This window comes from Hypanus sabinus, chromosome 1, assembly GCF_030144855.1.
Source record: "Hypanus sabinus isolate sHypSab1 chromosome 1, sHypSab1.hap1, whole genome shotgun sequence".
Classification (NCBI taxonomy): Eukaryota; Metazoa; Chordata; class Chondrichthyes; order Myliobatiformes; family Dasyatidae; genus Hypanus; species Hypanus sabinus.
The window spans coordinates 56,960,986-57,033,074 of NC_082706.1; the positions used below are offsets into that span (position 1 = coordinate 56,960,986).

At 50.8% G+C, this 72,089-nt stretch overlaps 2 protein-coding genes across 3 annotated transcripts; both read left to right on the forward strand.

Annotated features, from left to right (window-relative positions):
- Positions 1–1,946: 1,946 nt before the first annotated feature.
- Positions 1,947–39,745, forward strand: LOC132394045 (mitochondrial import receptor subunit TOM40 homolog). The gene is made up of 9 exons (XM_059969700.1): positions 1,947–2,320; positions 4,944–5,011; positions 5,472–5,564; positions 5,866–5,967; positions 27,584–27,689; positions 28,855–28,977; positions 33,070–33,146; positions 33,449–33,551; positions 38,978–39,745. The coding sequence occupies exons 1-9, from the start codon at positions 2,104–2,106 to the stop codon at positions 39,115–39,117; spliced, it is 1,029 nt and encodes a 342-aa protein (XP_059825683.1). The 5' UTR covers positions 1,947–2,103; the 3' UTR covers positions 39,118–39,745.
- Positions 39,746–57,135: 17,390 nt separating this feature from the next.
- Positions 57,136–62,509, forward strand: LOC132396411 (apolipoprotein A-IV-like). Of its 2 annotated transcripts, none has more exons than XM_059973977.1 (4): positions 57,136–57,279; positions 60,043–60,116; positions 60,512–60,665; positions 61,841–62,509. In XM_059973977.1, the coding sequence occupies exons 2-4, from the start codon at positions 60,074–60,076 to the stop codon at positions 62,424–62,426; spliced, it is 783 nt and encodes a 260-aa protein (XP_059829960.1). In that variant the 5' UTR covers positions 57,136–57,279; positions 60,043–60,073; the 3' UTR covers positions 62,427–62,509. The 2 variants fall into 2 exon arrangements, with proteins under 2 accessions (XP_059829960.1, XP_059830016.1); XM_059974033.1 differs by lacking the exon at positions 57,136–57,279 and adding an exon at positions 57,289–57,365.
- Positions 62,510–72,089: the final 9,580 nt, after the last annotated feature.

Below are 72,089 nucleotides of genomic sequence, written 5' to 3' on the forward strand. Positions count from 1 at the left end.
TTTATGTTTTGCCTTGGATGTCCGGCATCTGCAAATTTTCTGCTGTACAGTAAAAGCTTGGTTGGTGTGTGATCATGCCATACATAGCAGACTGAGACAGTGCCGCGTATGCAGTTCTGTGGAATAGACGGAGTTACTGCGATCACAAACAAGAGAGAATCTGCAGACGCTGGAGATCTGAGCAACACACACAAACTGCTGGAGGAAGTCAGCAGGTCCAGCAGCATCAGCACTGATGACAGGTCTCAGCCTGAAACATCGACTGTACTCTTTTCCATTGATGCTGCCCGGCCTGCTGAGCTCCTCCAGCACTTTGAGTGGTTTGCTTAGAGTCTTTTCCTACCAAGTTTGGGTGAGACTGGAACTAAAGTTCAGGGTGAAAGATGAAATATTCAGGGAGAACAGGAAGGGTAACTTTATCACTCAGTTGATGGGAGAGTGTGGGATCAAGAAATTATCTTTAGTGTCCATTCAAGAGTCTGATAATAGCGGGACACTGCCCGTGAGCCTGGTGATGCATGACTTGAGCTTTTGGATCTTCTACCCAACAGAATGGGAAGAGGGTAGAATGACTGAGTTTTGAGGGGTGCTTGGTCATATTGGCTGTTTTCCTGAGGCAGCAGGAAGAGAAGTCGATGAGGGTTTACAAGAATGTGGCAGCTTTACTGAATCATCTCAGATCCCTAGAGGACAGGTCAGTAGATGCTGAGAGTCAATTAGTAAATATAACCAAGGAGAGTGCAGCACTCCCTCCATGTCAACCTACCCTCTCCACACCACGCTCCCTCTTCAGAAGTTCAAAGGTCAGTAATTTTTTAATCAAAGTACATATATATGTCACCATATACAATAGGATTCAGGTTTTTGTGGGTATACAGGATCAAATGAAAGATCAACTGGAGTGCAGAAGACAACAAGCTGTGCAGATGCAAATATCACCAACTGGTAATAAATAATGAGAACATAAAGTAACAAGGGTCCTTAACGTGAGATCATTGGCTGTGGAAATATCTCAATGGACGGGCTAGTGAGTATAGTTATCCCCTTTTGTTCAAGAGCCTGATGGTTGGAGGTAGTAACTGTTCTTGAACCTGATGGTGCGAGTCCTGAGGCTCTGGTACTTTATACCTGAAGGCAGCAGGGAGAGCATGGCCTGAGTGCTGGGGATCTCTGATGATGGATGCTGCTTTGCATGTAGATGTGCTCAGTGGTTGGGGGGGCTTTAATGGGCTGAATCCACCCTCTTTTGTCGGATTTTCCATCCAAAGGCATTCCTCACTCTCTCCATTTTCTGATGCGTGTCATCACAACAGGGAAGGAGGCCACTTGCCCCTATGAGTATACACTAGCCCTCTCAGAGTATTTCCAAGTGCAATGCCCCGCCCTCTGCTAACTTCCCAGAAGTTTTATTTCCTCAAAAGATTAATGCAATTTCCCGAGGTTGCTACAGTTGTTTTAGGCCTGCAATCATCCCCCGGCTCACGATGTGCAGACCCCAGCCACCGACAGCGAGTAAAGCCATCCTCAGCAGGACCGGCAGCTTCTCTGCAGCATCACATGCCGCAGCGTGCGTGCAGCCGCGCCGCGCCGCTGGCACACCCTCGGAGGCCGGCAACGACGCCGATCTTTCCCCCATTCATTCGCAATGGCTGCGACTTGGCTCCTGACCTTCACAAGCACATGGGTCCGCCGCTCAACCTACCTTGGAACGAGGCCCTTCTGACGGGCAGAGCGGACAGCCAATGGGCGTGACGGGTGGCGAGCAACTAGCCAATGGCCAGACAGGGGCGGGCCGAGCGGCAACGCACAAGTTAGGGCGCCGGGAGGAAGGTGGGGGGTAAGCGTCAGCCTAGCAAACCTCTGCCGAGGATTGACACCGGAATTAGACCAGTGGAAGGGCGGCGTGCTGACGTCGTCGGAGGCCAGTGGCCAATGGGAGGAGCAGAAGGCCAAGGCGTGGGGCGGGAGGAGGGCGCCCCGGGCTTGGCGGCGCTGCGTGCCTTACCGTGGACCTCTGCCGGTTGGCCGCCGGGAGCGGCGGTGTGGGATTAGCGAGACCCCGTTCAATCTCCAGGCACTGGGCGGTGAACCACCTCCCCGAGCATGGGCAACGTATTTGCGGCTGGCTCACCCGTGCCCGGCGCCGGCGCCGGCTTCTCAGTGCCGCCAGGGTTCGCGGTGCCGCCGGTATCGGGCCCGGAGCAGCAGCGGGCGGCGGCGGCGGGGATCGGGCCTGCGACCGGTAACGGGAGCGGAGCCGGCGCTGTCGGCGGACTCCCGAACCCCGGCACCTTCGAGGAGTGTCACCGCAAGTGCAAAGGTAGAAATGTGCCCCTCCGGTCGCTCTGCACAGGGTCATCCCATTCTGACCCCCTTCAGCCTAGTGACCTCTCTCCCCTATATTACCCCAGAGCTCCCTCTCCTCTTAACCACCATCGTTTCCTGCCCTTCCCTCTTACTTTCTCCTACACGGTCCTCTTCCCGCTGCCTCAATGAGGTGGTGATGTAGGTAGGGGCTTTTCCTCACGTCTGGAGTCTTAGACCAGGGTCCCTGTCTCGGAATGACGGGTTGGTTATTCGGGACATAGTTGAAGAGATGCTCCTTCAGCTAGAGAGTCGGGGATCCCGGAGATTCTCTACCCATGCCCACCCCCACGCCAATCTCCCTCTGCCTTCCCAATACTGAGAGGGTAGAGGGCTCTGGGGGAGGAGATCAGCTGTTGTGATGGGGAAAGGGAGAGCATGGAAGAAAAGTCGAATGGCCTCGTAGAGGATTAAATGTGGATAAATGTTCGTGGATAACACTTCTGTTATACTGTCGCTGTGTAACACCAAGGTGCAGTAAGAGCCTCCAGCTGGTCTTTCATTGTATAACACCGGGGTATAGTACCAGTGGGGACGGGCCTGTCACTGTATAACACCAGGGTACAGTACCAGTGGGGATGGGTCGGTAACTGTATAACACAGGGGTACTGTACTGGTGGGGATGGGTCTGTCACTATAACACCGGGGTACAGTACCAGTGGGGATGAATCTCTCACCGTATAACACCGGGGTACGGTACCGGTGGGGATGGGTCTGTCACTGTATAACAATGGGGTATGGTACTGGTGGGGACAGGTCTGACACTGTATAACACGGGTACAGTACCAGTGGGGATGGGTCTGTCACTGTATAACAATGGGGTATAGTACTGGTGGGGACGGGTCTGACACTGTATAACACAGGGGTACGGTACCAGTGGGGATGGGTCTGTCACTGTATAATAATGGGGTATGGTACTGGTGGGGACAGGTCTGACACTGTATAACACAGGGGTACGGTACCAGTGGGGATGGGTCTGTCACTGTATAACAATGGGGTATAGTACTGGTGGGGACGGGTCTGACACTGTGTAACACCGGGGTACGGTACCGGTGGGGAGGAGTCTGTCACTGTGTAACACCGGGGTACGGTACCGGTGGGAATGGGTCTGTCACTGTATAACACTGGGGTACGGTACCGGTGGGGACGGTTCTGTCACTGTGTAACACCAGGGTACGGTACCGGTGGGAATGGGTCTGTCACTGTGTAACACCGGGGTACTGTACTGGTGGGGATGGGTCTGTCACTATAACACCGGGGTACGGTACCGGTGGGGAGGAGTCTGTCACTGTGTAACACCGGGGTACGGTACCGGTGGGAATGGGTCTGTCACTGTGTAACACCGGGGTACTGTACTGGTGGGGATGGGTCTGTCACTATAACACCGGGGTACAGTACCAGTGGGGATGAATCTCTCACCGTATAACACCGGAGTACGGTACCGGTGGGGATGGGTCTGTCACTGTATAACAATGGGGTATGGTACTGGTGGGGACAGGTCTGACACTGTATAACACGGGTACGGTACCAGTGGGGATGGGTCTGTCACTGTATAACAATGGGGTATAGTACTGGTGGGGACGGGTCTGACACTGTATAACACAGGGGTACGGTACCAGTGGGGATGGGTCTGTCACTGTATAACAATGGGGTATAGTACTGGTGGGGACGGGTCTGACACTGTGTAACACCGGGGTACGGTACCAGTGGGGATGGGTCTGTCACTGTGTAACACCGGGGTACGGTACCGGTGGGGACGGGTCTGTCACTGTGTAACACCGGGGTACTGTACTGGTGGGGATGGGTCTGTCACTATAACACCGGGGTACAGTACCAGTGGGGATGAATCTCTCACCGTATAACACCGGAGTACGGTACCGGTGGGGATGGGTCTGTCACTGTATAACAATGGGGTATGGTACTGGTGGGGACAGGTCTGACACTGTATAACACGGGTACGGTACCAGTGGGGATGGGTCTGTCACTGTATAACAATGGGGTATAGTACTGGTGGGGACGGGTCTGACACTGTATAACACAGGGGTACGGTACCAGTGGGGATGGGTCTGTCACTGTATAACAATGGGGTATAGTACTGGTGGGGACGGGTCTGACACTGTGTAACACCGGGGTACGGTACCGGTGGGGAGGAGTCTGTCACTCTGTAACACCGGGGTACGGTACCGGTGGGGACGGGTCTGTCACTGTGTAACACCAGGGTACGGTACTGGTGGGAATGGGTCTGTCACTGTATAACACTGGGGTACGGTACTGGTGGGGAGGAGTCTGTCACTGTGTAACACCGGGGTACGGTACCGGTGGGGACGGTTCTGTCACTGTGTAACACCAGGGTACGGTACCGGTGGGAATGGGTCTGTCACTGTGTAACACCGGGGTACGGTACCGGTGGGGACGGTTCTGTCACTGTGTAACACCAGGGTACGGTACCGGTGGGAATGGGTCTGTCACTGTGTAACACCGGGGTACGGTACCGGTGGGGACGGGTCTGTCACTGTGTAACACCAGGGTACGGTACTGGTTCGGATTGAGCATGTTCTGATCTCTCCTCCTCCTTGCAGAGCTCTTCCCGATCCAGATGGAGGGAGTGAAGCTCATCGTCAACAAGGGACTGAGTAATCATTTCCAGGTGGGTTATGGCAACTCAAGGGGCCAGCAGCTGTCCGACAGATTTATGTGATTTATCGCTGTGTGCAGCACTGACCACCTCCCCCATTCTGCACTGTGACGCCTTTGGTATAGGTAGCTACTGCGCAGTGGGAAGAGGCTCTCCCAGATCCCAGAGACCCAGGTTCGATCCCCACCTTTGCCACTCTTCGGTGTTCGCATGTTCTCTCTGTGATCCCGTAGGTTTTCCTCTGGGGGCTCCAGTTCTTTCCCCTGTCCCAGTTACATATGGGATCGGCGGGTGAGGGACGTGGGCAAGAGTGGGTGGTGGCCAGCACAGACTCTGGGCCGATGAGCCTGCTGTTGGATCTTTCAAAATAGACCTACGATTAGGTTGGTGGAATCTGGGTGGTACGGCTCATTAATGAATCAGGCTTGTCCTGTGTGTTGTTGCCTAATGTTACTCTTCCTTCCTTCCGCAGGTCAATCACACCGTCTCTCTCAGCACAATGGCGGAGTCCAGCTATCATTTCGGAGCCACGTACGTCGGCAGCAAACAGATTAGTCCAACTGAGGTACGGTTCTCACACACTTCATGGTGCGAAGGCCAGGAAAGAGCAGGAAGCTCAACGCGTGTGGGATGCGTCGGGTGTTTGGAGAGGGGCTGGCAAGTGGTGTACACAATGTGGGTAAGGATCTAATCCAGGGGGCAGGTGGGGGGTTATATATAGAATAACAGAATCCTGAGAGGGGGTTGCAGCTGGGGATCTGATCCAGGGCTTTGGGGACTTGATATAACAGATCCCTGGGAGTGGGGATCTCCTGATTCATTGTACCTGTGCTCCGAAGGTGTAACTGTGTTGTGCCGTGTTACAGGCGTTTCCAGTGTTGGTTGGCGACATGGACAACACGGGCAGCCTCAACGCACAGGTGATCCATCAGGTCACCAACAGAGTCCGCTCCAAAGTGGTGCTGCAGGTGAGTGACCGGCGGTCTGGCATTCTGTGTCCAGCCCTTCGAACACAGGCCCCGGTTTGTGCTGGGTGGTATTTTATTCATAATAACTGTCCAGAAGTCGAGGAGCAGTGGGAGAGTCTGCAAATCCACCAGGGAATTCCGAGACGCAATGTTTACGAGTCCATCAGAAGCTGTGTGGGTGGGTAGGAGTGATGCAAATAGGCCTGACCCGTAGCCAATCAAGTGTGCTCCGCCATTCCATCATGACTGATCACGGATCCCACTCAACAACAAACACCTGCCTTCTCACCATAATCTCTGATGCCCTGACTGATCAGGAAACTATCCATTTTCGCTTTCAATATACCTACGTAATTGGCCTCCACAGCTGCAGAGCATTCTGCAGATCCACTACCCTCCGGCTGTAAATTTCCTCCTTACCTCTGTTCTGAAGAGATCCCCCTCAGTTTTGAAGTTGTGCTCTGCACACCTGGACACCCCCCCCCCCCCCCCCCACTATGGGAAACATCGTCTCCACATCCACCTTATCCAGTCCTTGCAATATTTAGTAGATTTCAATGAGATCTCCCTGCTTTCTTCTAAATTCCATTGAGTACAGGCCCAAAACTGCCAAACTTTGCTCATATGTTAACCCCTTCATTCCCAGAGTCATCCTCGTGAACTTCCTCTGGACTCTCTCCAATGACAACACATCCTTTTTGAGATATGGGGCCCAAAGCTGCTGACGGTCCTCCGTGTGGCCTGACTAGTGCCTTAAAAAGCTTCAGCATTATCTCACAAACACGAGGAAATCTGCAGATGCTGGAAATTCAAACAACACACACAAAATGCTGGTGGAATACAGCAGGCCAGGCAGCATTTATAGGGAGAAGCACTGTCGACGTTTCGGGCCGAGACCAGTACTGTATTGCATTTGCCACATTTTTGCCCATTCTTCCAATTTGTCTTAAGTCCTGTTTCAATCGCATTGATTTCTCAGCACTACCTACCCCTCTGCCTAACTTTGTATCATCTGCAAACTTTTCCACAAAGCCATCAATTCCATTATCTAAATCATTGACAAACAATGTGAAAAGTAGCGGTCCCAATACTGACCCCGAGGAGCACCACTAGTCACTGGCAACCAACCAGAAAAGGCTTCCTTTATTCCCACTCACTGCCTCCTGTCTGCCAGCCATTCCTTTGTCCATGCCAGTATCTTTCCTGTAATGCCATGGGATTTTATCTTGTTAAGCAGCCTCGTGTGACACCTTATCAAAAGCCTTCTGAAAATCTAAGTAAAGGACATCCCTGCCTCTCATTTGTCCAATTTCCTTGTTACTCGCTCGAAGAACTCTAACAGATTTGTCAGGCAAGGTTTCCCTTTACAATCCTGAGGGGCACCTGTGTTGAGGGTCAGAGGGGCAGGGGTGAGGGAGCGATTCAGCGATCTGACAGGAAGTCCAGGATCCAGCTGCACAAGGCAGGGTGAAGGCCGAGGTCTCTGAGTTTCTGGTTGAGCCTGGATGGAATTATGGTGTTGAATGCTGAACTACAGTCCAAGAACAGCATTCTCATGTAAGCATCCTCCTTCTCCAGTTGTGTAAGGACGGTGTGTAGAGCAGTGGCTATTGCGTCGTCTGTCGATCGGTTGTGTTGGTAGGCGAATTGTAAGGGGTCCAGTTTGGGTGCTGGCATGCTGCAGATCTCGTCCTTGACCAACCTCTCAAAGCATTTGCTTATTATTGAGGTGAGTGCGACAGGACACCAGTCGTTCAGACGAGTTACCTTGGTCTTTTTGGGTATAGGAACAGTGGTTTTCTGAATTAGCTCTGGTTGGATGTAATGGGAGATGGGCATAACAAACCTCAAAGGCAATTTAATATCAATTCCATATGTCACCATATACTCCCCTGGGGTTTACTTTCTAACACGCATTTACAGAAAGGCCATAAGGCATAGGAGCAGAATTAGCCCATTTGGCCATTCAGCCGTTCCAGTTACCATATCCTTTGATGCCCCGAACAATCAGGAAACTATCTACTTCTCACACAAAATGCTGGTGGAACACAGCCGGCCAGGCAGCATCTATAGGGAGAAGCGCTGTCGACGTTTCGGGCCGAGACGTCAACAGTGTTTCTCCTTATAGATGCTGCCTGGCCAGCTGTGTTCCACCAGCATTTTGTGTGTGTTGACAATACTCCAAGTGCGGCTTGATGAGAGTGTCTTATAAAGCCTCAGCATTATAGCCTTGCTTTCATATTAGAAAACCTACAGCATAATACAGGCCCTTTGGCCCACCAAGCTGTACAGAACACGTCCTTACCTTAGAAATTACCTAGGGTTACCCATAACCCTCTATTTTTCTAAGCTCCATGAATCTCTTAAAAGACCCTATTGCATCTGCCTCCACCACCGTCGCCGGCAGCCCATTCCATGTACTCACCACTCTGCGTAAAACTAAACAACTTAACCCTGACATCTCTGTACCTAGTTCCAAGCACCTTAAAACTGTGCCCTCTCATGCTAGCCATTTCAGCCCTGGGAAAAAGCCTCTGACTATCCACACGATCAATGCCTCTCATCATCTTGTACACCTCTATCAGGTCACTTCTCATCATCCGTCACTCCAAGGAGAAAAGGTCAAGTTCACTCAACCTGCTTGAGTTGGCACACCCCCCAATCCAGGCAACATCCTTGTAAATGTCCTCTGCACCCTTTCTATGGTTTCCACATGGCTTCCTGTAGTGACATTACCAGAATATCCAGCACAATACTCCAAGTGGGGTCTGACCAAGGCCCTACGTAGCTGCAACATTACCTCTCAGGTCCTAAACTCAATCCCACAATTCATGCAGGCCAATGCATCGTATTCCTTCTTAACCACAGAGTCAACCTGCGCAGCAGCTTTGTGTGTCCTATGGACTCCGACCCCAAGATCCCTCTGATCCTCCACACTGCCAAGAGTCTGACCATTAATACTATATTCTGTCATCATTTTTGACCTACCAAAATGAACCACCTCAGACTTATCTGGGTTGAACTCCACCTTCCACTTCTCAGCCCAGTTTTCCATCCTATCAATGTCCCACTGTAACCTCTGACATCCCTTCACACTATCCACAACACACCCAACCTTTGTGTCATCAGCAAATTTACAAGCCCATCCCTCCAGTTTCTCATCCAGGTCATTTATAAACATCACGAAGAGTAGGGGTCCCAGGACCCTGAGGCACACCACTGGTCACCAACCTCCATGCAGAATATGACCCATCTACAACCACTCTGCCTTCTGTGGGCAAGCCAGTTCTGGATCCACAAAGCAAGGTCCCCTTGGATCCCATGCTTCCTTACTTTCTCAATAAGCCTTTCAAGGGGTACCTTATCAAATGCCTTGCTGAAATCAATATACACTATATCTACTGCTTTACCTTCATCAATGTGTTTAGTCACATCCTCAAAAAATTCAATCAGGCTCGTAAACCTTTCACAAAGCTATGCTTACTATTCTTAATCATGCTTCTCCAAATGTTCATAAATCCTGCCTCACAGGATGTTCTCCATCAACTTATCAACCACTGAAGTAAGACTCACTGGTCTATAATTTTGGCCTATCTCTATGCCCTCTCTTGAATAAGGGAGCAACATCTGCAACCCTCCAATCCTGCAGAACCTCTCCTGTCCCCATTGATGAAGCAAAGATCATCGCCAGAGGCTCAGAAATTTCCTCCTTTGCCTCCCACAGTAGCCTGGGGTACATCTCGTCCGGTCGCAGTGACTTATCCAACTTGATGCTTTCCAAAAGCTCCAGCACATCCTCTTCCTTAATATCTACATTCTCAAGCTTTTCAGTCCACTGTAAGTCATCCCTACAATCGCCAAGATCCTTTCCCATAGTGAATACTGAAGCAAAGTACTCATTAAATACCTCTGCTATCCCCTCCGGTTCCATACACACTTTTCCACTGTCACACTTGATTGGTCCTATTCTCACACATCTTGTCTTCTTGCACTTGTCATACTTGTAGAATGCCTTGAGGTTTCCTTAATCCTGTCCGCCCACCAAGGCCTTCTGATAGCCCCTTATTGCTCTCCTAATTTCATTCTTAAGCTCTTTCCTCCCAGCCTTATAGTCTTCCAGATCTCTATCATACCTAGGTTTTTGAACCTTTCATTAGCTCTTTTCTTCTTGACTAGATTTACAACAGCCTTTGTACACCACGGTTCCTGTACCTTACCATCCTTTCCCTGTCTCATTGGAACATATCTGCACAGAACCACAAGCAAATATCCCCTGAACATTTGCCACATTTCTTTGGTACGTATCCCTTAGAACATCTATTTCCAATTTATGCTTCTAAGTTCCTGCCTTATAGCCTCATATTTCCCCTTACTCCAATTTATCGTTTTTCTAACTTGTCTGTTCCTATCTCTCTCCAGTGCTATGGTAAAGGAGATAGAATTGTGATCACAATCTCCAAAATGCTCTCCCACTGAGAGACCTGGCACCTGACCAGGTTCATTTCCCAATACCAGATCATGTACAGCCTTCCCTCTTATAGGCTTATCTACATATTGTGTCAAGAAACCTTTTTGAACACACCTAACAAACTCCACCCCATCTAAACCCTTTGCTCTTGGGAGATGCCATCGATATTTGGGAAATTAAAATCTCCATCCACAACAACCCTGTTATTATTACACCTTTCCAGAATCTGTCTCCCTATCTGCTCCTCAATGTCCTTGTTACTATTGGGGTGGTCTATATAAAAAAAATACCCAGTAGTTATTGACCCCTTCCTGTTCTTAACTTCCACCCATAGAGACTCCGTAGACAATCCCTCTGTAAGTTCCTCCTTCTCTGCAGCCGTGACACTATCTCTGATCAACATTGCCACGCCCCCACCTCTTTTGCCTTCCTCCCTGCCCTTTCCGAAACATCTAAAGCCCAGCAGTTGAAGTAGCCATTCCTCTCCCTGAGCCATCCAAGTCTCTGTAATGGCCACAACATCATAGCTCCAAGTGCTGATCCACATTCTAAGCTCATCCGCTTTGTTCATAATACTCCTTGCATTAAAATAGACACATCTCAAACCATCAGCCTGAACGTGTCCCTTCTCTATCACCTGCCTATCCTCCCTCTTGCACTGTGTCCAAGCTTTCTCTGTTTGTGAGCCAACTGCCCCTTCCTCCGTCTCTTCAGCTCGGTTCCCACCCCCAGCTGTTCTAGTTTAAACTCTCTCCAATTGCCTTAGGAAACCTCCCAGCCAGGATATTAGCCCCTCGGATTCAAGTGCAATCCATCCTTTCTATACAGGTCACACCTACCCCAAAAGAGTCCCAATAATCCAGAAATCTGAATCCCTGCCCTCTGCTCCAATCCCTCAGCCACGCATTTACCCTCCACCTCATTGGAACCATAGAACATTACAGCTCAGAAACAGGCCTTTCAGCCCTTCTTGGCTGTGCTGAACCATTTTTCTGCCTAGTCCCTCTGACCTGCACCTGGACCATATCCCTCCATACACCTCTCATCCATGTAACTGTCCAAGGTTTTCTCAAATGTTAAAAGTGAGCCTGCATTTACCACTTCATCTGGCAGCTCATTCCACACTCCAACGACTTTCTGTGTGAAGAAGCCCCCCCCCTAATGTTCCCATTAAGCTTTACCCCCCTTCACCCTTAACCCATGTCCTCTGGTTTTTTCCTCCCCTAGCCTCAGTGGAAAAAGCCTGCTTGCATTCACTCTATCTATACCCATCATAATTTTATATGCCTCTATCAAATCATCACTCATTCTCCTACGCTCCAGGGAAAAAAGTCCTAACCTATTCAACCTTTCTCTGTAACTCAGTTTCTCAAGTCCCAGCAACGTCCTTGTAAACCATCTCTGCACTCTTTCAACCTTATTAATATCCTTCCTGTAATTAGGTGACCAAAACTGCACACAGTACTCCAAATTCGGTCTCACCAATACCTTATACAACCTCACCATAACATTGCAACTCTTATACTCAATACTTTGATTTATAAAGGCCAATGTACCAAAAGCTCTCTTTATGACCCTATCTACCCGCAACACCACTTTTAGGGAATTTTGTATCTGTATTCCCAGATCCCTCTGCTCTACTGCACTCCTCAGTGCCCTACCATTTACCTTGTATGTTCTACCCTGGTTTTTCCTTCCAAAGTGCAATACCTCACACTTGTCTGTATTAAACTCCATCTGCCATTTTTCAGCCCATTTTTCCAGTTGGTCCAAATCCCTCTGCAAGCTTTGAAAACCTTCCTTACTGTCCACTACACCTCCAATCTTTGTATCACCAGCAAATTTGCTGATCCAATTTGCCACATTATCATCCAGATCATTGATATAGATGACAAATAACAATGGACACAGCACTGATCCCTGTGCCATACCACTGGTCACAGGCCTCCACTCGGAGAAGCAATCCTCCACTACCACTCACTGACTTCTCCCATTGAGCCAATGTCTAATCCAATTTACTACCTCTCCATGTGTACCTAGCGACAGAATCTTCTTAACTAACCTCCCATACGGGACCTTGTCAAAGACCTTACTGAAGTCCATGTAGACAACATCCACTGCCTTCCCTTTATCCACTTTCCTTGTAACCTCCTCAGAAAACTCTAATAGATTTGTTAAATATGACCTACCATGCACAAAGCCATGTTTACTCTCCCTAATAAGTCCCTGTCTATACAAATACTTGTAAATCCTATCTCTTAGTACTCCTTCCAAAAATTTACCGGCCTATAATTTCCCGGATTACTTTTAGATCCTTTTTTAAACAATGGAACGACATGAGCTATCCTCCAATCCAACAGCACCTCACCCGTAGATACCGACATTTTAAGTATATCTGCCAGGGCCCCTGCAGTTTCAATACTAGTCTCCTTCAAGGTCCGAGAGAATACCCTGTCAGGTCCTGGAGATTTATCTACTCTGATGTGCCTCCAAATAGCAAACACCTCCTCCTCTTCGATCTGTATAGGTTCCATGACCTCCCTACTTGTTTGCCTTATTTCCATTGACGCCATGCTAGTTTCCTTAGTAAATACAGACGCAAAAAACCTATTTAAGATCTTCCCCCATTTCTTTTGGTTCCATACATAGCCAACCACTCTGATCTTCAAGAGGACCAATTTTATTCCTTACTATCCTTTTGCTCTTAATATACCTGTAGAAGCTCTTTGGATTATCCTTCACCTTGACTGCCAAAGCAACCTCATGTCTTCTTTTAGCACTCCTGATTTCTTTCTTAAGTATTTTTTTGCACTTTTTATACTCCTTAAGCACTTTATTTGCTCCCTGTTTCCTTTACATGTCATATATCTCTCTCTTCTTCTTTATCAGAGTTCCAATATCCTTTGAGAACCAAGGTTCCTTATTCTTATTCATTTTGCCTTTAACACTGACAAGAACATACAATCTCTGCACTCTCAAAATTTCTCCTTTGAAAGCCTTCCACTTACCAATCGCATCCTTGTCCCAACACACGCTTTTTAGATCCTTTCTCATTTCTTCAAATTTGGTCTTTTGCCAGTTTGGACCCTCAACCCGAGGGCCAGACCTATCTTTATCCATGATCAAGTTGAATCTAATGACGTTATGATCACTGGAACCAAAGTGTTCCCCTACGCACACTTTCGTCACCTGCCCTAACTCATTTCCTAATAGGAGATCTAATATTGCATTCTCTCTAGTTGATACCTCTATATATTGATTTAGAAAACTTTCCTGAACACATTTTACAAATTCTAACTTGTCTAAACCTTTAACAATATGAGAGTCCCAATCAATACATGGAAATTTCAAATCCCCTACTATCACAACTTTGTTTCCTGCAGTTGTCTGCTATCTGTCCGCAGATTTGTTCCTCCAATTCTCGCTGACTGGTGGTGGTCTATAATACAACTCCATTAATGTGGTCATACCTTTCCTGTTTCTCAGCTCCACCCATATGGCCTCGGTAGACAAGCCCTCTAATCTGTCAGCCTTCCCCACAATACTCCTCGCATTGAAATAGACACATCTCAGAAGATTATTATCACCTCATACAACCCTTCTATTTGTGACTTTGCATGAACCTTTAACATCATTTATTTTCAGCCCCATTCCACTATCTACTCTGGCAGTCTGGTTCCCAGCCCCCTGCAAATCTAGTTTAACCCCCCCCCTCCCCCCACCAATAGCACTAACAAACCTCCCTGCAAGGATATTGGTCCCCCGGTAGTTCAGGTGTAAGTTGTCTCTCTTGTACAGGTCCCACCTGCCCCAGAAGAGGTCCCAATGATCCTGAAATCTGAAACCCTGCCCCCTACACCAGTTCCTCAGCCACGTGTTCATCCTCCAGAGCATCCTATTCTGACCCTCACTGGCACGTGGCACAGGTAGCAATCCTGAGATTACCACCCTCGAGGTCCTGCTTTTTAACTTCCTACCACGCTCTCTACACTCACTCTTCAGGACCTCCTCACTCTTTCTTCCTACGTCGTTGGTACCGATGTGTACCATGACATCTGGCTGCTCACCCTCCCAATTCAGAATGCTGTACACATGATCAGAGACATCCCTGACCCTGGCACCGGGAGGCAGCAAACCACCTGGGAGTCTCTGTCACGACCACAGATCCTCCTGTCTGTACATGACTATCAAGTCCCCTATCACTACCACTCTTCTCTTCCTCCCCCCTCCCTTCTGCACTGCAGCACCAGACAGTGCCAGAGATCTGGCTTCCGCGGCTTGTCCCAGGTAAGTCATTCCCCCCAACAGTATCCAAATCGGTATACTTGTTGTTGAGGGGAACGGCCACAGGGGAGCCCTGCTCTGCCTGCCCTTTCCCCTTCCCTCGCCTGACGGTAACCCAATTACCTGTGCGCTGCTCCTTTGGCGGAACCACCTCCCTGTAGGTACTATCTATAAACTCCTCATTCTCCCGAATGATCCGGAGGTCATCCAGCTCCTGCTCCAGTTCCCTAACGTGGTTTGTTAGGAGCTGCAGCTGGATGCACTTCTTGCAGGTGTCGTTGGTAGGGACACAGGACTTCCCACGTCCTGCAAGAGGAGCATTCCAACATCCTGCATGGCATTCTCTCTACTCTAAACAAACAAAACAAAACTTACCGGAACCTACCCTCGCCTCTGCCTGTTCACACCGAAGCCTGTTGCGCCAAAGTCGTTCCACTCTGATCCCTTCTCACTCCACTACCCGCCGGATATGGCGGTCTTTTTTTTTTAAACGTTTGGCGCTCTACGTCACGCACCTGCGCTTCTGGCCTCTTTTCCCCCGAGCAGTAAAAAAAAATGACTTCTCCCTGAGATGCCTTTACTCCTTCACTCTCAGCCATTCGCTTAGATTTAAAAAGACTGTTGAAAAACTCCTCTCCTTTTAAACCTTCTATTCCTACTCTCACTGTCACGTGACACAGGCAGTAATCCTGAGATTGCTACCTTTGTGGTTCTGCTTCTCAACTTCCATCCTAACTCCCTGTAGGCCATTTTCAGAACCTCCTCCCTTTTCCTGCCTATGTCGTTGATACCAATATGTACCACGACCTCTGGCTGTTCTCCTTTTCACTTCAGGATGTAGACGATCTGATCAGAAACATCCCGGACCCTGGCACCTGGGGGGCAAACTACCATCCGAGTTTCTTTCCTGCATCCACAGAATCGCTTGTCTGACCCCCTGACTATAGAGTCCCCTATCACTGCTGCCGCCTTCTTCTCCCTATCCTTCTGAGCCACAGGGCCAGACTCTGTGCCTGAGGCGTAGCCGCTGTTGATTCCCCCAGGTCGGCCGTTTCCCCGTACTTATTGTTAAGGGGACAGCCGCTGGGGTTCTCTCTAGTATCTGCCTCTTGCCCTTCCCTCTCCTGACTGTGACCCACTTATCTGTCTCCCCAGGCTCCAGTGTGATTATTTGCCTATGGCTCCTATCTATCACCTCCTCACTCTCCCTGATCGGAAATTCCCCTTAAAATAAATGATAACATTGCATTTCCCTTCTTTACCACAGATTCAACCTGTAAATTAACCTCCTTGGAGTCTTGCACGAGGGCTCTGAAGCCCCTCTGCACTCTGATGATTGAACCTTCTCCCTATTTGGATAGTTAAAGTCTGTCCCAAGCCTTATAGACTCATCTGGTTGGCGCTTATGCCAGTTTCCGTGGCGTGAAGTGACTGAGAGTACGAGACTCCCCGGATAGAACGCCAGTCTATTGCGAGGTTCACCCCCAGCATTTTGCCGGTCCCCATTTTCAGCTGGGTGGACTGGAGCAATGTGTGGTTAAGTGCCTTGCTCAAGGACACAATACGCTGCCTCAGCCGGGGCTCGAACTCACAACCTTCAGATCGCTAGTCCAACACCTTAACCACTTGGCCACACACCACACTATTTGGATAATAGTCCACACTGTTGTTCATTTTACCAAAAAGCATTGCTATACAATTTTGCCCATTCCAATTTTCCTCAGCACTACCTACCCCTTCACCTATCTTCTTATCATCTGCAAACTTTGCCACAAAGCCATCAATTTCATTATCCAAATCATTGACAAACAATGTGAGAAGTAATGGTCCCAATATTGACCTCTGAGGGACACCACTAGTCCCTGGCAGTAAACCAGAAAAGTCCCCCTTTATTCCCACTCTCTGCCTCCTGCCTGTCAGCCATTCCTTTGTCCATGCCATTCTTTCCTGTAATGACGTGGGATTTTATCTTGTTTAGCAGCCTTAGTGTGTGGCACCTTATCAAATGACTTCTGAAAATCCAAGTAAATGACATCTACTGCCTCTCCTTTGTCCACCCTGCCTGTTACTTCCTCAAAGAACACTAACAGATTTCCCTTCACAGAAACCATGCTGACTTTGACGTGTTTTATCATTAGTCTCCTGGTACCCCGAAACTTCATAATTAATTATGGACTCCCAACACTTTCCCAACTACTGAAGTTTGGCTAACTGGCCTATAATTTCCTTTCTTTTGCCTTCCTCCCTTCTTAAAAAGTGGAGTGACATTTGCAATTTTCCAGTCCTCCGGGACCATGCCAGAATCAAGTGGATTATCGAAAGGTCGAGACGAATGCACCTGTTATCTCTTCAGCAACCACTCTCAGGGCTCTGGGATGTAGTCCACCTGGCCCAGGTGACTTATCACCCTTAGGCCTTTCAGGTTGCCTAGCACCTTTCCTTTGTAGTAGCATTGGCACTCACTCCTGCTCCCTGACACTCACGGGCCACTGGCACACTGATGCTGTCTTCCAGTGTCGACTGATACTAAGTACTTATTAAGTTCATCTGCCAGTTTTTTTGTCCCCCATTGCTATCTCACCAGCATCAGTTTCCGGTGGTTCAATATCAACTCTCACCTTCCTTTTACTCTATATAACTAAAAAAAAAACTTTTTGTATCCTGCTTTATATTATTGGCTATTTTATCTTCATAGTTTATCTTTTCCCTTCTTATAACTTTTTTTTAGTTGCCTTTTTTTGGATTTTAAAAGCTTCCCAATCATCCAACTTCCCACTCACTTCTTTGCTTTATATGCCCTGACCTTTGCTTTTATGCAGTGTTAATTTCCCTTGCCAGCCATGGTTGCCTACCCTGCCATTTGAGAGCTGCTTCTGTGGGACATATCTATCCTGCGCCCTGTCAACTGTTCTTGGAAACTTCAGCTCCCTCTGGTCTGCCGTCATTCCCAACAGTGTCCCCTTCCAATCCATCTAGGTAAGCTCCTTACTCAGCCCGCTGTCATTCCCTTTATTCCATTGCGATACTAATACATGTGACTTATGCTTCTCATAGAAAACCTACAGCACAACACAGGCCCTTTGGCCCACAAAGCTGTGCTGAGCATGTCCTTACCTTAGAAACTACCTAGGGTTATCCATAGTCCTCTATTTTTCTAAGCTCCATGTACCTGTCCAGGAGTCTCTTAAAAGACCCTATCGTATCTGCCTCCACCACTGTCACCACCAGCCCATTCCATGCACTCACCACTCTGCGTTTTTGAAAAAGAAACAACACCCCTGACATCTCCTCTGTATTTACTTCCAAGCACCTTAAAACTCTTGTGCTAGCTATTTCAGCCCTGGGAAAAAGCTGCTGACTATCCACATGATCAATGCCTCTCATCACCTTATACACCTCTATCAGGTCACCTCTCACCCTCCATCACTCCAAGGAGAAAGGCCAAGTTCACTCAACCTATTCTCATAAGGCATGCTCCCCAATCCAGGCAACATCCTTGTAAATCTCCTCTGCACATCCTTCCTGTAGTGAGGCGACCAGGGCTGAGCTCAGTACTCCAAATGGGATCTGACCAGAGCCCTACATAGCTGCAACATTACCTCTCGGCTCCTAAACTCAATCCCACGATTGATGAAGGCTGATGCACCGTATGTCGCCTTAACCACAGAGTCAACCTGAGTAGCAGCTTTGAGTGTCCTATGGACTCGGACCCCAAGAACCCCCTGATCCTCCACACTGCCAAGAGTCTTACCATAAATACTATATTCTGCCATCATATTTGACCTACCAAAATGAACCACCTCACACTTATCTGGGTTGAACTCCATCTGCCACTTCTCAGCCCAGTTTTGCATCCTATCAATGTCCCGCTGTAACCTCTGACAACCCTCCACACTATCCACAACACCCCCAACCTTTCTGTCATCAGCAAATTTACTAACCTGTTCATCCACTTCCTTATCCAGATCATTTATAAAAATTACATTTACATTTTTCAATCTCTTTTATTGATTTTCAAATGAAGTATATACAAATACAAATATACAAATTTCGGCACGGACCAGGAGGGCCGAGATGGCCTGTTTCCGTGCTGTGATTGTTATATAGTTAAATACAAATCGAAAGAGGAGTTTAACAAGTAGATAATATAAAAGACATATAAACAGCAATATTAAAGACAAAAAGCACATAATATCAAACTCAAATAGGTACTATATTATGCCGTTATATATACAATGGTCAGAGAGAAATTACAACTCCTCATAGCAATCATAAATAAAAAAGATTGGAAATTTTATTGATAGAGAAAGAAAAACCCCACTAACTAAACTAAAACAAAAAAGAGAGAAAAAAAAGAAAGATTGGGCAGTCCAAATGAGGATAGACTTAAAAAAAGAAAGAGAGAAAAAAAAACACATCCTTCCAGTCATCTCCGAACCTTCATGGACAAGGATATTCTCCAGAGAGAATAAACATAAATTAAATCATGTGAAAATTTGAATAAAGGGTCACCAGACTTGTTCAAAATCAAAAGATATATCAAATGTCCGACTTCTAATTTTCTCCAAGCTTAAACATGACATAATGGAGGAGAGCCAATAGAAAACAGTAGGTGGGTTAGATTCTTTCCAGTGTAGCAAAATAGCTCTCCCAGCCAGTAAAGTTGGAAAAGCTATCACATGTTGGGCGGAGGCAGACTCTTTGCTTGCTTCCTCTGGGAAAATCCCAAAAATTGCTGTGTGGATTAGGTTGAACATCCATATCTATAACTTTAGATAATATTCCAAACACATCCCTCCAAAAATTATTTAAGCTTACACATGACCAAAAAATATGGATTAGAGTAGCATTACATCTATCACAAATAGGGCATATATTAGGAAAAATATGCACCAATTTATCTTTGGACATTTGGGCCCTTAAACTGAATTAAAATATGGCATGCACAGATAGATGAATTATTAACTAAATAATAAATTTTACTCCATTGGTTATCTGAGAGTGAATGTTGAAGTTCTACTTCCCAGGTGCGTTGAACCCTATCATTAGGCGATGTGCGAGCATTCATTAACTGTTTATAAATGATAGCTATTAATCACTTTTGAATTAAGTAGCCCCTGAATCGACAGGGTCCTCAGAATTCCATTCTCTCGCCGTTCAGCCGAATTACGTCCCCGAGCAGTTGTACTTTCTTTGCATTATTACACGACTAAAGAAGCTATTCTTTAAGAAGCCAGAAAGATGCGGAAATTACTCTTTAATTCAACACACATTCGTAGAGTTGAAGATTATCCCCCCGAAATCTTAGCCGAAAGAAAGAAATATCGAGAAGTTATGAGTGAAATGTATAAATTAGATTTAAATCCCTCCCTTCGCTTTCCAGCAAAGCTGATAATTTTTCCTGAAAAATTACAAAGAGTAGGTATCCCAGTACAGATCCCTGAGGCACTCCACTGGTGACCGACCTCCATGCAGAATATGACCAGCCAGTTCTGGATCCACAAAGCAAGTTCCCCTTTGGATCCCATGCTTCCTTACTTTCTCAATAAGTCTTGCATTGGGTACCTTGTCAAATGCCTTTGCTAAAATCCATATATTGGAAATATATGTTCTCAGAGAAACGTACAGAATAAATGTGGCAATGTTCAGGGGATATTTCCAGGACTATCTTTACTCCCTTTCTTGAATAAGGGAACCACACATACAACCCTCCAATCCTCAGGAACCTCTTCCGTCCTCATTGATAATGCAAAGATCGTCACCAGAGGCTCAGCAATCTTCACCCTTCACGGTAGCCTGGGGTACATCTCACCCGGTCCCGGTGACTTATCCAACTTGATGCTTTCTAAAAGCCCCAGCACTTCCTCTTCCTTCGTATCTACATGCTCTATCTTTTTAGTCCACTGCAAGTCATCCCTAAAATCGCCAAGATCCTTTTCCATAGTGAATACTGAAGCAAAGTACTCATTAAGTACATCTGCTATCTCCTCCAGTTCCATGCACACTTTTCCACTGTCACACTTGGTTGGTCCTATTCTCTCTCGTCTTATCCTCTTGCCCTTCACATACTTGTAGAAAGCCTTGGGGTTTTCCTTAATCCTGTCCACCAAGGCCTTCTCATGGCCCCTTCTGGCTCTCCTAGTTTCCTTCTTAAGCTCCTTCCTGTTAGCCTTATAACTTCTAGATCTCTAACATTTAACTAGTTTTTTTGAATCTTTCGTAAGCTCTTCTTTTCATCTTGACTAGATTTACGACGACCCTTGTACACCACTGTTCCTGTACCACACCATCCTTTCCCTGTCTCATTGGAATGTACCTGTGCAGAACCCCACGCAAATATCCCCTGAACATTGCCACATTTATTCCATACGTTTCTCTGAGAGCATATATTTCCAATATACGCTTCCAAGCTCCTGCCTGATAGCCTCATATTTCCCCTCACTCCCATTAAGCGCTTTCCTAACTTGTCTGTTCCTGTCCCTCTCCAAAGCTATGGTAAAGGAGATCTGTTTACTTCCCAATACCATATCAAGAACATCTTGTAGGCTTACTTACATATTTTGTCAAGAAGTCTTCCTGAACACACCTAACAAACTCCACCCCATCTAAATCCCTCGCTCTAGGGACACGTGCCAATCAATATTTGGGAAATTAAAATTTCCCACCACAACTCCTCTGTTATTATTGCACCTTTCCAGAATCTGTCTCCCTATCTGCTCCTCGATGTCCCTGTTGCTATTGGGTGGTCTATTTTTTAAAAAAAAAACACCCAGTAGAGTTATTGACCCTTTCCTGTTCCTAACTTCTACCCACAGAGACTCTGTAGACAATCCCTCCATGACGTCCTCCTTCTCTGCAGCCATGACACTATCTCTGATCAACAGTACCACACCCCCACCTCTTTTGCCTCCCTCCCTGTCCTTTTTCCTAAAGCCTGGCACTCGAAGTAACCATTCCTGCCCCTGAGCCATCCAATTCTCTGTAATGGCCACAACATCTCCTCCTCAAATTGCAGTATGAATTCAATCATGTTATCATCACTGCCTCCTAAGGGTTCCTTTACATTAAGATCTGGGTTATTACATAACACCCAATCTAAGTTGGCCTTTCCCTGATTAGGCTGAAGTATGAACTGCTCTAAAAAGCCATCTCTTAGGCATTCAACAGGTCCCCTCTCCTGTGATCTGACACCAACTTGATTTTCCCAATCCCCTTGCACTATGAAGTCCCCCACTGCAATTGTGTCCTTACCTTTATTACATGTCCTTTCCAGCTGTCATTACAATCTCAACCCCACATCTTGGCTACTATTAAGAGGCATATTTATGATTCCTGTAATGGTTTTTTTTAACCCTTGCATTTTCTTAACTCCACCCACAAAGCTTCAACATTCTCTGACCCGATGTCACCTCTTTCCAAAGATGTAATTCCATCTCTTGACAATAGAACCACACCACTGTCTATGCCTTCTTGTCTGTCCTTCCAATACAAAGAATATCCGCTATGTGTATTTAAATGCAGCATTCTTCGCCCTTTTGAATTTTGCCTCTGTGGTGCAACTTAACTCTTTGCTCTTTCTGCATTTGTACCTAATCATTGGCTTGTCCTTCCTTGCATTCATGTTACACCCATCATCTGCTTGTAAACCTGCTGGCTCATCCTCAGCTCCATCACCCTGGTTCCCATCCCCCCGCCATATTGATTTAAGCTACTCCAAACAGCTTTAGCAAATCTGCCCACCAGAGTATTAGTCTCCCTCAGATTCAACTGCAATTTAATACAGGTCACACCTGCCCCTGCCTCAATTCTTCAGCCATGCACTTATTTGCCACCTCATTTTATTCCTACCCTCACTATCCAGTGCACAGGCAGCAATCCCTGGATTCTGTCTTCAGGACCTCCTCCCTTTTTCTACTTATGTTTTTGGTATCAGTATGACCCACAACATCTAGCTGCTCACCTTCCCTTTTCTGGATATTTTGGAAGCATTCAGAAGCATCGCGGACCTTGGCACCTGGGAGGAAAACACACCACTGTTTCTTTCTCACGTCCACAGAATCACCTGTCTGTACCCCTAACTATAGAGTCCCTTATTACTGCTGCATCCTCTTCCATTCCCTACCCTTCTGAGCCACAGGGTGAGACTCGGTCCAGAGGTACAGCTGCTGTGCTTTCCCCATAGGTCACCACGACCCCCCCACAAACTGTACTCAAAATGGAGAACTTATCATTGAGGGGCACAGCCACAGAGATGCTCTGCACTATCTGATGTTTTCCATTCTCTCGGTCGCCTATTTATCTGTCTCCTGTAGCCTTGGGGTGACTACCTCCCTGTCACTCCTTTCTATCGTCCCCTCAGTTTCCCTAACAAGTCATCGAGCTGCAGCTTCAGTTCCCTAACACAGTCTCTAAGGATCTAGGTAATGATAGAGATCTAGAAGATTATAAGGCTAGCAGGAAGGAGCTTACGAAGGAAATTAGAAGAGCCAGAAGGGGCCATGAGAAGGCCTTGGCAAGCAGGGTTAATGAAAACCCCAAGGCATTCTACAAGTATGTGAAGGGCAAGAGGATAAGACGTGAGAGAATAAGACCAATCAAGTGTGACAATGGAAAAGAGTGCATGGAACCGGAGGAGATAGCTGAGGTACTTAATGAATACTTTGCTTCAGTATTCACTACGGAAAAGGATCTTGGCAATTGTAGGGGTGACTTGTAGCAGACTGAGAAATGGAGCACGTAGATATTAAGGAAGAGGATGTGCTGGAGCTCTTGGAAAGCATCAAGTTGGATAGGTCACCAGGACTAGATGAGATGTACCCCAGGCTACTGTGGGAGGTGAGGGAGGAGATTGCTGAGCCTCTGGTGATGATCTTTGCATCATCAATATTCTACTTATTCAAGAAAGGGAGTAGAGATAGCCCTGGAAATTATAGACTGGTGAGTCTTACTTCAGTGGTTGGTAAGTCGATGGAGAAGATCCTGAGAGGCAGTATTTTTGAACATTTGGAGAGGTATAATATGATTAGGAATATTCAGTATGGCTTTGTCAAAGGCAGGTCGTGCCTTACGAGCCTGACTGAATTTTTTTTTGAGAATGTGACTAAACACATTGCTGAAGGTAGAGTAGTAGTTGTAGTGTATTTGGATTTCAACAAGGCATTTGATAAAATACCAAGCTCCTTCGAGACAGTGTTAGGAAACTGAAGCTGCAGCTCGATGACTTGTTAGGGAAAGTAAGCTACAGGGAGCTACTGGAGCTACAGGGAAGTAGACACCCCAAGGCTAGAGGAGACAGATAAATGGGTGACTGAGAGAAGGGAAAACATTAGATGTAGAGCACCCCATGCAAGGCTTATTGAGAAATTAAGGAGGCATGAGATCCAAGGGGACGTTGCTTTGTGGATCCAGAATTGGCTTGCCCACAGAAGGCAAAGAGTGGTTATAGATGGGTCATATTCTGCATGGAGGTCGGTCACCAGTAGTGTGCCTCAGGGATCTGTTCTGGGACCCCTACTCTTGGTGATATTTTATAAATGATTTGGATGAGGATGGGTTAATGAATTTGCTGGTGACACAAAGATTGGGGGTGTTGTGGATAGTGTCAGAGGGTACAGCGGGACTTTGATAGGATGCAGAATTGGGCTGAGAAGTGGCAAATGGAGTTCAACCCAGATAAATATCAGGTGGTTCATTTTGGTAGGTCAAATATGGTGGCAGAATATAGCATGGATGGTAAGACTCCTGGCTGTGTGGAGTATTGGGGATCTTGGCGTCCGAGTCCACAGGAAACTCAAAGCTGCTGCACAGGTTGACTCTGTGGTTAAGAAGGCATACAGAGCATTGGCCTTCATCAACCGTAGGATTGAGTTCAAGAACCGAGAGGTAATATTACAGCTATATGGGACCCTGGTCAGACCTCACTTGGAGTACTGTGCTCAGTTCTGGTCACCTCACTACTTAAAGGATGTGGGAACTATAGAAAGGGTGCAGAGGGGGTTTACAAGTATGTTGCCTGGATTGGGGAGAATGCTTTACAAGAATAGATTTTCCCCTTTTCTCCATGGAGAAAGAGGTGACCTGGTAGAGGTGTATAAGATGATGAGAGGCATTGATCGTGTGGCTTCCCAGGGCTGAAATGGCAAACACGAGAGGGCACAGTTTTAAGGTGCTTGGAAGTGGGTACAGAGGAGATGTCAGGGGTAAGTTTCTCACTCAGAGAGTGGTGAGTACATGGAATGGGCTGCCGGTGACGGTGGTGGAGGCAGATACGATAGGGACTTTTAAGAGACTCCTGGACAGGTACATGGAGCTTAGAAAAATAGAGGTCTCTGAGTAACCCTCAGTAATTTCACATAGGAACACTGCCTTTTTCTTTCAAGAGTTAAATAAGTAGACTCACCTACTCACCTCACCAAAGCCTTACCACTCTGATTCTGGCTCTTCCGCTAGACGGTGCCTCCCTTTCATAGAGGCTGGCTTTTTCATGCTCCACTCTGCACCTGTGTGGGAAGGCTTCTACTCTGTCTGTGTTGCTGCCCAGCCCCCAGAGGACGGACAGGCAGGTGGATTCTGCAGAAGCTTTGCCTGCCTGTCGCCCAGACCTGTGAATGTTCACCTTGACGAGGCCTCGGAACGCAGCGACTAGGAAATAGTCTGGCCGACCTTCTGCCCTGCATATCACATGACTAAAATCAGCAGTCCGGCTTTGAAGGATGTCCAGAATTTAATTTCAGAGACCCTAATAAGGGCCCCAACGTCTCACAGCAATTGACCACAGGCTGTGGACGGAGCTCCGCTCTCAATCTGACCCCGGGAGTGTGTGATGGGACAGTGTGGAGGGAGATTCACTCTGTGTCTGACCCCAGGAGTGTGTGATGGGACGGTGTGGAGGGAGATTCAATCTCTGTCTGACCCCGGGAGTGTGTGATGGGACGACGTGGAGGGAGTTCAACTCTGTGTCTGACCCCGGGAGTGTGTGATGGGACGGTGTGGAGGGAGATTCACTCTGTGTCTGACCCTGGGAATGTGTGATGGGACGGTGTGGAGGGAGATTCACTCTGTGTCTGACCCCAGGAGTGTGTGATGGGACGGTGTGGAGGGAGATCACTCTGTGACCCCAGGAGTGTGTGATGGGACGGTGTGGAGGGAGATCACTCTGTGTCTGACCCCGGGAGAGTGTGATGGGACGGTGTGGAGGGAGATTCACTCTGTGTCTGACCCCAGGAGTGTGTGATGGGACGGTGTGGAGGGAGATCACTGTGTCTGACCCCGGGAGAGTGTGATGGGACGGTGTGGAGGGAGATTCACTCTGTGTCTGACTCTGGGAGTGTGTGATGGGACAGTGTGGAGGGAGATTCACTCTGTGTCTGACCCCGCGAGTGTGTGATGGGACGGTGTGGAGGGAGATTCACTCTGTGTCTGACCCCGGGAGTGTGTGATGGGACGGTGTGGAGGGAGATTCACTCTGTGTCTGACCCCAGGAGTGTGTGATGGGACAGTGTGGAGGGAGATCACTCTGTGACCCCAGGAGTGTGTGATGGGACGGTGTGGAGGGAGATCACTCTGTGTCTGACCCCGGGAGACTGTGATGGGATGGTGTGGAGGGAGATTCACTCTGTGTCTGACTCTGGGAGTGTGTGATGGGACAGTGTGGAGGGAGATTCACTCTGTGTCTGGCCCCGGGAGTGTGTGATGGGACGGTGTGGAGGGAGATCACTCTGTGACCCCAGGAGTGTGTGATGGGACGGTGTGGAGGGAGATCACTCTGTGTCTGGCCCCGGGAGTGTGTGATGGGACGTTGTGCAGGGAGATTCACTCTGTGTCTGACTCTGGGAGTGTGTGATGGGACAGTGTGGAGGGAGATTCACTCTGTGTCTGACCCCGCGAGTGTGTGATGGGACGGTGTGGAGGGAGATTCACTCTGTGTCTGACCCCGGGAGTGTGTGATGGGACGGTGTGGAGGGAGATCACTCTGTGACCCCAGGAGTGTGTGATGGGACGGTGTGGAGGGAGATCACTCTGTGTCTGACCCCGGGAGACTGTGATGGGATGGTGTGGAGGGAGATTCACTCTGTGTCTGACTCTGGGAGTGTGTGATGGGACAGTGTGGAGGGAGATTCACTCTGTGTCTGGCCCCGGGAGTGTGTGATGGGACGGTGTGGAGGGAGATCACTCTGTGACCCCAGGAGTGTGTGATGGGACGGTGTGGAGGGAGATCACTCTGTGTCTGACCCTGGGAGTGTGTGATGGGACGGTGTGGAGGGAGATCACTCTGTGACCCCAGGAGTGTGTGATGGGACAGTGTGGAGGGAGATTCACTCTGTGTCTGACCCCGGGAGTGTGTGATGGGACAGTGTGGAGGGAGATTCACTCTGTGTCTGACTCTGGGAGTGTGTGATGGGACGGTGTGGAGGGAGATCACTCTGTGTCTGACCCCGGGAGAGTGTGATGGGACGGTGTGGAGGGAGATTCACTCTGTGTCTGACTCTGGGAGTGTGTGATGGGACAGTGTGGAGGGAGATTCACTCTGTGTCTGACCCCGGGAGTGTGTGATGGGACGGTGTGGAGGGAGATTCACTCTGTGTCTGACCCCGGGAGTGTGTGATGGGACAGTGTGGAGGGAGATTCACTCTGTGCCTGACTCTGGGAGTGTGTGATGGGACGGTGTGGAGGGAGATTCACTCTGTGTCTGACCCCGGGAGTGTGTGATGGGACGGTGTGGAGGGAGATTCACTCTGTGTCTGACCCCGGGGGTGTGTGAGAGTCAGCGTGATGGGTGTTTTGCTCTGTTTGATCCTGGGAGTGTCTGATTGGATGGTGTGAAAGATTTACATTGGATCTGATCCCACATTTTCTCATCTGTAGACGCAACAGTCGAAGTTCATTAACTGGCAGGTGGACTCAGAGTATCGGGGTGAGGATTACACAGCGACATTAACCCTTGGGAACCCTGACATTCTCCTTGGCTCAGGTGAGTCACAATCTGCTGTTTGTCTGCCCTCGAACCTTCTGCACAGGATGCAGAATTTATCCCATCCCTGCTGGTACGATACCCGGTGTTATTCAATGACAGACCTGTTTCCTGGTGTTATACAGTGACAGACCCGTCCCACCAGTACTGTACCCCATTGTTATACAGTGACAGACCCGTCCCCACTGGTACCATACCCCGGTATTATACGGCGACTGACCCGTCCCCATTGGTACTGTACCCCGGTGTTATACGGCGACTGACCCGTCCCCATTGGTACCATACCCCAGTGTTACACAGTGACAGACCCGTCCCCACCGGTACCGTATCCCGGTGTTACACAGTGACAGACCCGTCTCCACCGGTACCGTACCCCATTGTTATACAGTGACAGACCCGTCCCCACCAGTACCGTACCCCAGTGTTATACAATGACAGACCCATCCCCACCGGTACCATACCCCAGTGTTACAGTGACAGACCCATCCCCACTGGTACCGTACCCCTGTGTTATACAGTGACAGACCCATCTCCACCGGTACCGTACCCTGGTGTTACACGGCGACTGACCCGTCCCCATTGGTACCATACCCCAGTTTTATGCGGCGACTGACCCGTCCCCATTGGTACTGTACCCCGGTGTTATACGGCGACTGACCCGTCCCCATTGGTACCATACCCCGGTGTTCTACGGCGACTGACCGGTCCCCACTGGTACCGTACCCCAGTGTTACACAGTAACAGATCTGTCCCCACCGGTACCGTACCCCGGTGTTACACAGTAACAGATCTGTCCCCACCGGTACCGTACCCCGGTGTTATACAGTGACAGATCCGTCCCCACCGGTACCGTACCCCGGTGTTACACAGTAACAGACCCGTCCCCACCGGTACCGTACCCCGGTGTTATACAGTGACAGACCCATCCCCACCGGTACCATACCCCAGTGTTACACAGTGACAGACCCATCCCCACTGGTACCGTACCCTGGTGTTACACAGTGACAGACTCCTCCCCACTGGTACCGTACCCCATTGTTATACAGTGACAGACCCGTCCCCACTGGTACTGGACCTGCGTGTTCTGCAGTGACTGACCCGTCCCATCCACGTGTGAGGCCCTGTGCGTGCTGTATTGCTTCACTGAGCAATGGTGTCTCTGCAGGGATCATGGTGGCGCACTTTCTGCAGAGTATTACTCCTCGCCTGGCACTCGGGGCCGAGTTAGTTTATCATCGTCGACCTGGTGAGGAAGGGGCGGTGATGTCAGTTGCCGGCCGGTACACAGGTATGTTTGGACAGAAGGGTCAGCGTGTCCTGGGTTAACTGTTTCAGCGAGAGGTAAGGAAGGGGTTTCCTTCCAACCTTGAATCCTCTCAGACAGTAAGAAATCAGAGCAGAATGAGGCCATTTGGCCCATCAAGTTTGTTCCTCTACTCCATCGTTGTTGACTTACTAACCCTCTCAATCCCATTCTCCTGCCTTCTCCCATTACCTCTGACACTCCAGCTAATCAAGAACCTATCAACCTCCAGTTTAAAAGTACATAATGACTTCGGCTCCACAGCAGTGTGTGATTCGCAACCCAATCGCAAAAGGTATTCCTCATCTGTGTTTTAAAGGGATGTCCCTCCATTCTGAGGCTGTACTCCCAGTCCCAGAGACTCCCACTGTAGGAAACATCCCCTGTCCATCCACTCTATTAGGCCTTTTGAAATTGAATAGGTATCAGTGAGATCCCCCCCCCCCCACCCCCAATTCATCTAAACTCAGAGCATAAGCTCCTCTTGTTTTAACCCTTTCATTCTTGGAATCATTCTCGTGAACTTCCTCTGGACCCTTTCCAATACTTGCACATCTTTCCTTCGATTTGGAGCCCAAAATATGATCTGGACAATGACTTTTAAATCCTCAGCATTAGATCCTTGCTTTTATATTCTAGAGCTCTCAGAATGGATGCTAACATTGTATTTGCCTTCCTTAACACCAACTAAACCTGCAAGGTAACCTTTAAGGAGCCTTGCATGAGAAGTCCCCAAGTCCCATTGCACCTCTCTATTTTGCCCTCTATTAGAAGATAGCCTACACTAGTGGTCACCAACCTTTTTAAGCCCAAGATCCCCTACCTCGGCCTTAGTGAAAGGCGAGATCGACCCCAGATCGATCAGTCACACGCATGCGCACTGGGGCAGAAAAGACCAGAAGTAAAACCCCGCAACCCGGAAGTAGAAATAATGCATCAGCACCAGGGGTCACCACCCTTTTTTGCACCACGAACCAGTTTAGTATTGACAATATTCTTGCGGACCGGCCGATGGGAGGAGGGGGTGTTAAACACGACGGGAATGCAGCGATACTCGAAGCAGGTTCCTTATGTCCAGTCTATTCCACAATTTCGTTTTCGCTGCTCTCGGCACTTAGCCGCTGTCCTGCACTGCTCACGTTTTTTCCACTGAGAAAACTCAGTGGGTTCGTCTTTAAGTGCAGGGTGTTTGGACTCGGTACCAAAACAGTTTTGAGGGCTTCATTGCCTCATTAGACAGCCTCTGCCCGCCCGCCGCCAGACGCCCTGGACAGGTACAGCTGGTCGTGGGTGGGGTGAGAGGTCAAGATCAGGGCCGGAGGTCCCCGTACCGGGGCCATAGTGGTTGCAGTCCAGAGAGAGCGACAGGCCCGCGCCCGCCCTCTACAGGATCTATCGGCCGACAAAAGTTTGTTTCAGCTAATCGCAGCGAGGTAGCTACTCTGCTACTTACGAAATGGATTAGGTCATCTGCGAATATTTTGGCACCGGGTTCCCCACGAACATTCAGTGTGCTAAACAGGTTCAGAGGCGGCGTCCGTCTGTCCGCGCTCCAGGCCAGAAGCAATGGCGCTTCCCGCCGGCTGCGCGAGGGTGTCACTGCGTTTAGGCGACTTGCGTGCATTCAGGTTCAACAGACGGCGAGACAGGGAATGAAAGGTGCAGCTGACTCATATTGTTTCCTTGAGGCCCGGTCGTTGGGGACCACTGAATTACACTGTGTAGTGCGGGGGTGGGGGAGCTACACGCATGCACACTGGGCAGAAAGAACGGAACTAAAACCCCGCAACCCGGAAACAATCTCTCAACAGTATTTGTGCATTTATTTTTCTTTTTTTTTGAGATCTACTGGGAAAGTCTCAAAGATCGACCAGTCGATCGCGATTAATGAGTTGGTGACCACTAGCCTACACCTTTATTTCTTCTATCAAAGTGCATGACCATACACTTCCCAACACTGTATGCCATCTGACACTTCCTCTTAATCCTCCTGCACACTCCCTGATTTCTTAACACCAGCTGCCCCTCCACCCACAAACAGAAGATCTGTAGGTGCTGGAAATCCGAGCAACACACATGAAAAGCTGGAGGAACTCAGCATGCCAGACAGCATCTATGGAAAAATGTTCAGTCGATGTTTCGGGCCGAGACCCTTCAAGTACTAGAAGTACAGTCTACTCATGGATAGTCAACATGGCTTTGTGAAAGGAAGATCGTGCCTCACGATCCTGATTGAGTTTTTTGAAGAGGTAACAAAAGAAATTGATGAGGGTAGGGCAGTGGATGTGGTCTACATGGACTTTTGCAAAGCATTTGACAAGGTCCCTCACAAGAGACTCGTCCAGAAAGTCATGAGACATGGGTTGTGGAACCTTGGCTGTTTGGATAAAAAATTGGCTTAAAGGAAGAAAGCAGAGGGTAGTTGTGGAAGGAAAGTATTCTGCCTGGAGGTCGGTGACTAGTGGAGTGCTGCAGGGATCTGTCCTGGGACCCCTGCTATTTGTAATTTTTATAAATGACCTGGATGTAGAGGTGGAAGGATGGGTGAGTAAGTTTGCGGATGACAGGAAGATTGGAGGAGTTGTGGATGGAGCTGTAGGTTATTGAAAGTTACAAGAGGATATAGATAGGCTGCAGAGTTGGGCAGAAAACTGGCAGATGGAGTTCAATCCGGACAAGTGTGAGGTGATGCATTTTAGAAGGACAAACCAGAAGACTGAGTACAGGATTCATGGTCAGTTACTTAAGAATGTGGATGAACAAAGGGACCTTGGGGTTCAAATCCATACATCCCTCAAGGTCGCTGCACAGGTTGATAGGGTTGTTAAGAAGGCCTATGGGATGCTAGGCTTCATTAACAGGGGGATTGAGTTCAAGAGTAGAGAGGTCATATTGCAACTCTACAAATCTCTGGTGAGACCGCACTTAAAGAGTATTGTGTTCAATTCTGGTCACCTGATTATAGGAAGGATGTGGAAGCTATGGAAAGGGTGCAGAGGAGATTTACCAGGATGTTGCCTGGTTTGGAGAACAAGTCATATGAAGCAAGGTTAGCAGAGCTGGGACTTTTCTCTTTGGAGTGTAGAAGAATGAGAGGGGACTTGATAGAGGTCTACAAGATTATGAGAGGCATAGAAAGGGTGGATAGTCAGTACCTGTTTCCCAGGGCACCAATAGCAAACACCAGAGGGCATATGTACAAAATTAAGGGAGGGAAGTTTAGGGGAGACATCAGGGGTAAGTTTTTTACACAGAGGGTCGTGAGTGTCTGGAATGACTTGCCAGGGAGGGTGGTGGGGGCCAAAACATTAGGGGTATTTAAGAGCCTCTTGGACAGGCACATGGATGAAAGAAAAATGGAGGGTTATGGGGTAGCGTGGGTTTAGTACTTTTTTTAAGGATTATATGGGTCGGCACAACATGGAGGGCTGAAGGGCCTGTACTGTGCTGTAGTGTTCTATGATTCTATCAGGATGGGACTCTTTCAGTCCTAATGAAAGGTCTCGGCCTGAAACATTGATTGTTTACACTTTTCCATAGATTCTGCCAAGCCTGCCGAGTTCCTCCAGCATTTTTGCGTGTGTTCTCTGCCACCAAAGCCATCAGTTCTGTTATTGACAAATAACATGAAAAAGCAGTACCAACACTGACCCTGCCTAATTTATCAGGCAAGATTTTCCCTTAAAGAAAGCCATGTCTACTTGCTTCCAAGTACCCCAAAATCTCATCCAGAATAATGGACTTTTGCCTCCCTCCCTTGTTAGAGGTGAGGCTCATTGGTGGTGAGGCTCTCGGGCTGGCAGCAATTCCACCGGCGGCCAGTAGGTGGCGGTGTCGTTTTACTGGAGCCAATGCAGGCTGCCCTCTGAGAAAGGATGGGTGTAGGGGATCACTGAGACAAGGAGGGGGTGTAGGGTCTGAAGGGGTTTAAACTGGTGGGGTGGGTGGGGGCTGACTGATGTGGAAGGGTGTAGGGGTCACATAGATGGGGAGGGATGTAATGGGCAGAGGGTGACAGATGGGGATGGGTGTATTCTGTGACCCTGTCTGACCAGTGACCCTTGGCCTCTCCCACAGGCAGTAACTGGATTGGGACACTGACCCTGAACCCAGCAGGAGGACATGCTACGTACTACCACAAAGCTAATGAGCAGGTAAACGGGGTACACCGCGGTTGGGGCATGAGCAGGGTGCGCCGTGCTTGGTGCCAAACGGGGAGGGGTGTTGGTGGTAGTGAGCCCCTCACCCCATGGTGACCTTCATAGACTTCCTGGGTCAGTGGGATCTTGCTGTTCCTAAGGCTACGCACTGGACATCACTTCGCACCTGCAACAACTGTGCCTCTCCAGTGTCAGGGAGGGGCTACTCTGGGAGTCCGGTCCCCTTGGCCTGTAACTTTAGGGGATTCGGGACGACCGAGGCTGACTCTAAATCACTGTCCTCTTTCCGCTCCCAGTTACAGGTGGGTGTGGAGCTAGAGGCCAGTCTCCGCATGCAGGAAACCAACGTCACCTTTGGCTACCAGCTGGACTTACCAAAGGCCAACCTACTGTTTAAAGGTGGGTGTGCAACATCCTGATGGACAGAGGGTGTGGAGAGGGGAGGAGTAAATTTATCATGGTAGGAAACAGCATTGTCTCAGGTCTCGGTTTCTTTTTAGTGTATTTGAGGGAGGGTGGTGATTTGCTGAATTCTGATCGGAGGACGGTGTACAGAGTTGGTGTTGGGATGTGTGGTGGCACTTGGAGGTTTTCCTCAGCACATCCGTGGGTGTGATGATCGTCGATGCAAATGAAACTGTGTTTCGACGTACATGACAAGAGAAGCACTGTACAGGAACACCATGGCACAGGGATCTGAAATGGAGGGGAGAGCGGTAAACAGTTTATGGATTGAGGAAGTCTGGGGGCGTGGTGGGTCAGATGACAAAACATGGTTGGTTTGTTGACAAACAGGAATGGCTAAGTACCTAATGAGTTTGAGTGAGAAGCCAATTCCGAGACACTCTCCTCCCACCCTCCAGGTGCTTTGACGAGCTGACAGCCAGTCTCTGTGAATACTATGGCTGTTCTATCCCATCCATCCTAGACTTCCCAGCACAGTCTCTGTTCGATCTCTCTCTCTCTCCATTCCAACTGTCCACCCACCCCCAAGGTGCACACTCTCCTCTCTCCCCGCACCCCCCTCCCCAGATGCACACACCCACACATTTAGCACCTACGCTGGACTTTGCTTCTCCTTAATCAGGAAAAAGACCTTCCCATTTATCCTGGTTTTCCATTGTTTTGTGGTCCTCAGTTCAACCTCCTTTCAGTGTTCCAAAGTGGTCCTGACTCCTCTAAGCCTCATCCCTTTCTGGTTCTTCAATCATAGAACATCACAGCACAGAAACAGGCCGTTTGGCCCTTTTTGACTGTGCTGAACCATTTCGCTGCCTGCTCCCAGCCCATATCCCTCCATACTCCTCTCAGCCATTTACCTGTCCAAGTTTTTCTTAAATGTTAAATGTCAGCCCACATTTACCACTTCATCTGGCAGCTCATTTCACACTCCCACCACACTCTGTGTGAAGAACCCCCCCTCCAATTTCCCTTTAAACTTTACCCCCTTCACCCTTAACCCATGTCCTCTGGTTTTTTCCTCCCCTAGCCTCAGTGGAAAAAGCCTGCTTGCATTCACTCTATCTTTACCCATCATAATTTTATACACCTCTATCAATCACCCCTCATTCTCCTACACTCCAGGGAATAAAGTCCTAACCTATTCAACCTTTCTCTGTAACTCAGTTTCTCAAGTTCCAGTAACATCCTTGTAAACCTGCTCTGCACTCTATCAACCTTATTAATATCCTTCCTGTAATTCGGTGACCAAAACTGCACACGATACTCCAAATTCGGTCTCACCAACGTCTTATACAACCTCATCATTACATTCCAACTCTTATACTCAATACTTTGATTTATAAAGGCCAATGTACCAAAAACTCCCTTTACTACCCTACCTACCTGTGATGCCATTTTTGGGAATTTTGTATCTGTATTCCCAGATCCCTCTGTTCCACTGCACTCCTCAGTGTCCTACCGTTTACCTTATATGTTCTACCTTGGTTTTTCCTTCCAAAGTGCAATACCTCACACTTGTCTGTATTAAACTCCATCTGCCATTTTTCAGCCCATTTTTCCAGCTGGTCCAGATCCCTCTGCAAGCTTTGAAAACCTTCCTTACTGTCCTCTACACCTCCAATCTTTGTATCTTTGTAAAATTTGCTGATCCAATTTACCACATTATCATCCAGATCATTGATATAGATGACAAATAACAATGGACCTAGCACTGATCCCTGTGCCATACCACTGGTCACAGGCCTCCATTCAGAGAAGCAATCCTCCACTACCACTCACTGACTTCTCCCATTGAGCCAATCTCTAATCCAATTTATTACCTCACCATGTATACCTAGCAACTGAATCTTCCTAACTAACCTCCCATGCAGGACCTTGTCAAAGGCCTTACTGAAGTCCATGTAGACAACATCCACTGCCTTCCCTTCATCCACTTTCCTGGTAACCTCCTTGAAAAGCTCTAATAGATTTGTTAAACATGACTTATCACACACAAAGCTATGTTTACTCTCCCTAAAAAGTCCCTGTCTATCTAAATACTTGTAGATCCTATCCCTTAGTACTCCTTCCAATAATTTACCTACTACCGACGTCAAACTTGCCGGCCTGTAATTTCCCGGATTACTTCTAGAGCCTTTTTTAGACAACGGAACAACATCAGTTATCCTCCAATCCTCCGGCATGTCACCTGTAGATACCGACATTTTAAATATATCTTCCAGGGCCCCTGCAATTTCAACACTCGTCTCCTTCAAGGTCCGAGGGTCCCTGTCAGGTCCTGGCGATTTATCTACTCTGATTTGCCTCAAGATAGGAAGCACCTCCTCCTCTTCGATCTGTATAGGCTCCATGACCTCACTACTTGTTTGCCACTGACTCCATGCCAGTTTCCTTAGAAAATACAGATGCAAAAACCCCATTAAAGATCTCCCCCATATCTTTTGGTTCCATACATAGCCGACAACTCTGATCGTCAAGAGAACCAACTTTATCCCTTACTATCCTTTTGCTCTTAATATACCTGTAGAAGCTCTTTGGATTATCCTTCACCCTGACTGCCAAAGCTACCTCATGTCTTCTTTTAGCCCTCCTGATTTCTTTTATTAAGTATTTTTTGCACTTTTTATACTCCTCATGCACATTATTTGCTCCCTGGTGCCTATACCTGTCATATATCTCTCTCTTCTTCTTTATCAGAGTTCCAGTATCCCTTGAGTACCAAGGTTCCTTATTCTTATTCACTTTGCCTTTAACCCTGACAGGAACATATAATCTCTGTAATCTCAAAATTTCTCCTTTGAAGGCCTCCCACTTACCAATCACATCCTTGCCAGAGAACAACCTGTCCCAATCTATGCTTTTTAGATCCTTTCTCATTTCTTCAAATTTGGCCTTTTTCCAGTTTAAACCCTCAACCTGAGGACCAGATCTATCTTTATCCATGAACTAGTTGAAACTAATGGTGTTATGATCACTGGAACCAAAGTGTTCCCCTACACACACTTCCGTCACCTGCCCTAACTCATTTCCTAATAAAAGATCTAATATTGCATCCTCTCTAGTCGGACCTCTGTATATTGATTTAGAAAACTTTTTCTGAACACATTTTACAACTCTAACCATTCTAGACCTCTAACAGTATGGGAGTCCCAGTCAATATGTGGAAAATTAAAATCCCTACTATCACAACTTTCTGTCTCCTGCAGTTGTCTGCTATCTCTCTGCAGATTTGCTCCTCCAATTCTTGCTGACTATTGGGTAGTCTATAATACAACCCCATTAATGTGGTCATACCTTTCCTGTTTCTCAGCTCCACCCGAATGGCCTTGGTAGTTAAGCCCTCTAATCAGTCCTGCCTGAGCACAGCTGTAACATTTTCCCTGACTAGCAATGCCACCCCACCCCACCCTTCATCCCTCTGCCCCTCCTGTAGTCAAATTTCACTAATGGCTTCAATGTCATAATTCCACGTGTCAATCCACACCCTCAGCTTGTCAGCCTTCCCCACAATACTCCTCGCATTGAAATAGACACACCTCAGAAGATTATTACCACCACACAACCCTTCTATTTGTGACTTTGCATGAAACTTTAACATCATTTATTTTCAGACCCACTCCATTATCTACTCTGGCACTGTGGTTCCCATCCCCCTGCAAATCTAGTTTAAGCCCCCCACCCCCCCAATAGCACTAACAAACCTCCCTGCAAGGGTATTGGTCCCCCTGTAGTTCAGGTGTAACCCGTCTCTCTTGTACAGGTCCCACCTGCCCCAGAAGAGGTCCCAATGATCCTGAAATCTGAAACCCTGCCCCCTTCACCAGTTCCTCAGCCACATGTTCATCCTCCAGAGCATCCTATTCTGACCCTCACTGGCACATGGCACAGGTAGTAATCCTGAGATTACCACCCTCGAGGTCCTGCTTTTTAACTTCCTACCATGTTCTCTATACTCACTCTTCAGGACCTCGTCACTCTTTCTTCCTACGTCGTTGGTACCAATATGTACCATGACATCTGGCTGATCACCCTCCCATTTCAGAATGCTGCGCACGCGATCAGAGATGTCCCTGACCCTGTCACCCGGAAGGCAACAAGCCGTCTGGGAGTCTCTGTCACGACCACAGAACCTCCTGTCTGTACATTTAACTAGCAAGTCCCCTATCACTACTGCTCTCCTCTTCTTCCCCCCTCCCTTCTGCATTGCAGAACCAGGCTCAGTGCCAGAGATCCGGCTGCTGCAGCTTGTCCCAGGTAAGTCATCCCCCCCAACAGTATCCAAATCGGTGTACTTGTTGAGGGGAATGGCCACAGGGGAGCCCTGCTCTGCCTGCCCTTTCCCCTTCCCTCGCCTGACGGTAACCCAATTACCTGTGCGCTGCTCCTTTGGCGTAACTGCCTCCCTGTAGCTACTATCTGTAAACTCCTCATTCTCCCGAATGATCCGGAGGTCATCCAGCTCCTGCTACAGTTCCCGTATGCGTTTTGTAAGGAGCTGCAGCTGGATGCACTTCTTGCAGGTATCGTTGTCAGGGAGACCGGAGGTCTCCCTGACTTCCCACATCCTGCAAGAGGAACATTCCAACATCCTGCCTGGCATTCTGTCTACTCTAAACGAACAAAACAAAACTTACCGAACCTACCCTCGCCTCTGCCTATTCACGCCGAAGCCTGTTGAGCCAAAGCTGTCCCACTCTGACTCAGTCCACTCCGATGATGGCCGCTGTATATGGTGATCTTTTATTTAAACCTTTGGCATGCTACGTCACGTGCCTGCGCAGTCTAGCCTCTGTTCCCCGATTGGTTTTTTAAAAAATGGCTTCTCTCCAAGATGCCTTTAGTCCTTCCCTCTCCGCCTCTTGCTTCAATTTCTGACTTCCTTCCCCCTATTCCAGAGGGACTGTTTGAGTCTGATCCTGGCCTTCGTTAAGACGACTTCCATCCCCCTCAAACTCCCCCTGTACCCATTCCCAAGCAGTTACATCAGCACTGTACTGTGGATCCAGAGGGAGTTTCTACAGTGGAGGCCAGGATTTGCCCCTGAAAGGTGGAAGTACCTCCCACAATATAAAGACATACTGGGTAGATTAATTGTACTGAGATTAAGTTAGGGTTAAATCAGGGTTGTGGGGTTGCTGGTGCAGCATAACTCTTAAGAGCCAGAAGGACCTACTCTGTGCTGTATCACTAAATAAGTAAAGAGATCGACAGGCGCGGGCTCATTTCTAAGACCACAGTGCAGGGTGTGGAGAGCAGAGGTCTGTGGGGTGGGTCAGGCAGTGACCTCATAGGAGGTCGAGTCAGTGAAATGAGGACTTAATTCTTTTCTCTTTTACCCTCCCCTCCAAACTGTGTGTCTGCAGGTTCCTTGGACAGTAACTGGGTGGTAGGCGCCACCTTGGAGAAGAAATTGGTGCCCCTGCCCCTGACACTGGCTCTGGGAGCCTTCCTCAACCACAGGAAGAGCAAGTTCCAGTGTGGCTTCGGTCTGACGATTGGCTAGTCCTGGGGCCCCCACCCGCTGCACACAGACGAGGAGGGAAACAATGGACGTTTTTATATTTTACTGGAATGTACAGAGACCTTGTTTTCCAAGGGTCCCGTCTTCGGTGGTCCAGGGCGGGGGACAGAGGAGTGGGGGGCCAGGGATGCAAGGTCTCTCCTGTCATCCCCTAGAGATGCGACTGACGTTGGTCTCTCAGTACATTAGGTTGTGGGGGGAGGCAGAGGGAGGTGGGAGAGACTGCTCCACCCCTCCACCCCACTCATCTGTGGGGTGCGTTAAATCCTGGGGTCGTCTCTTGGTTTGAATTCACTTGTTCTCGTTCAATCCCTTCCCCTCTCCTTCCTCTTGCTTTTAACAAACGGTTCCCCGGTCTTACCAGGTCCCAAGAGGTGGTGGCCTCTGCTCTCCTGGGCCTTCTCTCTGACCTCTGCCCACAGCGGCCAATGTACAGAGTGTGGCCCTGTCACTGCAGGGACGTGTGCATGGAAATCATGTTTCATAACGTAACCCACACCAGACATGTTCCTCTTTCGTTTTTTTTGCAAACGAGATTGTGCATTTACTCTGTTAATAAACCAAATGGAGCCACAGTCCCCAGGACCCAGGACTGTGTGTCTGCCATACACACTCGTGTCTCTGTCTGTCTGTTCATCGTCGTCTTCAATGCCCCTCCCATGTGGCACTCCCTTCTGCAAGTGTTCACTGTTCTGGGTGTAGGGACTCGTCCCCCTGTTGCAGTTTCCCATTCCTGGCCCGTGTGGAGGACTGTGCTACAGGGTTGGCATGGTACCTGGGGCTGCTGGGCTGCATCCAGTTTTGGAGGCCACAGCCAGCGATTGTGTAACCAGCTGGTTTGAGCAGCAGCAGCCTGGGCTGTGAATTGGCGAGCTGCCCATCTGTGTGGTATGCCGCCATGATTACACAACATCCCCTCGCTGGCAGCCTGCCTGGCCTCTCCACACAACAACAGGCCTGTTGTTTTGCTCTTTATTAACCTCCAGCTTCCCTGCCTCCCCCGGTTTCTGACCCATTGACACAGCACAAACTCTGTATTCCTCCACACCCTCACCACTATCCATGACAGCAGCCTGCTAATCAGAATCACCCCAATCCCTTTCTAGACACCCTACTCCTCCAGTGTTACAGCATCTACAGGTCAGGAGTGTGATAGGACACTTCACTATTACCTGTGGGGTTAGTCCATGAACTCCACATCCGCCGCATTACCTGTCCCCCACCTACAGGTCAGGAGTGTGATGGGACACTCCCTACTTCCTTGAGTACATGGAGATCTAACTACTCCCAAGGATCTCAACTGGTTCCCCATCCACCCCCATAAACGGGGGCTGCAGTGTCTAAAGAACCTACCTCAGTTACTTGTCCGGACTACTCCAACAGCCCCCCACTCCCATCTCTCCCGCTGTGCGATGCCCACAGAAAATATAAAAATAGAGGGTGGGGGTAAGGTGAGGATGAGCGGGATCGACAGACTGGGGCACAGGAATTTGGAGAGGGCAGAGACGTGACAGCTGCTGTGATGATTCAGTGCTTCAGCTGCAGGCCAGCTTCCACATGACCTGACTCTGCAGAAACCCGAGTCCAATCTGACTCCCCCACTCCCTCCGTCTGCTCGTGATTGTCTGACCTCTCCCCTGCTTCCCCTTCACCATCGCCAAAACCAGGACAGGAAGATAAATCTGGTCTGAGCAATTGCAAGCACAGCGCAGGTGGGAGTTGGAGAGATTGCAGAGGGGGTGTAGGGGGCCACTGAGGTCAGAAGGGCATAGAGGGTCACAAGCAGGGAGGGCTTTAGGGGTATTTGAGGTGAATGACATTTCCTTCTAATGAAAGGCTATTTACATAGAACAGCACAGGAAGAGAGCTGATTCAATTAGTTGTTGAACAGTGAACTAAACGAAATCCCCTGCCTACACAATGTCCATATCCCTCCATTCCCCACACATTCATGTGTGTGTCTGACACACTAATCCGCTCGTCTACACAATGTCCATATCCCTCCATTCCCCACACATTCATGTGTCTAACACACTAATCCCCTCTGTCTACACAATGTCCATATCCCTCCATTCCCCACGCATTCATGTGTGTCTGACACATTAATCCCCTCGTCTACACAATGTCCATATCCCTCCATTCCCCACGCATTCATGTGTGTCTGACACACTAACCCCCTCATCTACACTATGTCCATATCCCTCCATTCCCCACGCATTCATGTGTGTGTCTGACAAAATGTTACACCTCTGTTGGAGTTGCGTCCTCTACCATCCCGGCAACTCATTCTGGGCAGCCACCACTCTTTGTGAAAAAAAAATTCCCACATGTCACCTTTGAAATTCGGCCCTTAAATGCGTGTGACTGGACCTTGGGATGAAACACATGGGCTGTCATAACCTTAACAGGTCTCCACTACCCAATTCTGAAAATTAAAACAATGTGTAATGGGGGGGAGGGGTGCGAGTTACCTGAGTCCTCACTGCAAGGATGTGATGGGAGAGTCTAAGATGGTTTTCACTCCCTGGTTTGGGGGGGGGGGGGGGAGGAGGAATCAATGTGGTCTTTATGGTTGGGTGTCTGGAGGAGGGTAATATTTGCACTTTGTGTTCCCTGAGAGGTTGGCATCAGTTGAATTCGTGAAATCTGACCTCAGGTCAATAGCTCTTGAACAGATGAGCCAGCAGAATGGACGGGGCAAATGTCCTCGACGTATTTTAGTTGGAGCTTTCTGTCAAAGGTCCAACTGATAGTGCGGATGCCCAACCTCGGAAGAGCCGGGAGTGTGGAGATTGTTCACACAAACGGCGCATTTCACTATTTCCATATACATTTGAAAAGCAAATCTGAACAGTGACGAATTCGGCCCGTCAACTCTTTATCCCAGATGCTACCACAAGCACGTGGGGGGTGGGGGGGAGATTTCACCTGTCCACCCTGCATGTCGTTGGGACGTGGGAGGGAACCGGAGGCCCCAGGGGTGGGGGAGAATAGTGCAAACTCCACGCAGCCGGCTTTGGGGCTCGGGAGCGGAGCGGATGGGACCTGGCTCCCTTGGGCTACTGGCTATCGGCCGCTGCGCCAGCCTTCCACTTCTCTGATCTAGGAGCCGTGTTGTACTTTGCCCGGTTCCACGGGGCAACATCCAACAGGGCGACTGTGACGGGGAGCGAGGCAAAGACTGACTGGAGGTGATAGGGCAGGCGTGGAGCCGGCACCGCTGATAATGAGTCAGCGTTTGCGAAAAACAGCAGCCGTCGCGGTTTCGTACTTTCCCGCTTCGGCCACTCTGTGCCATCCTCCAGGGTCGCCCCGCCTTTCCGTCGGTCCCACGTGGGGAAGGGGGCCACAGGGATTGGGGATTACGGCGCAGCAGAGAGGGCGAGGAAGTGGTTTGTGGAAACATGGAGGGAGGGGATCACGGGTACAGGGTGGAGACTGGCACCAAGTGTCTGCAGCGGTTCTGGGTCGAGGAACATCCGTTCGAAGGGGTCGCCCAACTAAGACGAAGGCGAGGAGAGGCGCCTACTATTCTAGGGCTTTCAATATTCAGATAGGTTGCAGTGAGAAACTCCGTCATTCTAAACTCCATTGAGTACAGACCGAGAGCCATCAAACGCTCCTCTTTCATTCCGGAATCGTTGTAGTAAACCCCCTCTGGCTAAAGAAATTCCTCCGCGTCTCTGCTCAGTGTGTTCTGAGACTGTGCCCTCAGCTTCCCCCGGATTCTACCCCAACCCCGGGCTGTTGGGAGGGGGGGGGACGTGCAAATTCCACACAGACGGACAGCGCCAGCGGTCGGGATCGAACTCGCCGACAGTCAGCCCCACACTCCCGACCTTTGGTCACCCGGTGCAGACGGGGAGAGTCGCCCGGGATATCTTGTTGGTTTTCTCCTGTGCCCGACCCCGACCGAGGTAACAGTTCCGACTGCCTGTCCCTCTTCCGATTTTACTTGGTGCTCAGGTGTCCGTGGAAGCCCAAGGAGAATCCACGGGTAAAAAGGGGGGGGGAGTTTTGGAAAGGTGGGTACACATGTTCGAGTGAGTCATGGATCATAGAACAGGAACAGGCCGTTCGGCCCTCAATGTTGTACCGAACCAACTATATTAGTAATCAAATGGACAACTAAACTGCCTACACAATATCCGTATCATGTTCTCCTCACACTCATGGGCCCATCTAAACGTCTTTTAAAAATCCCTCATGTTTCTGCCTCTTCCACCACCCCAGGCAGCGCATTCCAGGCACCCTCCACCCTCCGTGTAAAAAAAACTTGCCCCTCACATCTCCTTTATAATTACCCCCTCACACCTTAAATGCATGTGCTCTGGTGTTTGACATTTCAAACCTAAGGAAAAGATACTGTTTGTCTACTCTATCTCTGTCTCTCATAATCTTATAAATCGCTATCAGATCTCCCGTCGGCCTCTGCGCTAATCCAATTTGTGCAACCTCTCTGAGCCAGGCGGCACCGTGGTAAACCTCCCCCAAAGCCTCAGCATCCTTCCTGTAGTGGGGCGACCAGAGCTGCCACATCACTTCCGGACAAACACAACAGCACAGGCCCACAATGTCTGTGCTGAACTCCTCCTCCCGTTCCCTGTACATTCATGTGGCTGTCTGGGAGCCTATCTGCCTCCACCACCACTCCTGGCAACGCATTCCAGTCGCCCACTACTGCCCCGTTCATCTCCTTTCAACTTTCCCCCTCTCCACATCGAGGAAAACATCACGTTCGCTCTGTCTGCACCTCTCATAATTTTATAAAGCTTGTAACAGATCCCTCCTCAGCCTCCACTGCTCCTGAGAAAACAGCACAAATTTGTCTAAACTGTCCTTAATTTGATGTTTATTTGGAATTATGAATTCGTAGAGCTGTCAGCACAGAAGGAGGCCCTTCATCCCAACTAACCCATGACAACCAAGATGTCTACCTGAGCCAGTCTCATTTCCCACGTTAGGCGCATATCCCTAAAGCATTCCTATCCGTATACCTGTCCAATTGCTTGTTAAACGTTGTTAACGTCCCTGGCTCAACTTCATTCCATATTCAAACTAGCCTGTGTGTCTAGACCTTAAGATCACAAGAGCGGAGAAATAGACCATTTGGCCCATCGAGTCTGTTCCACCATTCCATCATAGTTGATTTATTACCCCTCTCACCCCAATTTGCCTGCTTTCTCCCAGTAAATTTCGACGCCCTTTCTGAACAAGAACCCATCAACTTGAGCTTTAAAAATACCCAATTATAGCCGTCCACAGCAATGAATTCCACAGATTCACCACCATCTGGCTGAAAAAAATTCCTCTTCATCTCAGTTCTATAAGGATGTGGTTCTATTCTGAGATTGTGCCCTCTGGTCCTAGACTTTTGAAATATCCTTTTCACATCTGCTCTATATAGGCCTTTTAATGTTCTACAGGTTTAAATGAGATCCCCTTTATTCGTCTAAACTCCAACGGGTGCAGACCCAGAGTCATTAAATGCTGCTCATACTTTAACCCTGTCACCCCCAGGATTATTCTTCTGGACCCTCTACAATGCCGACACATCCTTTTTTAGATAGGAGGCTCAGAACTGCTCACACTACTCCAAGTGCATTCCGGCTAATGCCTTTTGAAATCCTCAGCACTGCATCCCTTTTTTGTCTATTCCTGTCCTCTGGAAGTGGATGCTAACATTGCACTGCTTTCTCTTACCACCACTGTGTTACACTTCAGGGAATCCTGCTCGAGTCCTTTCTGAAGATCCGCCTCAGGTTATTTTCTCCCCTTTCATCTCAACACTGTGCGCTGCGGTTCCTGAAGCCCCATACCCATGGGCACCACCTAGCCCCCGATCAGTAACCCTCGTGATCTTTTACACGCTGGGAAGATCAGCTCACGTTCTCCCACATCTCGTCTGCACTCTTTCCAAATTTGTGATGTGATATGAGGGGTCGAAGTGACCAGAAATGAACGCGATATTCCACATGAGGACTCAACACATTGTATAACTACAATATGACGTCAATAGTTCAAGTACAAAGTAATTTTTTATCCACGTACACACGTCAGCACATACAACCTTGAGATTGATTTTCCTGCAGACATTCAAACAAAATACGAAAATGAACACAATCGATGAAAAACCACACACGACAGACGTCTTCAACCAATCTGAAAACTGTGGATACACAATAATTAAATAAACAATTAAGCAAAACGCATAGAAAACACGAGTCAGAGTACCTCAAAGTGAGTCTATAGGTTGTGGGATCAGTTCAGTGCTGTGTGAGTGAAGTTGATGGCTGAGGATACTCACTGCACCTCAACCCCCCTGGTGTCAGATCGATCACCCCTCTGACGGCAGCAGCGGAACAGAGAACGGTCGGGATAGCGGGGGATCCTTGATAACAGCGACAGCGCTCCGTGAACAATGGTGCGAGAACTTTACGTGTGGCGGACTTGACGAGTTTTTGCGGGATGTTTTTCGTTTAAGAGTTTTGAACTAACCCTTTATGTGAGTGGGGAACAAGTTTGGTTACAATGTTAACGAACGTGCCCCCACGCATCTCCCTCACACTGTTTATCGACTGACACAAAACTACGTCGCCAAGTACCTGAGCGATCAGAACATTGGAGGGGACCCTGGGGAATTTCAAATTAATGGCACAGTAATCGATCAGCTCTGAGTGCAAGGGGTTAAACTGAGGAGTTCAAACTGAACACATCGTGAACAAGCTGAGTCCATGGGGTCAGAGTGAGGAGTTCACACTGATCACATCCTGACCAAGCTGAGTTCACGGGGTTAGACTGAACAGTTCACACTGATCACATCCTGACCAAGCTGAGTTCACGGGGTTAGATTGAGGAGTTCACACTGATCACATCCTGACCAAGCTGAGTCCACGGGGTTAGAGTGAGGAGTTCACACTGATCACATCCTGACCAAGCTGAGTCCACGGGGTTAGAGTGAGGAGTTCACACTGATCACATCCTGACCAAGCTGAGTTCACGGGGTTAGACTAAACAGTTCACACTGATCACATCCTGACCAAGCTGAGTCCATGGGGTCAGAGTGAGGAGTTCACACTGATCACATCCTGACCAAGCTGAGTTCACGGGGTTAGAGTGAGGAGTTCACACTGATCACATCCTGACCAAGCTGAGTCCACGGGGTTAGAGTGAGGAGTTCACACTGATCACATCCTGACCAAGCTGAGTCCACGGGGTTAGAGTGAGGAGTTCACACTGATCACATCCTGACCAAGCTGAGTTCACGGGGTTAGACTAAACAGTTCACACTGATCACATCCTGACCAAGCTGAGTCCATGGGGTCAGAGTGAGGAGTTCACACTGATCACATCCTGACCAAGCTGAATCCACGGGGTTAGATTGAATAGTTCACACTGATCAACATCGTGAACAAGCTGAGTTCACGGGGTTAGACTGAACAGTTCACACTGATCACATCCTGACCAAGCTGAGTCCATGGGGTTAGACTGAGGAGTTCACACTGATCACATCCTGAACAAGCTGAGTCCATGGGGTCAGAGTGAGGAGTTCACATAGATCACACCCTGACCAAGCTGAATCCACGGGGTTAGAGTGAGGAGTTCACACTGATCACATCCTGAACAAGCTGAGTCCATGGGGTCAGAGTGAGGAGTTCACACTGATCACATCCTGACCAAGCTGAGTCCACGGGGTCAGAGTGAGGAGTTCACACTGATCACATCCTGACCAAGCTGAGTCCTCGGGGTTAGACTGAGGAGTTCACACTGATCACATCCTGACCAAGCTGAGTCCATGGGGTCAGACTGAGGAGTTCACACTGATCACATCCTGAACAAGCTGAGTCCACGGGGTTAGAGTGAGGAGTTCACACTGATCACATCCTGAACAAGCTGTCCACGGGGTTAGACTGAACAGTTCACACAGATCACATCCTGACCAAGCTGAGTTCACGGGGTTAGACTGAGGAGTTCACACTGATCACATCCTGACCAAGCTGAGTCCACGGGGTCAGACTGAGGAGTTCACACTGATCACATCCTGACCAAGCTGAGTCCACGGGGTCAGACTGAGGAGTTCACACTGATCACATCCTGACCAAGCTGTCCACGGGTTTAGACTGAGGAGTTCACACTGATCACATCCTGACCAAGCTGAGTCCACGGGGTCAGACTGAGGAGTTCACACTGATCACATCCTGACCAAGCTGAGTCCACGGGGTCAGACTGAGGAGTTCACACTGATCACATCCTGACCAAGCTGAGTCCACGGGGTTAGATTGAGGAGTTCACACTGATCACATCCTGACCAAGCTGAGTTCACGGGGTTAGACTGAACAGTTCACACTGATCACATCCTGACCAAGCTGAGTCCACGGGGTCAGAGTGAGGAGTTCACACTGATCACATCCTGACCAAGCTGAATCCATGGGGTTAGAGTGAGGAGTTCACACTGATCACATCCTGACCAAGCTGAGTCCACAGGGTTAGACTGAACAGTTCACACTGATCACATCCTGACCAAGCTGAGTCCACAGGGTTAGACTGAACAGTTCACACTGATCACATCCTGACCAAGCTGAGTCCACGGGGTTAGACTGAGGAGTTCACACTGATCACATCCTGACCAAGCTGAATCCATGGGGTTAGACTAAACAGTTCACACTGATCACATCCTGAACAAGCTGAGTCCACGGGGTCAGAGTGAGGAGTTCACACTGATCACATCCTGACCAAGCTGAGTTCACGGGGTCAGAGTGAGGAGTTCACACTGATCACATCCTGACCAAGCTGAGTTCACGGGGTCAGACTGAGGAGTTCACACTGATCACATCCTGACCAAGCTGAGTCCACAGGGTTAGACTGAATAGTTCACACTGATCAACATCGTGAACAAGCTGAGTTCACGGGGTTAGACTGAACAGTTCACACTGATCACATCCTGAACAAGCTGAGTCCACGGGGTCAGAGTGAGGAGTTCACACTGATCACATCCTGACCAAACTGAGTCCACGGGGTTAGACTGAGGAGTTCACACTGATCAACATCGTGAACAAGCTGAGTTCACGGGGTTAGACTGAACAGTTCACACTGATCACATCCTGACCAAGCTGAGTTCACAGGGTTAGACTGAACAGTTCACACTGATCACATCCTGACCAAGCTGAGTCCACGGGGTTAGACTGAGGAGTTCACACTGATCACACCCTCACCAAGCTGAGTCCACGGGGTTAGACTGAACAGTTCACACTGATCACATCCTGACCAAGCTGAGTCCACGGGGTTAGACTAAACAGTTCACACTGATCACATCCTGACCAAGCTGAGTCCACGGGGTTAGATTGAGGAGTTCACACTGATCACATCCTGACCAAGCTGAGTCCACGGGGTTAGACTGAACAGTTCACACTGATCACATCCTGACCAAGCTGAGTCCACGGCGTTAGACTGAGGAGTTCACACTGATCACATCCTGACCAAGCTGAGTCCACGGGGTTAGATTGAGGAGTTCACACTGATCACATCCTGACCAAGCTGAGTCCACGGGGTTAGACTGAACAGTTCACACTGATCACATCCTGAACAAGCTGAGTTCACGGGGTTAGACTAAACAGTTCACACTGATCACATCCTGACCAAGCTGAGTCCACGGGGTCAGAGTGAGGAGTTCACACTGATCACATCCTGACCAAGTTGAGTCCACGGGGTTAGACTGAGGAGTTCACACTGATCACATCCTGACCAAGCTGAGTCCACGGGGTCAGACTGAGGAGTTCACACTGATCACATCCTGACCAAGCTGTCCACAGGGTTAGACTGAACAGTTCACACTGATCAACATTGTGAACAAGCTGAGTTCACGGGGTTAGACTGAACAGTTCACACTGATCACATCCTGACCAAGCTGAGTCCACTGGGGTCAGAGTGAGGAGTTCAGACTGATCACATCCTGACCAAGCTGAGTCCACTGGGGTCAGAGTGAGGAGTTCACACTGATCACATCCTGACCAAGCTGAGTCCTCGGGGTTAGACTGAGGAGTTCACACTGATCACATCCTGACCAAGCTGAGTCCATGGAGTTAGACTGAGGAGTTCACAATGATCACATCCTGACCAAACTGAGTCCACGGGGTCAGACTGAGGAGTTCACACTGATCACATCCTGAACAAGCTGTGTCCACAGGGTCAAACTGAGGAGTTCACAATGATCACATCCTGAACAAGCTGGGTCCACGGAGTTAGACTGAGGAGTTCACACTGATCACATCCTGACCAAGCTGAGTCCACGGGATCAGACTGAGGAGTTCACACTGATCACATCCTGAACAAGCTGAGTCCACGGGGTTAGACTGAGGAGTTCACACTGATCACATCCTGACCAAGCTGAGTTCACGGGGTTAGACTGAGGAGTTCACACTGATCACATCCTGACCAAGCTGAGTCCACGGGGTTAGATTGAGGAGTTCACACTGATCACATCCTGACCAAGCTGTCCACGGGTTTAGACTGAGGAGTTCACACTGAACACATCTTGACCAAGCTGAGTCCACGGGGTTAGAGTGAGGAGTTCACACTGATCACATCCTGACCAAGCTGAGTCCACGGGGTTAGAGTGAGGAGTTCACACTGATCACATCCTGACCAAGCTGAGTCCACGGGGTCAGAGTGAGGAGTTCACACTGATCACATCCTGACCAAGCTGAGTTCACGGGGTTAGACTAAACAGTTCACACTGATCACATCCTGAACAAGCTGAGTCCATGGGGTCAGAGTGAGGAGTTCACACTGATCACATCCAGACCAAGTTGAGACCACGGGGTCAGAGTGAGGAGTTCACACTGATCACATCCTGACCAAGCTGAATCCACGAGGTTAGAGTGAGGAGTTCACACTGATCACATCCTGACCAAGCTGAGTCCATGGGGTCAGAGTGAGGAGTTCACACTGATCACATCCTGACCAAGCTGAGTTCACGGGGTTAGATTGAGGAGTTCACACTGATCACATCCTGAACAAGCTGAGTCCACGGGGTTAGACTGAACAGTTCACACTGATCACATCCTGACCAAGCTGAGTTCACGGGGTTAGACTGAGGAGTTCACACTGATCACATCCTGACCAAGCTGAGTCCACGGGGTTAGACTGAGGAATTCACACTGATCACATCCTGACCAAGCTGAGTTCTCGGGGTTAGACTGAGGAGTTCACACTGATCACATCCTGACCAAGCTGAGTCCACAGGGTCAGACTGAGGAGTTCACAATGATCACATCCTGAACAAGCTGAGTCCACGGGGTTAGACTGAGGAGTTCACACTTATCACATCCTGAACAAGCTGAGTCCACGGGGTTAGACTGAGGAGTTCACACTGATCACATCCTGAACAAGCTGAGTCCACGGGGTTAGACTAAACAGTTCACACTGATCACATCCTGACCAAGCTGAGTTCTCGGGGTTAGACTGAGGAATTCACACTGATCACATCCTGAACAAGCTGAGTCCACGGGGTTAGACTGAGGAGTTCACACTGATCACATCCTGACCAAGCTGAGTCCATGGGGTCAGACTGAGGAGTTCACACTGATCACATCCTGACCAAGCTGAGTCCACGGGGTTAGACTGAGGAGTTCACACTGATCACATCCTGACCAAGCTGAGTCCATGAGGTCAGACTGAGGAGTTCACACTGATCACATCCTGACCAAGCTGAGTCCATGGGGTCAGACTGAGGAGTTCACACTGATCACATCCTGACCAAGCTGAGTCCTCGGGGTTAGACTGAGGAGTTCACACTGATCACATCCTGAACAAGCTGAGTCCACGGGGTTAGACTGAGGAGTTCACACTGATCACATCCTGACCAAGCTGAGTCCTCGGGGTTAGACTGAGGAGTTCACACTGATCACATCCTGACCAAGCTGAGTTCACGGGGTTAGACTGAGGAGTTCACACTGATCACATCCTGACCAAGCTGAGTCCACAGGGGTCAGACTGAGGAGTTCACACTGATCACATCCTGACCAAGCTGAGTTCACGGGGTTAGACTGAACAGTTCACACTGATCACATCCTGAACAAGCTGAGTCCACGGGGTTAGACTAAACAGTTCACACTGATCACATCCTGAACAAGCTGAGTCCATGGGGTCAGAGTGAGGAGTTCACACTGATCACATCCTGACCAAGCTGAGTCCATGGGGTCAGAGTGAGGAGTTCACACTGATCACATCCGGACCAAGCTGAGTCCACGGGGTCAGAGTGAGGAGTTCACACTGATCACATCCTGACCAAACTGAGTCCACGGGGTCTGAGTGAGGAGTTCACACTGATCACATCCTGACCAAACTGAGTCCACGGGGTCTGAGTGAGGAGTTCACACTGATCACATCCTGACCAAACTGAGTCCACGGGGTCTGAGTGAGGAGTTCACACTGATCACATCCGGACCAAGCTGAGTCCATGGGGTTAGACTGAGGAGTTCACACTGATCACATCCTGACCAAGCTGAGTCCACAGGGTTAGACTGAGGAGTTCACACTGATCACATCCTGACCAAGCTGAATCCAGGGGGTCAGAGTGAGGAGTTCACACTGATCACATCCTGACCAAGCTGAGTCCACAGGGTTAGACTGAGGAGTTCACACTGATCACATCCTGAACAAGCTGAGTCCATGGGGTCAGAGTGAGGAGTTCACACTGATCACATCCTGACCAAGCTGAGTCCACGGGGTTAGACTAAACAGTTCACACTGATCACATCCTGACCAAGCTGAGTCCACGGGGTTAGACTGAACAGTTCACACTGATCACATCCTGAACAAGCTGAGTCCATGGGGTTAGACTGAGGAGTTCACACTGATCACATCCTGACCAAGCTGAGTCCACAGGGTTAGACTGAGGAGTTCACACTGATCACATCCTGACCAAGCTGAATCCAGGGGGTCAGAGTGAGGAGTTCACACTGATCACATCCTGACCAAGCTGTCCACGGGGTTAGACTGAGGAGTTCACACTGATCACATCCTGACCAAGCTGAGTCCATGGGGTCAGAGTGAGGAGTTCACACTGATCACATCCTGACCAAGCTGAGTTCACGGGGTTAGACTGAACAGTTCACACTGATCACATCCTGACCAAGCTGAGTTCACGGGGTTAGACTGAGGAGTTCACACTGATCACATCCTGACCAAGCTGAGTCCACGGGGTTAGACTGAGGAGTTCACACTGATCACATCCTGACCAAGCTGAGTCCACGGGGTTAGACTGAGGAGTTCACACTGATCACATCCTGACCAAGCTGAGTTCACGGGGTTAGACTGAGGAGTTCACACTGATCACATCCTGACCAAGCTGAGTTCACGGGGTTAGACTGAGGAGTTCACACTGATCACATCCTGACCAAGCTGAGTCCACGGGGTTAGACTAAACAGTTCACACTGATCACATCCTGACCAAGCTGAGTCCACGGGGTTAGACTGAACAGTTCACACTGATCACATCCTGAACAAGCTGAGTCCACGGGGTTAGACTGAGGAGTTCACACTGATCACATCCTGAACAAGCTGAGTTCACGGGGTTAGACTGAGGAGTTCACACTGATCACATCCTGAACAAGCTGAGTCCACGGGGTCAGACTGAACAGTTCACACTGATCACATCCTGACCAAGTTGAGACCACGGGGTCAGACTGAGGAGTTCACACTGATCACATCCTGACCAAGCTGAGTCCAGGGGGTCAGAGTGAGGAGTTCACACTGATCACATCCTGAACAAGCTGAGTCCACGGGGTCTGAGTGAGGAGTTCACACTGATCACATCCTGACCAAGCTGAGTCCTCGGGGTTAGACTGAGGAGTTCACACTGATCACATCCTGACCAAGCTGAGTCCATGGAGTTAGACTGAGGAGTTCACAATGATCACATCCTGACCAAACTGAGTCCACGAGGTCAAACTGAGGAGTTCACAATGATCACATCCTGAACAAGCTGGGTCCACGGAGTTAGACTGAGGAGTTCACACTGATCACATCCTGACCAAGCTGAGTCCACGGGATCAGACTGAGGAGTTCACACTGATCACATCCTGAACAAGCTGAGTCCACTGGGGTCAGAGTGAGGAGTTCAGACTGATCACATCCTGACCAAGCTGAGTCCACGGGATCAGACTGAGGAGTTCACACTGATCACATCCTGACCAAGCTGAGTCCACGGGGTCTGAGTGAGGAGTTCACACTGATCACATCCTGACCAAGCTGAGTCCTCGGGGTTAGACTGAGGAGTTCACACTGATCACATCCTGACCAAGCTGAGTCCATGGAGTTAGACTGAGGAGTTCACAATGATCACATCCTGACCAAACTGAGTCCACGAGGTCAAACTGAGGAGTTCACAATGATCACATCCTGAACAAGCTGGGTCCACGGAGTTAGACTGAGGAGTTCACACTGATCACATCCTGACCAAGCTGAGTCCACGGGATCAGACTGAGGAGTTCACACTGATCACATCCTGAACAAGCTGTGTCCACGGGGTTAGAGTGAGGAGTTCACACTGATCACATCCTGACCAAGCTGAGTTCACGGGGTTAGATTGAGGAGTTCACACTGATCACATCCTGACCAAGCTGAGTTCACGGGGTCAGAGTGAGGAGTTCACACTGAACACATCTTGACCAAGCTGAGTCCACGGGGTTAGAGTGAGGAGTTCACACTGATCACATCCTGACCAAGCTGAGTCCACGGGGTTAGAGTGAGGAGTTCACACTGATCACATCCTGACCAAGCTGAGTCCACGGGGTTAGAGTGAGGAGTTCACACTGATCACATCCTGAACAAGCTGAGTCCACGGGGTCAGAGTGAGGAGTTCACACTGATCACATCCTGACCAAGCTGAGTCCACGGGGTTAGACTGAACAGTTCACACAGATCACATCCTGACCAAGCTGAGTTCACGGGGTTAGACTGAACAGTTCACACAGATCACATCCTGACCAAGCTGAGTTCACGGGGTTAGACTGAGGAGTTCACACTGATCACATCCTGACCAAGCTGAGTCCACGGGGTCAGACTGAGGAGTTCACACTGATCACATCCTGACCAAGCTGAGTTCTCGGGGTTAGACTGAGGAGTTCACACTGATCACATCCTGACCAAGCTGAGTCCACAGGGTCAGACTGAGGAGTTCACAATGATCACATCCTGAACAAGCTGAGTCCACGGGGTTAGACTGAGGAGTTCACACTTATCACATCCTGAACAAGCTGAGTCCACGGGGTTAGACTGAGGAGTTCACACTGATCACATCCTGAACAAGCTGAGTCCACGGGGTTAGACTAAACAGTTCACACTGATCACATCCTGACCAAGCTGAGTTCTCGGGGTTAGACTGAGGAATTCACACTGATCACATCCTGAACAAGCTGAGTCCACGGGGTTAGACTGAGGAGTTCACACTGATCACATCCTGACCAAGCTGAGTCCATGGGGTCAGACTGAGGAGTTCACACTGATCACATCCTGACCAAGCTGAGTCCATGAGGTCAGACTGAGGAGTTCACACTGATCACATCCTGACCAAGCTGAGTCCACGGGGTCAGACTGAGGAGTTCACACTGATCACATCCTGAACAAGCTGAGATCACGGGGTCAGACTGAGGAGTTCACACTGATCACATCCTGACCAAGCTGAGTTCACGGGGTTAGACTGAACAGTTCACACTGATCACATCCTGACCAAGCTGAGTGCGTGTTGAGAGAAGGCAAAGGTTGAGATTAAGCTCCCAGGTTGGCATTACTGGGACAAGCATGTTCTAAAATTCAAAGTACGGTTATTATCAACGTTATGTGTAGCATATGCAAGTTGAGATTTGTCTGCTTACGGGCAGCCACTAAACAAAGTACCCAATAGAACCCATTGGAAAGGCCGTCCAGCGTGGATGGTGCTGGGGGAAAAAAATCGTGCCGAAAATAAAAGTCACTAAATAACGTTGAGATCTGAAGTTCGGGAAAGTGAGGCCACAGCCACGAGGCTGGTCACCACCACAGCCGATCCAGGAGGCTGTGTTTAGTGCAAAGGGCAGACCACCGGCCCACCCCGACCCCTGACCTGTTCAATCTGGCCCAGCGCTTAAATCGTCCGTTTCTCATTGTCGGATGTGAGCCGGGCCCCGGAACCTCCACTCGCCTCAGCATCGAATCGCATTCGTTCGCTTTAGCAATGGCCAAGCACGGTCCCAACGCCTTGATTCGCCCCTCACCCGCCACACCGTCACCGTCCTTCACGTTCGACATTTCCACTCGCGCCGCAAAAAAATGATAGGTCGTCCGGGCACTTTAAAAGTTCACCTCCCAAAGGGGATTCACAGGGTATTGATTTCAATGATCGTATCCGAGAAGCGTGATCAACACAGTAATTCATGGTCTTGTCCGCTCCCAGCTTCCCCAGCACACAATTAAACCGGAGATTGTTCGGCAACCTTGCCGTATGTTAGCAATGAGTTGCTCGCTCGACGCCAACCCAGCACGAACTGAAAGCGTCAAGAAGCCTCGAACCATTACACCACTGGCCGGATCAAAATTTAATGGCAGATGCACATCTCCGTATGCGCACAGTCCAATGAAAAGCATCACCAGAGGGGAAAAATAAATTATACACAGTCTTTACTGGAAATAACACAATGGGAACTTCAGGGAAACGTCCATTGTAGTGAAAAGTGATCACAGAGTTGCTGTACTGCGGTAGTTTGTGATTCGGGTTGTGCCGGGTGGTTCAGGGACCGAATGGTTAAAGCGGTCCTGAACCTGGTGGTGTGGGCCATCGGGGCTCCGTATCTCCTGCCCGATGGGAGCTGTGAGAAGATGGAATGGCCGCGTGGTGGGGATCTGTGATGATGGGTGCTGCTTTCTTTTAGTTGCTACCGACACCGGTTGGGGTTCCTCTGTCTAATTCTCGGTAGAGGTGCCTGTGAAACTGCCGCCTTGTTGTGAAGACCCACCGACATCGGGAGAGGAATTCCGCCCTCATTACCCGGTCTGGCCTCGGGGTGACTGGAGTGAAGAATAGGGGGGAATACCAGTGGTTGATTCCTCAACTCGTGAACATTTCTCCGGAGACACTTTTGTGTCATTTATTTACTTTGTAATTTCAGGTAATTTTGTCTTTGCATTGTAGTGCTGCCGCGAAACGTAGGGACATGAGAAACAGGAGCAGGAGTAGGCCATCCGGCCCGTCGAGCCTGATCTGACCACGGACTCATCTCCATCTACCTGCCTTTTCCCCATAATGCTTAATACTCCTACTATGCAAAAATCTAACCAACCTTATCTTAAATAAATTTACTGTGGTATCCTCCACTGCTTCACTGGGCAGAGAATTCCACAGAATCGCCACTCTTTGGGAAAAGCATTTCCTCCTCATCTCCGTCCTCAATTAATGTCTCCGAAGCTTGAGGCTGTGTCCCCGAGTTCTAGTCTCACCTACCAGTTAAGTTGTTTCCTGACTCGATCTTATCTACTCTTTTTCATAATTTTATATGTTTCTATAAGATCTCCTCTCATTCTTCTGGATTCTAGAGAGTGCAGTTCTGGGCAACTCATAGTCTAACCCCCTCATCTCTGGAATCAACCTGGTGAACCTCCTCTGCACCATCTCCAAAGTCAGTCTATCCTTCCCCAAGCAAGGAGACCAGAACTGCACACAGCAAGACGGTGGTAATAAATCTGGTGCTCTCCGAGTAGAGAATTGCTCGCCAGTCACGGCGGCCAGATTATGTAAAACCAGATATGATGCCTGTTGGTGAGGCACAGATCGCCTTCCCCGAACAAACCCGGGGCGACACGTCACCGGCTCCACCACGGCAGGATTCTGGCAGCTGGCCATACCTTATCCAAACCCGAGACTTCGGCCCCAGACCTTGACCTAGCTCCTTGCTGGCGCTAAGAAACGAGTTGCCCTTTCTTCGTTGGTGGGACCTTTGAGTTACAACTAGGCGAGGAGTCATTCAGTGAAAATGACGAGAGGGAGAGAGTGGAGATAACAGGTTGGACTTTGCGACCTCGGACACACCCAGCCGGCAAGGAACGTCGCTATATATACGGACGGTCCGCAACACCTCTGCCTACTTCACCCAGAGATCTGCTAGTCGACGGGTAAGATTTTACGCAGAGTAGATGGGGATTCGTCTGTCCGTGAGGGCGCTGGAGTGAGAAGACCCTCAAGGTTGGAAGGGGTGGAGGTAGCATGGAAACGGGGAACAGGCTGCCCATTGGTCGGACGGAATTTCGTCACAGTACGGAGATTCTGAGGATTGATCCGGCTCGGCAGGCTTTGGGAGATTGAGAGGGGATGACTGCAGGCTCGACAGGGCGGGAGACGGGGATCTGAAATTTGGAAGGGGTGTCACTGAGACACTAACTTCCAACAGGGGCTGTGTGTGGAGGGTTTTCATCCCGACTGCCGAGTCGATGACCAGGGGTCCCTGACAGAATGAGGGGACGGTGTAAAGAATGGAGACGGGGAGAGATTGCTTCAGCCAGAGGTTTCGGGGGATCCCGGGAACTCTCTTCCGACTGTAGATATTGAGGGCTACGGGGTGAGAGTAGGGACGTGGGCCGGAGGGAGGAAATCGAATGTGGCGACGGGGAACGGCAGAGCAGGGATGAGAAGCTGAGTGGCCTTCTGCTTCTGCCCTGTGCATTCTGATTCAAGCATTGAGATCGTACCACTATAGCCCAGCACAGCTGGTCCCAGAGCCCAGCATAGCGGGTCCCGTAGCCCAGCACAGTGGATCCCAGAGCCCAGCACAGCGGGTCCCAGAGCCCAGCACAGCGGGTCCCGTAGCCCAGCACAGCGGGTCCCGTAGCCCAGCACAGCGGGTCCCGTAGCCCAGCACAGCGGGTCCCGTAGCCCAGCACAGCGGGTCCCGTAGCCCAGCACAGCGGGTCCCAGAGCCCAGCATAGCGGGTCCCGTAGCCCAGCACAGCGGGTCCCGTAGCCCAGCACAGCGGGTCCCGTAGCCCAGCACAGCGGGTCCCGTAGCCCAGCACAGCGGGTCCCGTAGCCCAGCACAGCTGGTCCCAGAGCCCAGCACAGCGGGTCCCGTAGCCCAGCACAGCTGGTCCCAGAGCCCAGCACAGCGGGTCCCAGAGCCCAGCACAGCGGGTCCCGTAGCCCAGCACAGCGGGTCCCAGAGCCCAGCATAGCGGGTCCCGTAGCCCAGCACAGCGGGTCCCGTAGCCCAGCACAGCGGGTCCCGTAGCCCAGCACAGCGGGTCCCGTAGCCCAGCACAGCGGGTCCCGTAGCCCAGCACAGCTGGTCCCAGAGCCCAGCACAGCGGGTCCCAGAGCCCAGCACAGCGGGTCCCAGAGCCCTGCACAGCTGGTCCCGTAGCCCAGCACAAGCGGGTCCCGTAGCCCAGCACAGCGGGTCCCGTAGCCCAGCACAGCTGGTCCCAGAGCCCAGCACAGCGGGTCCCGTAGCCCAGCACAGCGGGTCCCGTAGCCCAGCACAGCGGGTCCCGTAGCCCAGCACAGCGGGTCCCGTAGCCCAGCACAGCGGGTCCCGTAGCCCAGCACAGCGGGTCCCGTAGCCCAGCACAGCTGGTCCCAGAGCCCAGCACAGCGGGTCCCAGAGCCCAGCACAGCGGGTCCCAGAGCCCAGCACAGCGGGTCCCAGAGCCCTGCACAGCTGGTCCCGTAGCCCAGCACAAGCGGGTCCCGTAGCCCAGCGCAGCGGATCTCAGAGCCCAGCACAGTGGATCCCGTAGCCCAGCACAGCGGGTCCCAGAGCCCAGCACAGCGGATCTCAGAGCCCAGCACAGCGGGTCCTGTAGCCCAGCGCAGCGGGTCCCAGAGCCCAGCACAGCGGGTCCCAGAGCCCAGCACAGCGGGTCCCAGAGCCCAGCACAGCGGGTCCCAGAGCCCAGCACAGCGGGTCCCGTAGCCCAGCACAGCGGGTCCCGTAGCCCAGCACAGCGGGTCCCAGAGCCCAGCACAGCGGGTCCCGTAGCCCAGCACAGCGGGTCCCAGAGCCCAGCACAGCGGGTCCCAGAGCCCAGCACAGCGGGTCCCAGAGCCCAGCACAGCGGGTCCCGTAGCCCAGCACAGCGGGTCCCAGAGCCCAGCACAGCGGGTCCCGTAGCCCAGCACAGCGGGTCCCAGAGCCCAGCACAGTGGATCCCAGAGCTCAGCACAGCGGGTCCCAGAGCCCAGCACAGCGGGTCCCAGAGCCCAGCACAGCGGGTCCCGTAGCCCAGCACAGCGGGTCCCGTAGCCCAGCACAGCGGGTCCCAGAGCCAAGCACAGTGGATCCCAGAGCCCAGCACAGCGGGTCCCAGAGCCCAGCACAGCGGGTCCCGTAGCCCAGCACAGCGGGTCCCAGAGCCCAGCACAGCGGGTCCCGTAGCCCAGCACAGCGGGTCCCAGAGCCCAGCGCAGCGGGTCCCAGAGCCCAGCGCAGCGGGTCCCAGAGCCCAGCGCAGCGGGTCCCGTAGCCCAGCACAGCGGGTCCCGTAGCCCAGCACAGCGGGTCCCAGAGCCCAGCACAGCGGGTCCCGTAGCCCAGCACAGCGGGTCCCAGAGCCCAGCACAGCGGGTCCCAGAGCCCAGCACAGCGGGTCCCAGAGCTCAGCACAGCGGGTCCCAGAGCCCAGCACAGCGGGTCCCGTAGCCCAGCACAGCGGATCTCAGAGCCCAGCACAGCGGGTCCCAGAGCCCAGCACAGCGGGTCCCAGAGCAGTGCCCCGGGCAGGGGAGGCAGCAGCCTGGAATCTGGGCGCAGCAAGATCCCGAGGGGTGGAGATTGAGGACTGTTCAGAGTAGCGGGGCATGGAGAGTGCAGTGAGTAGCCTGGGGAAACGGGGATTTAGCAACTGGTCTGGATTAATCCCCGAAATTGTGTGCTTTCCTCGCAGCCTCTCGATCGGTATCCGTTCGAACGCCAAAATGAAACTCTTTGCCCTGCTCATGGCGTTGACTCTGGTCCTCGGTGAGTTCACCCTCGTCTTACTCAGGGGAGGGAGCTACCAACCTCTTTCTCAGGCCCTCGCAGTTACCCGTCTCCGTGACCCCTCTTTCCTTCCCCTGTGACCCCCTCCGCCCCTACACCCCTCCCCAGTTCTGTGACCACTGCGCCCTTCCTCGATCTCCCACAATATCTCCACCATTTCGCCCACTCCTGGAATTCTCCTCCCCCCCCCCCCACCCCCGCACGGTCACTCCTTGCTTTTCAACCGAGCCACAGCTGTTGTAGCTCGGCGTCTCCCGGATGAGTGGTGGGAAAGAAGGTCCTGCGCTATGCCGGGATGGTCGCGCAGACGCCTTGTGCACCCTACGCGGGACAGTCTCTCACCGGGTCCGTTCTTCTCGCTCCGCCCCTCCTAGGGTCCCAGGGCTTCCTGTTCCCGTGGCAGGAGGAACATCGGTCCAGGTTCGAGAAGGCTCGGGACGCCTTCTGGGAGTACGTCGCTCGCATGAGTGATATGGCAGAGGAGACACTGGAGACAGTGAAACAGTCGGAACTGGGCCAGGACATCAAGTAGGTGACGCATGCCGACCGAGGGGTCCATGGGGCCACTTCGCCCATCGAACCCGCCCTATCCCTGTAACCCTCTACACCCCTCCCTTCTCTGTAACTCCTACACTTTATCCCCTCTGTGACCCCTACACCCCTCGCCATTTCTGTAACCCCCAACACCTCTCCCCACCTCGGTAACCACCTTTACCTGTGGACTTTAGAGGTTGGTCATGAACTTGGCATTCAGAATGAGGAAACGGGTTTCGCGGGAGAAGATTGGGAGTGTGGGGTGGGGGCCTGATGGAAGTGGTCAACATCATGATGGGGGAGAGATTGCAAGAAACTTTTCTCAATGTCAGTGGCACATAGAATTAATGCCCAAGTTTATTGCTGTGTGTACGCAGGCATACATTATAATAAATGGTTTATTATTATTGTATATAGTATTATGGTGCAGGAAGGGCAGAATAGCGAGACAGTGCAGGTATCTGGTGGTGAACGGTAGGACCCGGGCTGTGATGTAGAGCAGACAGATGGGGCGGATAAGAGGCCGTTTGACTTCACCGGTTGGACTCTGAGTACAGGAGCTGGGATATGCATTGCAGTTGGTGAAGGCGCCAGTGACCTCCTGCTTGAAGGACTGTGTGCAGTCCTGCTATAGGAAAGATGCCACTAAGCCAGAAAGAGTGCAGAGTAGATTTACCGGGATGTTTCCTGGTCATGTGGGGAAAGGCTGGGCAGGTTGGGACGTCTGAGCATGGGACACTGAAGGTGTATAAAATCAGGAGGGGTACAGACAGAATTAATTCAGTATCTCCCCAGGGTTAGGGCATTAAGAACTAGAAAACGCTAAAGGTGGCGGGGGGGGGGGAGTAGAGATTTAACAGGGAAGTTAGGGGCAACTTTCTCACAGAGTATTTTGTTTACGGAATGAACTGCCAGAGGAAGGTACATTAGCAACATTTGGACAGGTCAGGTTAGTTGGACATATGAACCAAACACGGTCAAGTGGGGCTATCTCAAACGGGATTCAATGGTTAGGCGGAAGGGTCTGTACGACTCCTGGAGGATCCAGGCGAGCCCCTGGGTTTTCAATGTGAGGGCAAATTGGATCAGATGGAAGGGTATGCAATGGGACGAGTGGCTTCTCTCTCTCTCTCTGCAGTGTGTGATTCCCTCCCTTCCTCTCTCCCCAGCGAGCGGATTGCCCAGAGCGTCAGCAGCGCTAACCTGTACGCGGCCGAGGTGAGCGAGAAGGTGCGGCCCCTCGCCCAGGAGCTGGTAGAGCAGCTGCGCAATAACGCCGAGACCATGCGGCAGCAGATCGCCCACAACCTGGCCGAGGTGAGCCAGCGCTTGTCGCCCTACGCCGAGCAGCTGCAGGAGCAGCTGAGCGCCCGTCTCACCGAGCTGGGCCAGACCATCAAGGAGCGGGCCGACACCGACGCCGAGGCCCTGGGCCGCGAGCTCCGCGAGGCCGTGCAGCTCAGCGTGGAGGCCTTCAAGGAGAAAATGGCTCCCTACTCGTCCGAGCTCCAGCTGAAGGTTAACCAGGGCATCGAGCAGTTCCAGCAGGGCCTCATCCCCTTCGTGGAGGAGATGCAAGCCCGGATGGTTCAGCGTGCGCAGGAGCTGCAGGAGAACCTGCGGCCCTATGCCGAAGATGTGGTGAGCAAGGTCTCCACCAACGACCAGGTCGAAACCAGCCAGCTCTCAACCTACGACGAGGACGTGCAGGAAAAGATTAACGCGATGCTGGAGGAGATCCAGCATGAAATCTGAACTCTTTACCACCATGATAACTGAACATACAGACACTCCCATCCGTCTCCCCACCTAACCTCACCCCCTACTCAGTGTGAATAAATAACTGCAGAACATCCGACTAGTCGTGCTTCTTTGGTATTTGCAGTTTATTGTCAGATACACAGGTCCGTGTAAGCACAGGTGCAAAGAAAAACTTAACTTGCAGCAGTATCACGGGCACACTATCAGATATACAAAATCCATAAGAAAAACAGACGTAAGTTATACACAATTAGAACAACAGATCCATGGTCTGAGTGTTGCGATACTGAGGCAGTGATTAGGGTTGAAGCGAACCTGGTGGTGTGGTACCTCCTGGCTGATGGGTGCTGTGAGACAATGGCATGGCCCGGGTGGTGGGGATTCTTGATGACGGACGCTCCCTTCTCTACCTCTTGTAGATGCTACCGATGGTGGGGAGGCTTCAGTAGAGATGACTGTAGAATCACCACCTAATTGTAAAGACCAGTCTGGGTCACTAAATGGACATCGGGACAGTCATTCCTCTTTTGTCACCGAGGTGATTGGAGAAACGTGTTGGGGAAGTTATGTCAGAGATAGGTTTTCCACTCAGATGGTGGTGGGTGCACAGAACACAACGCCAGGGGTGCTGAGAACACTGCAGGCTCTTAGATGACTACATGTTTGATAGAAAAATGTAGGCTGTGAGGTTTATTGTAGGGTAGAGTTTAAAGGCTGGCTTAAAATCAGGGGCTGTACTGTTCAATGTCCTACCTATGTGGTCCATCCTCAGTTATGGGTATCTGGGGATGGACGGTAAACGCCGGTATTTGCAGCCACACAAAGCATCCATGATCCCATGGCTGCAAGTGGTGTGGGAATAACGACCGCACAATGTCCTGTGGATACTACCGGTGCTGGGGAGTGATGTGCCTGCGATGGGAAGGAGGCCACTCCTTCCTGCAGCTCCTTGCGCTCCTACGCTTTTGAACTGCCATACCAGACTGTGATGCATCCGGTCATATGAGTATGTACCGAGGTAGGTTTTGATGCCACTTGGACAGATCATTCTGTACAAGGGGCCGAACAGCCTCATCTTGACGTCATTTCTGACGCTCAATCCCAACCAAGGGACTTGCACGCCTCCTGGCATGTTACCCGTGTGGTCCAGGTACCTGACAGACTGTCTACACTTCGCAGTGTCCCGGTAAAGCAGCCAGCATACTGGGAGATCTCTCAGACCCCAGACATTCTCTCTTCTCCACCACCACCAATCACAAGAAATTTGTGTATAATTTAAGATTTTTTTGTTGTGAGTAGTGTGTACCTGATGCTGTGTACCTGTGATCGTATCTCTCTCCTTCACCGTCTCTGCCACCTGATCCCAAAAACAATCCTGTTTTAATGCCCCGATTTCCTGCAGCCCAACAGAGCGAGGGCAGACTCAGACAAGAAAGTCTCACATTCCACCAGGGTGCTCTCCAGCTTAGTGGTAATTGGTTTATTAACTGTCGCAGGTTCTGAGATACAATGAAAAGCTTCTGTTTGCTTTACATGGTTGCACCAAAGAGAGCATCCCGTTCGATGTATCACGGTTTGGTCTGGCAAAATGTTCTGCCCAAGACCGCGGAGAGTTGTGGACACAGCTCGGTACATCACAGGAAACAGCCTCACCTCCATAGACTCTGTCTGCACTTCCCACTGCCTCGGTAAAGCCATCAGCATAATCAAAGACCCCCGACCCACCCTGTCCACGCTGTCTTCTCTCCTCTCCCACCGGGCAGAAGATACAAAAGCCTGAAAGCACCAGGCTCAAAGACAGCTTGCACGCATTGTTGTCAGACTGCTGAAGGGACCTCATACAAACCTTGGGAGGGCAACCCTAGGACGGGGGTGAGAGCAGAGTTTACCCAGACAGGGTGGGACCCTTTGGGCATCTCCCAAGCCCTCTGGAGTGTTTTTTCACTCAGTGCAATCGTGAACAATAGCCAGCTCAGAAATGCTGATCGAGTCAACGAATTCGCAAAGAGAATTCTGACAGGCCAATCAGATGGTTCACTGTTGCTCAGCGATAGAACATACAAAATCATACGTACAATTAAGAAACATTAAAAGTAGTAGAAATACTGAAGTCATGATGATGAAGTCTGCTGGAGAGAGACGTTTATACACACACTGTCCTCCATCATTCAGAGAGAGTGAAGGATAAGGTTACGGGGTGACAAAATATGACTGGAGCACTTGGAACTAAAAACTAATCCCTACCGGGAGAAAACAGAACCTGATCTTTCCGCACTGTTCCCAGCAGTTTAAGGACTAAGTCGAGCCAGAACAGAACTCACAAGTGCTCTTGAAAGTCAGGTATTAACCCTTCCTGCCAACAACCAAACATTGCCATCCTGGTCCCCTTCACGACAGCTTATGGAAAAGCACGTGACTTCCCTCCCAGAGATGATTGGTGTTTGTGCACTCGACTCTTGAAGGCTCGGACCCCATCAGCGCAGAAGTTTCCAACCACAGCATCTGGAAGGCTGTTCTAGATTCTGATAGCACGGTGAAGGAAGCTGAGATCCAGTGTGTAGGTTCTCACATCAGGCATAGAAACAGCATGAGCAGGCAAAGATAAACTTGATCGTGTGGTGCGAGTTTAGGGGAAGGAGAGGCTCACCAAGACACAAACCCTCGATGGGTGGGGTTGTGCCTGGATAGACTTGGCTCAGGGTCCAGGGATCCTGGTCTCAAAAATGAGGGGGCGGCCCTTCAGAATGGAGACGGAGAGAGATTCCTTCACCCAGAGGGTGGAGGGGTATCCCAGGAGTTCTATACCCGTTCCCCATCTGGGGTCTCAATGTATCTGAGAGAGGCTTCCCAAGGTCGAGGGAATAGAGAGATATGGGGTGAGTGTGGAGAGATGGAGCTGAGGGAGGAGATCAGACAAGGTGATGGGGAATGGGTGGGCAGAGACAAGGGGCCGAATGTCCTGCCTTGGTTCGTTTTCTGAAGAATCTGGCAAGAATTCATTCGGAAATTGAGGGAACTTTGCAATTGATGTTCTGAGGGTAGTCTGTTACAGAGATACCTGAGTGTCTGATCTTAGTTGCCCTTTGGACCTATTCCCTCAGTAAATAAACATCGAAGAGTTAATCACAGAGTTTGCGAAGCACAGAAATAGACTTTTCGGCGTATCGTTCCACTGCACCAATCTCATTCTGCAACAGAAGGTCTGTTCCCTTCTCTTCCTCGGCCCGTCCAGATACTCCTTCAGTCTGGTGAGTGTCCACACCTCACTTGCAATGGGGCGTTCCCCACACTCCCTCCAGGGGAAAATGCCCTTCAGATCCGGGGTTGAGAAATACCTCTCTCCACCCTTATCTGCAGCACACTCCGCCCAAAGCACAGACCCTAGAAAGCCTCGTAACTCCCCCACAGCACAGACCCCTCACTCTAGAGAGTCTCGTCACTCCCCCCCAACAGCACAGACCCCTCACTCTAGAGAGTCTCGTCACTCCCCCCCCCACAGCACAGACCCCTCACTCTAGAGAGCCTCGTAACTCCCCCACAGCACAGACCCCTCACTCTAGAGTCTCGTCACTCCCCCCCCCAACAGCACAGACCCCTCACTCTAGAAAGTCTCGTCACTCCCCCCAGAGCACAGACCCCCTCACTATAGAGAGTCCCATCACCCCACAACAGCACAGACCCTCAATCTAGAGAGCCTCGTCACTCTCCCCAGCACAGACCCTCACTCTAGAGAGTCCCATCACACCCCCCACAGCACGAAAAACTCACTCTAGAGAGTCTCGTCACTCCCCCCACAGCACAGACCCCTCACTCTAGAGAGTCTCGTCACTCCCCCCACACCACAGACCCATCACTCTAGAGAGTCTCGTCACTCCCCCCACAGCACAGACCCCTCACTCTAGAGAGTCTCATCACTCCCCCCACAGCACAGACCACTCACTCTAGAGAGTCTCATCACATCCCCTCAGAGCACAGACCTCCTCTCTCTAGAGTCTCATGACTCCCCCCCCCAGAGCACAGACACCTCACTCTAGAGAGCCTCGTCACTCCCCCACAGCACAGACCCCTCACTTTAGAGAGTCTCGTCACTCCCCCCACAGCACAGACACCTCACTCTAGAGAGCCTCGTCACTCCCCCTCAGCACAGACCCCTCACTCTAGAGAGTCTCATCAGATCCCCTCAGAGCACAGATCGCCTCACTCTAGAGAGTCTCATCACTCCCGCCCACCCCAGAGCACAGACCCCTCACACTAGAGAGCCTCATCACTACCCCCAGAGCACAGACACCCCTCACTCTAGAGAGACTGGTCACTCACCCCCAGCACAGACCCCTCACTCTAGACAGTCTCGTCACTCCCGCCACTCACACCACAGACCCCTCACTCTAGAGAGTCTCGTCACTCCCCCCCCCACACCACAGACCCCTCACTCTAGAGAGTCTCGTCACTCCGCCCACAGCACAGACCCCTTACTCAAGAGAGTCTCATCACTCCCCCCCCCCCCAGAGCACAGACCCCTCACTCTAGAGAGCCTCATCACTCACCCCCAGAGCACAGACCCCTCACTCTAGAGAGTCTGGTCACTCACCCCCAGCACAGACCCCTCACTCTAGACAGTCTCGTCACTCCCGCCACCCACACCACAGACCCCTCACTCCAGAGAGTCTCGTCATCCCCCCACATTACAGACCCCTCACTCTAGAGAGTCTCGTCACTCCCCCCACAGAAAAAAACCCTCACTCTAGTGAGTCTCGTCACTCCCCCCCACACCACAGACCCCTCACTCTAGAGAGTCTCGTCACTCCGCCCACAGCACAGACCCCTTACTCAAGAGAGTATCATCACTCCCCCCCCCAGAGCACACACCCCTCACTCTAGAGAGTCTCGTCACTCCCCGCACAGCACAAACCTCTCAGCCTAGAGAGTCTCGCCAATCCTCTCACAGTACAGACCCCTCACTCTAGAGAGTCTAGACACTCCCCCCCACAGCACAGACCCCTCACTCTAGAGAGCCTCGTCACTCCTCCCCCCCAACAGCACAAACCCCTCAGTCTAGAGAGTCACGTTACTACCGCCCCACAGCACAGACCCCTGACTCTAGAGAGCCTCGTCACTCCTACCCCCAACAGCACAAACCCCTCAGTCTAGAGAGTCAAGTTACTACCCACCCCACACAACACAGACCACTCACTCTAGAGAGCCTCGTCACTCCCCCCACAGCTCAGACCCCTCACTCCAGAGAGATCCGTAACTCCCCCCAGAGCACAGAGCCCCTCACTATATAGTTCCATCACCCCCCAAAAGCACAGGCCCTCACTCTAGAGTCTCGTCACTCTCACCAGAGCACAGAGCCCCTCACTATAGAGTCCCATCAACCCCCAAAAGCACAGACCCCTCACTATAGAGAACCTCGTCACACCCCCCCCCCCAACAGCACAAATCCCTGTCTAGAGAGTCACGTTACTACCCCCCCAGAGCACAGACCACTCAATCTCGAGAGTCTCGTCATTCCCCCCCACAGCACAGACCCCTCACTATATAGTATCGACACTCCCCCCACAGCACAGACCACTCACTCTAGAGAGTCTCGTCACTCCCCCACAGCACAGACCCCTCAATCTAGAGAGTCTCGTCACTCCCCCACAGCACAGACCCCTCACTCTAGAGAGTCTCGTCACACCCCCCACAGCACAGACCCCTCACTCTAGAGAGTCTCATCACACCCCCCACAGCACAGACCCCTCACTCTAGAGAGACTCGTCATACCCCCCACAGCACAGAACCTCACTCTAGAGAGTCTCGTCATTCGCCCACAGCACAGACACCTCACTCTAGAGAGTCTCGTCACTCCCCCCACAGCACAGACCCCTCACTCAAGAGAGTCTCGTCAATCCCCCCACAGCACAGACCCCTCACTCTAGAGAGTCTCATCAGATCCCCTCAGAGCACAGATCGCCTCACTCTAGAGAGTCTCATCACTCCCCCCCACCCCAGAGCACAGACCCCTCACACTAGAGAGCCTCATCACTACCCCCAGCAAAAACCCTTCACTCTAGACAGTATCGTGACTCCCGCCACCCACACAGCACAGAACCCTCACTCAAGAGAGTCTCGTCACTCCCCCCACAGCACAGACCCCTCACTCTAGAGAGTCTCATCACTCCCCCCCACCCCAGAGCACAGACCCCTCACACTAGAGAGCCTCATCAATACCCCCAGCAAAAACCCTTTACTCTAGACAGTATCGTCACTCCCGCCACCCACACAGCACAGACCCCTCACTCTAGAGAGTCTGGTCACTCCCCCCACAGCACAGACCCCTCACTCTAGAGAGTATCGTGACTCCCGCCACCCACACAGCACAGAACCCTCACTCAAGAGAGTCTCGTCACTCCCCACACAGCACAGACCCCTCACTCTAGAGAGTCTCGTCACACCCCCCACAGCACAGACCCCTCACTCTAGAGAGTCTCATCACACCCCCCACAGCACAGACCCCTCACTCTAGAGAGACTCGTCATACCCCCCACAGCACAGAACCTCACTCTAGAGAGTCTCGTCATTCGCCCACAGCACAGACACCTCACTCTAGAGAGTCTCGTCACTCCCTCCACAGCACAGACCCCTCACTCAAGAGAGTCTCGTCAATCCCCCCACAGCACAGACCCCTCACTCTAGAGAGTCTCATCAGATCCCCTCACAGCACAGATCGCCTCACTCTAGAGAGTCTCATCACTCCCCCCCACCCCAGAGCACAGACCCCTCACACTAGAGAGCCTCATCACTACCCCCAGCAAAAACCCTTCACTCTAGACAGAATCGTGACTCCCGCCACCCACACAGCACAGAACCCTCACTCAAGAGAGTCTCGTCACTCCCCCCACAGCACAGACCCCTCACTCTAGAGAGTCTCATCACTCCCCCCCACCCCAGAGCACAGACCCCTCACACTAGAGAGCCTCATCAATACCCCCAGCAAAAACCCTTTACTCTAGACAGTATCGTCACTCCCGCCACCCACACAGCACAGACCCCTCACTCTAGAGAGTCTGGTCACTCCCCCCACAGCACAGACCCCTCACTCTAGAGAGTATCGTCACTCCCCCCCCACCCCAGAGCACAGACCCCTCACACTAGAGAGCCTCATCACTACCCCCAGAGCACAGACACCCCTCACTCTAGAGAGTCTGGTCACTCACCCCCAGCACAGGCCCCTCACTCTAGACAGTCTCGTCACTCACCCAACACACCACAGACCCCTCACTCTAGAGAGTCTCGTCACTCCGCCTACAGCACAGACCCCTCATTCAAGAGAGTCTCATCACTCCACCCACAGCACAGACCCCTCACTCTAGAGAGTCTGGTCACTCACCCCCAGCACAGACCCCTCACTCTAGACAATCTCGTCACTCCCTCCACCCACACCACAGACCCCTCACTCTAGAGAGTCTCGTCACTACCCCACATTACAGACCCCTAACACTAGAGAGTCTCGTCACTCCCCCCACATTACAGACCACTAACACTAGAGAGTCTCGTCACTCCCCCCGCAGAAAAAAAACCTCACTCTAGTGAGTCTCGTCACTCCCCCCCAACAGCACAGACCACTCACTCTAGAGAGTCTCGTTACTCCCCCCACAGTACAGACCCCTCACTCTAGAGAGTCTCGTCACTCCCCCCACAGTACAGACCCCTCACTCTAGAGAGTCTCGTCACTCCCCCCACAGCACAGACCCCTTCACTCTAGAGAGCCTCGTCACTCCTCCCCCCAACAGCACAAACCCCTCACTCTAGAGAGTCTGGTCACTCACCCCCAGCACAGACCCCTCACTCTAGAGTCTCGTCACTCCCCCCACAGCACAGAGCCTCTCACTATAGAGAGTCCCATCAACCCCCAAAAGCACAGACCCCTCACTCTAGAGAGCCTCGTCACACCCCCCCCCAACAGCACAAAGCCCTCAGTCTAGAGAGTCACGTTACTACCGCCCAGGAGCACAGACCACTCAATCTCGAGAGTCTCGTCATTCCCCACCACAGCACAGACCACTCACTCTAGAGAGTCTCATCACTCCGCCACAGCACAGACCACTCACTCTAGAGAGTCTCATCACTCCCCCCACAGCACAGACCCCTCAAACTAGAGTCTCGTCACTCCCACCAAAGCACAGACCCCTCAATCTAGAGAGTCTCGTCACTTCTCCCACAGCACAGACCCCTCACTATAGAGAGCCTCGTCACTCCCCCCACAACACAGACCCCTCACTCTAGAGAGTCTCATCACACCCCCCACAGCACAGACCCATCACTCTAGAGGGTCTCGTCACTCCCCCCACAACACAGACCCCTCACTCTAGAGAGTCTCGTCACTCCCCCCACAGCACAGACCCCTCACTCTAGAGAGTATCGTCACTCCCCCCCCACCCCAGAGCACAGACCCCTCACACTAGAGAGCCTCATCACTACCCCCAGAGCACAGACACCCCTCACTCTAGAGAGTCTGGTCACTCACCCCCAGCACAGGCCCCTCACTCTAGACAGTCTCGTCACTCACCCACCACACCACAGACCCCTCACTCTAGAGAGTCTCGTCACTCCGCCTACAGCACAGACCCCTCATTCAAGAGAGTCTCATCACTCCACCCACAGCACAGACCCCTCACTCTAGAGAGTCTGGTCACTCACCCCCAGCACAGACCCCTCACTCTAGACAATCTCGTCACTCCCTCCACCCACACCACAGACCCCTCACTCTAGAGAGTCTCGTCACTACCCCACATTACAGACCCCTAACACTAGAGAGTCTCGTCACTCCCCCCACATTACAGACCACTAACACTAGAGAGTCTCGTCACTCCCCCCGCAGAAAAAAAACCTCACTCTAGTGAGTCTCGTCACTCCCCCCCAACAGCACAGACCACTCACTCTAGAGAGTCTCGTTACTCCCCCCACAGTACAGACCCCTCACTCTAGAGAGTCTCGTCACTCCCCCCACAGTACAGACCCCTCACTCTAGAGAGTCTCGTCACTCCCCCCACAGCACAGACCCCTTCACTCTAGAGAGCCTCGTCACTCCTCCCCCCAACAGCACAAACCCCTCACTCTAGAGAGTCTGGTCACTCACCCCCAGCACAGACCCCTCACTCTAGAGTCTCGTCACTCCCCCCACAGCACAGAGCCTCTCACTATAGAGAGTCCCATCAACCCCCAAAAGCACAGACCCCTCACTCTAGAGAGCCTCGTCACACCCCCCCCCAACAGCACAAAGCCCTCAGTCTAGAGAGTCACGTTACTACCGCCCAGGAGCACAGACCACTCAATCTCGAGAGTCTCGTCATTCCCCACCACAGCACAGACCACTCACTCTAGAGAGTCTCATCACTCCGCCACAGCACAGACCACTCACTCTAGAGAGTCTCATCACTCCCCCCACAGCACAGACCCCTCAAACTAGAGTCTCGTCACTCCCACCAAAGCACAGACCCCTCAATCTAGAGAGTCTCGTCACTTCTCCCACAGCACAGACCCCTCACTATAGAGAGCCTCGTCACTCCCCCCACAACACAGACCCCTCACTCTAGAGAGTCTCATCACACCCCCCACAGCACAGACCCATCACTCTAGAGGGTCTCGTCACTCCCCCCACAACACAGACCCCTC

Coding starts and splice junctions, on each gene's coding strand:
- LOC132394045 (XM_059969700.1), top strand. CDS start 2,104: ATGGGCAACGTATTTGCGGCTGGCTCACCCGTGCCCGGCGCCGGCGCC. Junction 5,565..5,865: donor AACAGATTAGTCCAACTGAG/GTACGGTTCTCA, acceptor GCCGTGTTACAG/GCGTTTCCAGTGTTGGTTGG. Junction 33,552..38,977: donor GGCCAACCTACTGTTTAAAG/GTGGGTGTGCAA, acceptor GTGTGTCTGCAG/GTTCCTTGGACAGTAACTGG.
- LOC132396411 (XM_059973977.1), top strand. CDS start 60,074: ATGAAACTCTTTGCCCTGCTCATGGCGTTGACTCTGGTCCTCG. Junction 60,117..60,511: donor GGCGTTGACTCTGGTCCTCG/GTGAGTTCACCC, acceptor CGCCCCTCCTAG/GGTCCCAGGGCTTCCTGTTC. Junction 60,666..61,840: donor GAACTGGGCCAGGACATCAA/GTAGGTGACGCA, acceptor CTCTCTCCCCAG/CGAGCGGATTGCCCAGAGCG.